At 30.8% G+C, this 72,089-nt stretch overlaps 4 protein-coding genes and 1 long non-coding RNA gene across 6 annotated transcripts in view; 1 reads left to right on the top strand and 4 right to left on the bottom strand.

Annotated features, from left to right (window-relative positions):
• LOC109788739 (uncharacterized) overlaps nt 1–1,721 on the bottom strand; it is a 6,019-nt gene extending 4,298 nt beyond the window's left edge. The window contains exon 1 of the long non-coding RNA XR_014430316.1: nt 667–1,721. This is a non-coding gene — a long non-coding RNA (uncharacterized LOC109788739). The remainder of the gene's footprint in view (nt 1–666) is intronic.
• A 10,053-nt stretch (nt 1,722–11,774) lies between these two features.
• ABCG9 (ABC-2 type transporter family protein) lies at nt 11,775–15,605 on the bottom strand. 2 transcript variants are annotated; one of them, XM_083065811.1, is made up of 5 exons: nt 15,458–15,605; nt 15,118–15,216; nt 13,894–14,683; nt 12,919–13,244; nt 11,775–12,711 (listed from the first exon to the last, which is right to left on the bottom strand). In XM_083065811.1, exons 2-5 carry the CDS (start codon nt 15,208–15,210, stop codon nt 12,046–12,048), a joined length of 1,875 nt encoding a protein of 624 aa, XP_082921937.1. In that variant the 5' UTR covers nt 15,211–15,216; nt 15,458–15,605; the 3' UTR covers nt 11,775–12,045. The 2 variants fall into 2 exon arrangements, with proteins under 2 accessions (XP_082921937.1, XP_020203279.1); XM_020347690.3 differs by having other exon boundaries at nt 15,118–15,605.
• A 13,376-nt stretch (nt 15,606–28,981) lies between these two features.
• On the bottom strand, nt 28,982–31,741 carry LOC145952482 (uncharacterized). The gene has a single exon (XM_083064848.1). It carries the CDS (start codon nt 31,739–31,741, stop codon nt 28,982–28,984), a length of 2,760 nt encoding a protein of 919 aa, XP_082920974.1.
• An 18,878-nt stretch (nt 31,742–50,619) lies between these two features.
• LOC109788850 (putative 2' cyclic ADP-D-ribose synthase BdTIR) lies at nt 50,620–51,546 on the bottom strand. Its single transcript, XM_020347687.1, has 2 exons — nt 51,080–51,546; nt 50,620–50,728 (listed from the first exon to the last, which is right to left on the bottom strand). Exons 1-2 carry the CDS (start codon nt 51,544–51,546, stop codon nt 50,620–50,622), a joined length of 576 nt encoding a protein of 191 aa, XP_020203276.1.
• Nucleotides 51,547–58,371: 6,825 nt separating this feature from the next.
• On the top strand, nt 58,372–66,349 carry CIP7 (COP1-interacting protein 7). Its single transcript, XM_020347686.3, has 9 exons — nt 58,372–58,865; nt 58,981–59,157; nt 59,344–59,471; nt 60,185–60,219; nt 60,547–60,599; nt 60,707–60,859; nt 61,551–61,780; nt 62,193–63,922; nt 64,922–66,349. The coding sequence occupies exons 1-9, from the start codon at nt 58,807–58,809 to the stop codon at nt 65,849–65,851; spliced, it is 3,495 nt and encodes a 1,164-aa protein (XP_020203275.1). The 5' UTR covers nt 58,372–58,806; the 3' UTR covers nt 65,852–66,349.
• The last annotated feature ends 5,740 nt before the right edge of the window (nt 66,350–72,089 follow it).

Raw genomic sequence — 72,089 nt, 5'->3', positions numbered from 1 at the left:
CAATATCTCATATTTGCACATATATCATGCATTGGTTTTCTTAACTAGACTCACAAATGCATGCATGTGGCGCCATACGGAAGATTCTCATATCATCGTGGGTGACCCTAAGGTACACCTGGTTATCATATCGTGGGTGACCCAAAGGTACACCTAGTTATCATATCGTGGGTGACCCAAAGGTACACCTGGTTATCATATCGTGGGTGACCCAAAGGTACACCTAGTTAGTCGTGGGTATGCGGCCTCAGCGGCACACCTGGAGTATTGTATGCATATGATGCATGTCAAACAAGACTCTATGCATTCTCATATTACTTTATCACTTTCCATGGTCATTTCATATCTCATTAACATATTATCACATTTCATATCTCATGTCTCAACCATAGTTCATATTATCTCCTGGTCATTTCACATCATCATATTTCATCATCACATCATATCATATTATCATCATATCATATCATCACATTCACATTATCACATCATATTCACAACTTAACAATCATAGTCTCAACATAGTTTCTATTCATACACGTATATTAACCAAGCAATTAGAACATACAAACAATATGACATATAACAAACACAGGATTGGGGGCCAATCCCACTACCCAGCATACAATCCCACACCCAGAGCGAGGTTTCTCACTCCCCCCTTACCTGGATGACAAGCGCTGAAACTAAAGAAGAGCTTCCTCCTCTAGGCTCCTTCTACTAGGATAGAACCACCTCCTATGGATTCCTCTAGGTCTTCAAAGAGAAGAAGAGGAGAAGAAGAGAGTATAAGAGAAGAGAGAATGAGAATTGAGGGATGGTTTGCAATGGAGAAGTGAAGGGCTATTTATAGCCTTCAAGACACATTAAAAAAATGGAAAATAATGAAAAAATCTTAGACAAAACTAAGTGGAATGAATTAGTGAGATGAATTATTAAAGTTGGTGGGATGAATTAATGGAGTTGGTGCCATGTTCTTTTCCTCACCGACTTTAGCTACTGATTTGGACCTTATAGACAGCCGAATCTGAAAATATTTCCTTCATTAAAGTTGTAGGATTTTCTCTTATCTTTCCATAGCCACCAAGTTTGTATCATTTGAACAACCACCGACCAAGTTATACCCCACAAACCGAGGCTTGCCAATCAGTCCAGCGAGAAACAATTGTATCAATAAAATTCCAATTTTGACCTCCTAAACGACCGATTTTGCAAATGGCTATTTCTGTAAAAGTTGTGCGTTTTTCTCTTAGATTTCCATTGACACCAATTTTGCATCATTTGGACCATCACAGCCCAAGTTATGCCCTAAACACCGAGGTTTGCCAGTCAGCCCAGCGAAAACGATTTTATTGAAAAGAAAGTTTACAACCAACAATATACATATATTTCTAAAGCCTATAATTAAGCATAAATGGAGTAGGAATTAGCTACATTTGGAATAAAAGATAACTACCAAATATCATAATAATAATAGTAACCATTTTGGAAAACTGGGGTGTTACAAAAACCTTCCAGAAAATGACACTTGTGTATTAATGTGGGAAAATCAGAAATTTCTAATATTCCTTCTGCCTTTCTTATTTCTGGTCTAAGTCCATCCTCAAATTTAATACACTTCATTCTCTCATCAGGGTGATAAAAGAAAGTAGAATACTTCCCCAATTCCTCAAACTTAGAGGCATATTCTCCCACTGTCATGTTTCCTTGTTTTAATTGCATAAATTCTATTTCTTTAGCCCTCCTAACATCATTAGGAAAATATTTTTCAAAAAATTTAGCTCTAAATACTTCCCATGTAATAATTATTCCCCCTCCTTCTAATAGTCTCCTAGTACTATCCCACCAATATTCTGCTTCTCCTACTAACATAAACACTGCATAATTTACTTTTTGATTATCAGGACAATTCATGGCTCGGAATATCTTTTCTATTTCTTTAATCCACAACTCAGCTTTTTTAGGATTATATCCTCCGTCAAAATGGGAAGGTTTATTTCTCCTAAATTCCACTAATCCTTGTGACTCTCCCATTCCTTCCTGTCGTTGATTCCTTAACAAGGCGGCAGCCATGTCCCTAATAGCTTGCACAGCCTCAGTCAGTTCTATATTTCTCCTTCCTGCCATCTGAAATTTTTATAGATTAGTTTATTATACTAGAAACATGGTTAGCACATTTCCCCAAGTTACACATGGAACGTTGCTCTGATACCATTAATATGAAACATCTAATCGTATTAATATTAACTCCAATATTATACGTAAATAATAGTAATATACTTTATATAATTAATATCATTATACATAAACCAAAATTTTATTTTTCATACCATCGCTTACATATAGCCCTTTATATTTGCATCATATCTTAAACAAAAAAAATTATTTATAATAATGTACATTCTTATAATTTACTTATTTCCTACACTAATTATATGATGTCTACATATCAGGTTGTTATAAGTTCACTATTGGGTTGACATGATTGGTTGGAGGGAGATAAAAAGTGACTACTATTTGACCATCTATGATAACGAGATTTTGCTGGGTTGGTGAAAACGCAAAGGTTGATAATCCTATTCCCTGAAATGTAACAACATTTGCAGATGCGTCCATGGCCCAACTGGTACCCGGAAAAATTGCGGTAATAACGGAAGTGAAAGGAAGAGTTACCTGCAAAATTTTTCTACCATTTAGTAAACATTACTTGCGAATTTATTTTTACAAAAAAATTTGCAAGAAACAAAATAAAATTCTTACAATATTTTCTGCAAATTTTTACTATGGAATTTTTTTTATGATTATTAAAATTGTAGCAAAATTTGTAAGAAATATCTGTAAATTATTTTTTTCAAATAAATTCGCAAAAAATTTCTGCGAATATTTTTTTGCAGGAAAATTTGCAAAAAATTTATGCGAATATTTTATTGCAAGAAAATTCGCAAAAAATTTTTGCGAATATATTTTTGTAAGAAAATTCGCAAGAAAATGACACTTTTCTAGTAGTGTATTAAGATGACGAATAAATAAAATTAATTAATTAAATAAACATATAATAAATTTTATTATATTAATTTAATATATTATGAATATATATATATATATATATATTAAATAAATAAATATTTACATACGTGTGAAAATCTTGTTATATGAATTTTTTAGATATATTTAGCTGATAATAGATAAATAAACTAAAAATATTTTTACGTGATAAATAAAAAATATACTAATTTATTATATAAGTATTACTACGAATTTACCATTTTTAGTGAGCCGATCATTATGAAGAGAATTGTCGATAAAAATATTAAATAACTATATATTGGAAATTTTTAATTTTTTTAGTTTTATAATGAAATCGTAAATATATTATTTTGTTAATTATATAAATCTAAAATAATTTGAATATAAAATTTGTAAATATATAACTTTGATATTAAACTTTCAATATATATATATATATATACACGATTGAATATTTTCATATTATAAAAATATTATCATAAATAAAATATTTTAGTATGAAATTATAATTAAGGAAGAAATATTTATTATAACAACTTAAAAAAATATTTACAAACATATCAATATCATAGGGATTGTTATATTTGATAACTATAAAAATAGTATACATATGTTAAATCTTCATTCAATTTTCTTAATAATAACATTAGTTATAAAATTTGTTCTTGATGTCCTTATATAATAATTTTTAATTAATAATTTATCTTACTGTAAAACTTTCATAATTTTATATAATTTGAAAATCAATTTCATTAAAAATGTCAAAAAATAAATTTTTGATAACCTTTTTTTTTTATTGAAATAAATGAAAAAAATATACATAAACATAATAATATAAATAATATGGAAATACAAAAAAAAAATTAATAGGAATTTTGTAATAAAGATAAAAAATAGAGATAAATATATACAAGAAAGAAGCATATCATAATGGGGAGCTTATCTTTTCAAATTCATATGTCTAGAAAACCTCAAGCAACATGTCATGATTGTAAAACTAAAATGACTTACCATTTACATAATAGAAAATAATATGTAGAAGAAGATCCAAATAATATTGGAGTTACCAAATTATTAACAAAGAGGAGTTACCAAAAGTTAAAACACTTTATATTTAGTATAAATTAATTTTATCTGCTTAATTAGTATATAATATAATCTGGAACCAATATATGCACTAAAACTATAAATATATTAATTATTATAATAATATTTTATGTTAATTGTTTTACAACAATTTTTTTATGTTAATATGAAAATCATAATTAAATTTCTTATTAATTATTATAATTATAATATTATTGATCTTATAAATATGTTTAATTTTAATTATTTATAATATACATTAGTTCAAATGTTCAATCAATAAATAAAAACGTTTTATATAATAAAAAATAATATGTAGAAGAAGAACTAAATAATATTGGGTGCTACATATGTTAATGTGCATCAATTCAATATAACAAAAAATTAAAAACTCAAATAATAAAAGGGAGTTACCAAAATTAAAAACACTTTATATTTTTATAAAAAAAATATGCTATATAGTCATATAATATATATCACTAAAAGCTATTTTTATTCATATAATAAATATAATATATGTTGGTATATTATTAAAGAATATGAGTATAAATTATAGTGACATACAAAACCTGTTGTTAAACCTCATTCAAAATTAACACTAAAATTGTGTGTAGTTATATATTAAATAAATATATATACTTATATATATTGTACTTATAATAACATTTTTTTGTATATCATTATATATAATATTTTTTATAGTAGTTTAAATTAATGTTATTTGTTTAATTAGTATGTAATATAATCTGGAACTGGTAAATTCAATAAAACTATAAAATATATTATCTATTAAAATAATATTTTATGTTACTTATTTTACAATAATTTTTTATGTTAATATTAAAATCATAATTAATTTTTTTAATAATTATTATAATATTATTATTTATCTGATAAATATTTTTAATTTTAATTATTTATAATATACATTAGTTGAATCGATAAATAAAACCTTTTATATTCTTTTAACTTTAATTTAAACCGTTTTAATTTTATTAATATTAATCAAATGACAATGATAGAACTTGGGTATCATAATAAAACGGAAATATGTATGATATGTATCATTTTCATGTACTAATAATCTCTATTTATTGGTATCATATATAATAATGAAAATATGAATTGATAAAACTTATTAATTATTTTTAGAGAGTCGATCATTATTAGGGGAATCATCGGTCATATATACTAGCTATACAATATTTTTTCTCATATTATTTTTTTTCTTCATATTTTCATATGCTTACTTATTTTTAATAATTTCTATTATCAATTTATTTTATAATAACAATTATATGTAAAAAAATTTAAATGAAAATGTTAAAAAAATTATAATTTTGTTGATCAAATGATAGTAATATCAACCAGAATTAATGTGATTCGTGCAATTTACTCAAAATTAATGGCAATATATGTGAGACCCACGAATCCTCTCCTCCTCATTTTCCTTCTTTTCTATTCTTTCTTCCTCATTCACTCTTTCTTTTTAAACTCTCCTCCATTGTTTTTCTTGAAGGTTGCTGAAGATAGAAGAGTAAGGGAAGCTCAAAGTCGCAGCCTTGTCTCCATTCTTCCTCTTCTTCTTCTTTCCCGTAAACTCAAAGCTCGGATTCTCTTTTCGATTTGAGGTAAGAAAAGTTAGAATTTTGAGTTGTTGTTTGAATTGAAACATAATATTGACTGAATTCTTGGAAAATTTGAGTTTTGGGGTGGATTTAAGGTTGGTTGCATGTTGAAAGCTAACACCTTGTGGTTGTTCTTGAATGAGCTGGATAAAAAATTGGGTGATCATGAATCTTGATGCATGCATGTTTTGATTCTTGATATTTTTGGGTTGCATGTGGTTGGTAGTGTTGCATTTGAGTTGTAGCATGGATTATATTGGGTCTCCTTGGATTGCAGGTTCATGGAGGATTTGAGTGAAAACGAAGGTGAAATCCATGGAGTTTTAGAAATTCAGAAACCCACAGCTATAGCCGTGGATTCACAGTTATAGTCATGGAGGGAAAATGAATTTGTAGAAACCCACAACTATAGTCGTGGATTCACAGCCATAGCCGTGGGAGGAAAAAACGTAGTGGTAGAAACTTGCAACCATGGTTGTAGGGAAAAATTGGAGTGGCAAAAACTTGCAGCCATGGTCGTGGATTCATAGCCATGGCCGTGGAAATGAAACTGAGCTAGCAGAAATCCAACGCTAAAGCGCTGATTTGAGCGCTGCAATGGTGAGGGTAGATGACCGAATTTGGTCTTGAGGTATTCATGAAAGTTGTATCATTGGATGTTAGCTTTCCAATGGCAATAAAATCACCCAAAAAGGAGGTCTATAACTCTAGTTACAAACTTTTTAGTGAGCAAAGGTCAAACTGTCAACATTTAAGAAAATGGTTGCGGTTTTTACAATTTTTGACAAGGTAGATGATGGAATTAGGACTTTGTGTCTTCATGAGAGTTGTAGGAGATCTTCTTATATTTCATATGAGATAAGGATGAGACTCATTGGAGTAGTAGAACTCCTGATACTCTATTTTATGTGAAGGTTGTCATTTCACAATAAGTGATTTGGTTAAGTTAAAAGTTGTTTTGGGTGCTTAGGTTGATGTATGTTGTTTATATGTGTAAGTTGGCTTGATAAATGAGTTGTAAATATGTAGTATGAGTTGTATTATGTGATGAAAATGTTGTGTGCTGATATATATATATATATATATATATATATATATATATATATATATATATATATATATATATATATATATATATAATGTATAAATGATTAATATTGTTGAAAGCTACTTTTAAGTTGTTTAGTTGTTTAAAGTTGTTGAAGTTGAGATTTTGATGACTATAGTTGCTTAAATTGTTACTCAAGATGTTATTATGTTGCTTTTTATTGTAAAAATGACTATTGTTGTAAAATTGTTAAGATGCCTATTGTTGTGACATTGTCAAGTTGGGATATATGGCTAAGATATATGTTTTATGTTGAGATACATAGTACTAAGGTGATAAGTTGAAAGTTATTTTTAAAATTGGATCCTTTAGTACTGTGTGGATGACATGGAAGTAGTCAATCTATGTCATGGTTTAATGACTAATTTGAGTAAGGTATCTGGTTAAAGATGTATTTGACTAGGTACTGGAGGGTGTGTGGTACTTGGAGGACAGTGGGTGGGCTAACTCCATATGTGGATTGGTGATGCAAGCCAACGCCGTGATAGGCCCATACCCAAACCCTTTTGCCCTGACAGTAGTACTGGACCTCCGAGTCTTAGTGACACACCTGAGCAATCGCCTATTGTTGTTTATACCTGGCTCTCTTCGGAGTTCCTAACGATGCCCTATACCTGACCTGGTTAAGATAGGTCAAACATTGGATTCAGTAGGGTTTATACCACCTAGACTGCTCAACCACAGTTGTTGGAGATCTCCTAGTTGTATATGCGTGACGACGCATTAGTTGATATTGTGTACCTATTGTTGTTTGTGTTGTTATTTTAAAGTTGAAAAATGTAAAGTTGAATGTTGAATCCTATTGATGTTTATTTTATGTCGATGTTAATTTATGATGATTTTTGTTGTGAGCTTACCCTTGCATGTTTTTCCTTGTGGTTTGGGACTGCCATGAACATACATTGTATGCGAGCAGATCAAGAGTAGGTGGTGCTGTGACAGGTCAACAAACTCTGATGGGACTAGTAGGAGAGTTGAGGCTTTTGTTGTGAAACTTTTGTTGTAGGGCGTCAGTCATTTTGTATAGAATATTACATTAAATTATCAGTCATATATATGTATATGGGACATTAGTTGTTATTTCCTAGTACATATATAATATAACTGCTTAATGATGATGTGTTATTTTATGCATTGTGTATGGTAAGGGAAATACCTGTTAGTATTTTCCCCTAACGCTATAGATTGTGTGAGACCTGGCGGGTCGTTACAAAATATATATATATATATATATATATATATATATATATATATATATATATTTAAATGATAAAAAATAATATTAAAAATTAAATAATCTTACAAACATAAGACTTAAACTCAAGATCTTAAAATTTGAGACAAAACCCAATATCATTTAATCTAACAAATATTATTAACATTTAATCATTTTTATTAAATAAAATATAGATATATAAAGTGTCTCGATTTCATTAGTAATTACCAATGTATATAAACCAAAATTATTGTTTTAAATTCATAATAAATATAATAATAAAAATATTAGTCAATGTAATAAATTTAGAACATTAATTTATTCAAAGTTTTTTTCCCTTTAATTTTGATAGAAAATAGTTAATATTTATTTATTTTAATAAAGATATTCATATTACCTATTGTAATATTTGTACAATTATTAAAATTATAATTGGTAGCAATTTTGTTTCTTTAATTTTGATATAAAACCATTAATTAATTTTGGTCAGTTGACCACTTCTCAAATTAAAATGGGAGATATTGAAATATTATTACGTATAATTATTGTGTTATTTGATTGATATTAATTATTATGATATTTACAAAATTATTAAGTGATTATTACGATTTCGGTAGTATTTTTTTTCTTTTTAATTTTAATATAAAATCGTTAAATGGTTATTGTTAACTAGTCATGCTAAAATTTAAATGAGAGATATTGAATTATTATGTTATTTCATTGATAATAATATTACTGAAATATTATTTTTTGATATATTTGTTTATTTTATATATATATATATTAATGATTAATAATTATTAAATATTTTAATCTAAATTCTTTCATTAAATTTAATATAATATATAAATATTGGAAGGAATTATTGGAGGCAAATTGTAACGACCTATCATGATCGTTACACTTAACCGAATTATTACTAGTAACAGAATTATACAATAAAATATATAGGATTAAGGGGAAAAATATGACATATATATATGTACACAGTAATTGTGTGTCCTATTACCAGTTGAGTATATCTATATAAGCTACACATAGTAGCATTGCCACAAAAAAATCCGTCGAAAAATTTATATTTCCGACGGATATATCCGTCGGTAATATAAATTAAAAGTTATTAAATTTCATCGATTCAATTATTAAATCAAAAGTTATTAAATTTTACTAATAATTAATATAGAAAAAATTGATTAGCTTTGCAATAAATTATTTGCAAACAATATATAGTTGAAAAACTAATTATTTTAAATTATTTAAGTAGAATCTTATTGAAATTTACTATATGATCTTGATATTTTTGTATAACTAATATTTAGTTTTATATTTGATAAGAAAATATTATGATATAATTAGATAAGATTTTAAATTAGTATTTTATTAATGGTTTATAATTAGAAAATAAAATAAGGATAAATACATTTTTTAAATTTTATATCTTAGATTTAAGATGAATAAATAAATTAAGTTAATTAATGATTTATTTAAAATGTTAAAATTTAATTTATAAAAATAATATTTTAAAAGAGAGGGTTATAATAACACCGGTGTAACTTTTACTAAGTATTATACCGCTCAATAACTTTATATTAAATGTGAATTTTATAAATTCAACCGTTAGATTGAAAGTTTTTTACTCTTAGATCATATAGACAAAATTTTATATTAATTCAAGATGATTTGATACTTCATTCTTGTAAAACAAAATTGACGTAATATATACATTTCAAAATATACTAAAATATGAACACTTTGATTACCTTCAACTTGTTGTTCAATTTTAACAAAATTTGATATAAATATATAAAGTGATATGAACTTTCAATCTAATGGTTAGATTTACAAAATTTACATTTAATATAAAGTTATTGAGCAGTGTAATACTTAGTGAAAGTTACACCGGTGTTATTATAACCCTTCTCATTTTAAAATATATAAATTATTATTTAAACTTTTAAATTTATAATAAATAATTTAAATTGTATCATAATATTAATTTTTAAATAGAAATAAGTAGATTTTTAATTATAAAAGTAAGTATATATATAAATAAAAAATAATTAAATATAACATAATTATTATTATTGGTAATATAATTATTATATATATTATTATATTTTTATAATAGCCAAGATACACTCAAATGATAGGGATTCAAAGATAGTATAAGTATGAGATTGTATAGTTGAGGATGACTTAAATGAATTAATTTGTACTACCTATACTGACAACATGCATCAGCCTTTCTGTAGCTTATCTAATCAAAACTCCGCAGTTAAGCGTACTTGACTTGAAGTAATATAGGGATAGGTGACTTTCTGGAAAGTTTCCCAGAAACTGTGCAGTAAGGGCGGGCAAAACACTCCACAGTTAAGCGTGCTTGACTTGGAGTAATATAGGGATGAGTAACTTTCTCTGGGAAGTTTTCCAGAAACTGTGCAGTAAGGGAAAAACACGCTAAAAAGTGAAGTATCGTGAAATAGAATTCTTGAGAGGCCAAATATGAGGGTTGTTACATTAATAAATTTATTAAAATTAAATAAAAAAAATTTAACGCATTTATCCGTCATAATCATATAAATATTTTCAAACAATTTCTGACGGATGTATCCATCGATAATTTCTGACAGAAATTTTTGATGGATGTATCTGTCAAAAATTTTCGACGAATTAAATTTTTTTCGACGAATTTTTTTTTTCTGACGCCCATTTTTCCGACGGATTTGCATCCATCAGAAATTGATAAATTCCGAGATTTTCCTTCTTTCTAACTGATTATATCCGTCAAAAAAATTTCATTTTTCTTATAGTAAATATAACATGGAATAAATTTATATTTTAATTATAATATAGCATGGAATAGAATAAAAAGAGTGTAAAATAAATTAAAATATATCGACTCTTCGCAGCCAGAAGAGTTGCCACCATTATAACAAAAAAAAAAAAAAAAGATCAACATTGCCACCATTGTGACCAAAAAGAAGAAGAAGAAAAAAAGATCAACATTACCACCATAAAAATCGTTACGTTTATTTCCTTTTCTAAAATCAAAGCAAAGATGTTAGTTTAGTGATAGTGATTTTCGGTTCTTGGTATGCTCTGTTTACATAGATTTTTATTAAAAATATTTATAGGAAAAAAATCCAATAAATTTATTAAGTTATGTATAAGTTAAAATTAAGTTTTTGGAGTAATTAATATAAAAAAATAAAAAAAATTTATACATAAGTTAATTTTAATTATATTTTTAACTTTTTACACTCTTTTCCTATCAACATTTTAGAAAGGTTTATTTAAAAGAGAAAGAGCAAATAGTTGTAACTTTTACTGATTATCATATTCTTCAATAACTTTCAATTAAAAGGTTATTTTATAAAATTTATATTTAAATTGAAAGTTTTTTTCTTCTAAATTATACATATAAAATTTTACATTAATCTAAAATTATTTGATACTTTATTTATATAAGTTAAATTTTGTGTAATATATATATATATATATATATATATATATATATTTCAAAATATAAATAATTTGATTATATTTTAATTGTTATTCAATTTTGATGAAATTTGACATAAATATATTAAAATATAATTCAAGATCAGTAAAATTCATTTTTAACAAAAAAGTTATTAAATGATGTCATAACATATAAAAATTACGTTGATATCATTTGATTTTTACTCTTACTTAAATGGATTATAAATATTCGAAAGGAAAATTATGCTATTTGGTCTACTAGAGTCGAAGAAATTTGCTTCTCATAGAGGATAATAGTCTAACAGAAAATATCTCGATCAACATGATGTTCTATATGGACTTTGTCTATATCAAATACATATGTCACTCTGGCCACCAGATGTTTCACAAGAACTATCTAGTTACTTTGGGACACTACAGGACTAGAATAAGAGTTTGAACCGAAGAAAATCAAAATCTAATTCAAGTACTAAACCTGATCAGAGAACGACACTAGTCTAGTTCTTTATCACCCCAATCCTCATGAGAGCAAGATAAGCTATAAGTCTATAACCTATTAGCATTATCATTAAAGCTGATGCAGCCATGATTTGCTCATGCAAACTAAAATGAATTCCCATTCCCTTTATAGAAGGAAAATCTGCAATTTGGCACTGACCCACAGAACAAGGGTATGTCTCACCGTGGTGATACTGCGAGCCAATAAAGAGCTGGTAGGTGTAGAAGCTGATGGAAATGTACTTGACCCATGCAATAAATTTTGGAACATGCTGAACATAGAATCCCCCAGCCAGCAAGAAGCATAGCATGATGACTGAGGCAAGTGTGGTTGCAGCTTTTTGATCCATGACAGAAGCACCAAGGGCAAGGCCTAGGCCTTGTGAGACCAACACATTGAACAAGAGGGTGAGCAATGTGTACAAGAAGCTGAGTGCATTAGCTCTCAACCCTGCCATCCAATAGCATATGAAAAGAAATATGGTGGGAAGAACAAGTTCCATGGGAAGGTCAGCTACCATCCTTGACATGAAGTATGAGGAAAGCCTGTACGTTCCAGAAGATCTTTCTTTCTCTAGCATCAGTAGCTCTTGGGGAAATGTGAAAATTGCTTGGAAGAGAGGGAAGAAACCCCAGAAGCCAGACATGAAGAATAGAAGCCCAATCTGCATGTACAATATAGTTTCACTCATAATTATCATTTTAGAAGGATATTGTTTTAGAGCGTTTTAGGATTCAACTTTAGAAGAGGTTTTCAAACTTCAACTTTTTAATTTTTAGGAAAGAAGCTCTCAAAAGCGTTTCTAACTTTATGCAAACAGACTTTTTAGTCAAACTCATGAAAACCAGATTAATATTTTGAAACTTTTTACCTGATCTTGCAAGTGTGAAATATCAGACTTATACCACAGTAGTCCTGAAATAAGTGAAACCACAAGGACCTGACCAATCCGCAAAACAGATAATGATTCATGCCTTCTCTCTTTGATGTCCCTTCTTAGCAGCACTGAGAATTGCTGACACCAGCTGGTTGGCCATTTTCCAGAGCCTCTTTCCAGAAATCTTTTCTGGTTTTTACCAGAGTCACTGATTCCTTGAAGTGCTGGCTTCAATTGTGCAGCCAAGTTTTTCTTGCATGCCGAAATCAATTTATGTTTATCTATGGCATGATCCTCATTCAATTCATCAGTGTATATACCTGCAATGAATTCACACTTAGCAAAGTAACTAAAAAATGTGTTTACTTTTACAAAAACAAAAATCAGAAGCTCGAATCGAAACTCACTTTTACCATCCAGTAGCATTAGAATCTAATTCACATTAACAGAGTATATATTTAACTCTGAATTGTATAAAAGTCGAAAGATAGAAGAGGTAAATTCTAAGCAAATCATTTCAAAAATAAAAATCAAATGGAAGTCAAAACATCTTTCCCCGTCAACATATATGACTATAGTATAATGTTCATACATTTGGTAGAAAATGTACTTGTCAAGGCTCCAATTTCAGGAGCGAATAGTATTTTACAAATGTAATAGATTCTAAATCATATAGAGCATATCTGGATACATATATATTATAAAAGGGATACTGTTATACTGGGACATGTAACTGATTTTGGTTTCTATTTTTTAGTGGACCACTATACTCCTAAAATATTAAAAAAAATATTTCTCTAAATAACTACACGCAACCTTCTAATATGTCGTGTTTTGAAAATGTTTTGAAAGCTTCTCAATTGAAAGTAAAGAGTTTTCCTGCAAAAAAATATCTCAAAACTCTTCTAAACTTGTATAAAATACAGGTGATATTTGTGAAATACACAGGGAAATAAAATAAAAACATACCGTTTGCAAGATCCAAAAGGAAGTCTGCGGGGTTCATGGCCAATGTTGGGGCATATCCAATATTAGAAAAATATTCAATGGCCTCAGATCCCTTTCCAAAATACAACGTGTTTCCTTCTGATAGCAACAACACCTTATGAAACATGTAGTATAGTCTACTTGAAGGTTGGTGTATTGTCATCACAACAGTTCTACCCCCTCTTGCTAGCTCCCACAAGGTTGAGACAATTCTCTGTGCTGTGGTTGAGTCTAGCCCAGAGGTAGGTTCGTCAAGAAACAACAAACTTGGGTTTATGAGTAGTTCTTGTCCAATGCTAACCCTCTTCCTCTCTCCCCCAGAAACCCCCCTCAAGTAAGCACTGCCAACAATGCTATCCTTGCACTTGCTTAAACCAAGTTGATTTATCACTGCTCTTGCATGCTCAACTTTCTCTTCTTTGGTGACACTGTTGGGCAATCTGAGAAGCGCAGTGAAGACTAGGGTCTCAATCACAGTCAAATGCGGGTAGAGAACATCATCTTGAGTAACAAAGCCAGTGTTCCTCTTTATTACATTTGAGAAGGCTTGGCCATTGTATGTTATGTTTCCATCAAGCTTCCCTCCAAGCCTTCCTCCCAATGCTGTGAGCAGAGTTGTTTTGCCACTCCCAGATGGACCCAGCATGGCTAGCATCTCACCAGGCTCAACAACACCAGTCACTCCCTTCAGAATCTCTTTTTCTTCTGCCACTCCGTTCTTCACAAATGGTCCACCTTTCTTGGGCTTGATTTTAAAGACAACATCATCAAACTGCAGTGATTCAAATGTAAAAACAAAAATCAGCGGTGGTTCTTATTATCATGCTGACAATAACTTCTAAAGGGAAAAAATTGGAAGCATCACACCCTATCTGTCGCAACCAAAATCGCGACATGACATCAAAATCATTTTTTTACATTTTTTTAAACTGATTTTTCCATAGAAATAAAAGAGGAATGTTGAAGAAGAAAGTGTGCATGGATTTGGTTTAACTTATGGGGAAAAAGTTATATAATGTTTTGAAAAAAAAAGTACTATCAAGAATAAGTTGCAAAAAGAATAATTATCTACAGGATTGAAAATGCATCTGGGGACTACTAAACAAGATGATTCATTGCGATAGAAACATACTATATAACTATTTGAAAGGCTATAGAATTTGATTATAGGGGAAAATAGAGGGACATTATGTAATGCATGCATACCTTAAGAACCACAGGACGTTTTCCTTTGTGAAATATGTCAGGGGTTTCCTGAGTTTGAGATTCTATGTCTATGGGTGCCATCTCCTGATCCATATCTACCTGCAAATTTTAGAGACACAGCTTTAAAACCCTATTGATCTATGATTCCTCTGTGTCCCTATTAATCTCAGGAGACACCAATGAGCTAATGATCTCATAAATGCGCAATATATTATGTGATAACAACTGTAGAACCCCTGACACTATTCTTTTCTATAAATCATAAAACCGTGAAGCGGTGCATCACTGTACGTTGTATCCATTTATAACGTATATTGGTAAATTAACGTGTATGTCTTACACTAAACGTTTGCTAATGCAGACAAAAAAAAAGAACGATGAAGCGTCATGTTCTTATGTATTGTACTAGGGATAAGAAGAAGCGTCAAGAGGAATAGACGTTTCGGTTTGATTTGAAGAAAAAATGAATTAAACACACTTTATATTTGTCTCTTTTTCTAGAATGACTTAAGTTCTGTTTGTTGAGTTCCGCGTTCAGTGTACCACAGATTCGCTTCTGTTACACATATATATACAGGTGGCTGAATAAGCACATTTTGTGGCATCTTTAACAACATCATGGACTGCTTTAATCCTTTATATAGGTATCGTACGTAGTTTTACAATGTACTATGACGTGCCCAATTGTGGTCTTTGTGCAGACATAAATTAAAACATGTTATTAGGAAATGTTTCTCGAAGAAATGAACTATGTGCATGACACGTTAGGCTCATCAATATTCATATTCACATTTGCTTTTGTTGTTTTTGTAGCTGTATTCACATTTGTTATAGTGACGGTTAACGATAAATATCGTCAAATTTAATTTATGCATGGCACGTTATTGGTAATAATCTTCTTCGTCAGATAATCGCATTTGTTTGTGGCCCTTAACGATAAATATCGTCAGAATTAGTTTGATTTTCCTTTTTCGTTGGAAAAGAACAGAATTTATTACACTCTCTTCATTGTAGAGACTGAAGACCATTTTGAGAGTTTTCTTTCTTATGATAAAGGAGAGTGAGAAGATAGATATATTCTAATAAAAGAAAAGCATTGCAAAAAGATTTATAACGTGTCAAATAAATTTATGTACAAGTCTTTTTTTTAATCAACATGATTCATGTTGTATCTCAAAAATGATGATAAAAAGTTAATTTAAGTTTATAAGTGATTTATATTAATTAAACATTATTAATCTTGTTAAATTATATTTTTTGTTTTTATGATATTCGATATGCAATTTTAATTTTCTAATTTTTAATTTTGTAATTTTAATTTATAATTTTATAAAATCTGTAATTTGGGTTACCTTGTTAAATATTCATTCTTTGACTATAAAAATTATATTGTTGATCATAATTTGACATTAAATAAATGTTATGATAATCAATATTTAATGATATTTAAGTTAAATTATGATTTTATTTTTTATTTTTATCTCATAAAAGTGATATAAAAAAAAATAAAGATAACAATGAAAAATAAAAGTTTAAATTTAACCAAAAAAATTATTAATTAATTCTCATAACATTTACTTAATGTCAAATTGTGATTAAGACTACAATTTTAACAATTAACAAATAGATATTTAATAATGAGAATAAGATTTCAAATTTCTTAAATTGAGGATTGAATTTTAAAATTAAAGAGTGTAAGGAAAAATTACATATTAAAAAATTACAAATAGATATTTAATAATCTAAGCGATGTAGCACAAGTTATTTTCATATACTCTTTCAAACATTTAAGTAAATTTTTATGTCATAAAAACTTAGATAAATTGTTCGAATTTAAAAATGTTTCATATTCAAACAAATTAAAAGGGATCGGATTGGATTATTCGGGATATGCATGCTTGACATCACAACTATGATAATCAAGTACGATGAATTCATCAGGTTCAATATTAAATTAATGAGAAAAAAAATATTAATATTTTAACTTATTTCACCTATCCATATCGACGGAGCCAGGATTTCAATACTGGGGGGCCGATAGTCACTACCCAATCCTATTCCTATTGCCAGTATTACTTGAGAATTGAGAATTGAGAATTGGAATGATCAAATGAGGCGCTACATTTTTTAAAAAAAAAAAAAATTCCAAAGTGATACCACATAGCAGGCCGTACCAGAAGTCCAAAAGTTGAATAAAAAAATAAATTTGGGTTATTCATTTAATTATACATATGAGTTTATATTAAAAATAGGGGGTGCCATATAGTAATATATATGTATATAAAAAAAATTAAAATTGTTGGGGGGGCCGTGGCACCCGTAGGTCCCCCTTGGCTCCGTCCTTGCATATCGAATACCGAAACTTTGGATAATTTACCAATAGTATATATGTAAATTATAAGAAGTAATTTATGTTATGATAAAATGATTCATAACTTTTTATTTTTAATAACGTATAAGAAGTATGTTCACTTTGTCATGAAAAAAAGGTGTTCTCCCATCTATAGAAAAAGAAGAAGTATGTTCTCAAATTAAATTTGCAAGATTACCATTTGTATTTATCATGTTTTATGAATTTTGATCATAATTATAATTAAATATTTATTATATTTTATGAATATTAATACATATGTAGACATATATATTGTATCTTATATAGGGAGAAATAAAATTATTAAAAATTAGAAAATAAATTGATTTCCTTGACTAGGATTTATTATTTTTTTCTACACCTGACTAGGATCATGAACTCTAATAGGAATAAAAAATATTACTTAAGTAGATACATTACAAAGAAAAGTTGACATACATATTATATTTAATACCATAATTTATATAACAAGATTGTCAACATTATATAATTATTATTCAACGGTCAAATCAATATTGATTAAATAGAAAATATTAAATTCGTTTAGCAACCTACTCCTAATCCAAAAAAAAAAAAAAACAAACCTTACTCCTATGTAGGCATGGCAATCTAACTCGCTCCCGTGGGTACCTGCCCGAACCCGCCCCGATTTGGATGGGGAAAACCCGTGTTTATCGGGTTCCGGGTTCGGGTTCGAGTTTTTCCCGATTGATAAAATCGGGGGTAGGGGCGGGGGCGGGGATGTTAATACCCACCCCGCCCCCGGCCCCATACCTGCCCCCGTCCCCGCCTCGCTTAATAATATAATTAAAAAATTATTTTTATATATATATAAACCAAAATTATAAATATTTATAAGTAAAAATTTATATTATTTTACTTTTCTTTTATTTTTTTTAAAAATTATTCATATTTATTTAAAAGAAAAAAAGAAGAAAAAAAATAGGAGCGGGGGCGGGGGCGGGGCGGGGAAACCCGAACCCCGCCGGGGACGAGAATGGGGACCTAGATTTTATCTACGGCGAGTATCGGGGGCGAGGGCGAGGACAGTTTAAATTTGCGGAGGCGGGGACGGGGAACGTAAAACCCGCCCCGCCCCGTTGCCATGCCTACTCCTATGTGATTCAGTTTCTAGTTTGAGAATTTGAGTATGGATATAAAATACAAACGTAGTAAACAAACGTTTCTTTATATATACTTTTTAAAAGCACTTTTGCAAGAAAAAAAAAGTATAAAAATAAAAATAAAACAAACATTTTCATAAGCTAAAACTAGTTTATAAATAATCTAATTTATAATTTTTTTAAAGAAATTATATGAATAAACTTTTACAAATTAATTTATGTATAAATTAATTTTAATTTATAAAAAATTATTAAAAACATAACATAGTATTTAACCTTTTAATACAAGTAAAACATTTAAGTATATATTTTTGGACAGTGATGAACCTATATAGTGAGGATGGAAGATGTATCTTTTTACTTTAATTAAATTATTAATATATATTTAAAATATTATATTTATATTTTCTACTTTTATATATTGAAATTATTAATGATTATTTTTGACATTTATGTTTTGTTTTTATAATTCTTTTTTTTAAAATTTCCTCCACTGATTTAGAATCTTGGCTAGTGTTTTTGGATTAAGTTGGAATTGTTCTATTTCAACAATTCCAAAATCGTAAAACTTGAGATCCAACTTAACGCTATAAATTCATAACAAAAATTAATCTAATTAGACTCCTCAATTTTTTATTTTGCCGTTGATTCAGGTTGCTTTAATAGAATTAATAAGCTTGACCTAATTCATTATCGTCTCTGCGTTCTTGTTTTATTTTTTTTACCAGTAATCTTTTTAATCATGGTGTTGGTATATTTATCGTCGAAAATTAGTGATTAAATTTTCTTGAGAACCATAAACTTATATAAAATAAGTATTTCTTTAATTTGCAACATAATTTATTTTGTACCAATGCCTAATATGCATATATATATATATATATATATATATATATATATATATATATATATATATATATATATATATTAAAATAAGATGAATAATGTACCTTCATTCTTTTCTTTGTTGCTTCTCTCTTTTCCTTCTTGTTTGTTATATGATCTTCTAAGATTCAGGGTGGAATACTGCTCCGACGTTTAAAATAGAGAAATTTGTAGTTTACCACTATTTATATAGTTTCATGTGTTGTCTTGTTTTGATGCGGAGATTTAGATAAAATTAAGTGATAGCATAAATTTCATGATAGATATTGGAAAAATATATATACTATGATGTTATCTTTTTTAATATCCGTTATTTATATCTTTCAAGAGGCAAATGAACTGTTTAAATTTTAATTGTTGTAAATTATTGATTTTAATCTAAATATATTAAAGAAAAAATACTATAAATTATTTATAATAAATTTTCTTATCAATTAAAATCACAAATTATGAATATTGAGACAAATCAGTTAGTATAATGAATAAAAATAAGAAATTATTCCGAAATGAATTTTAATCCATAAGTTTTGACACATTTATCAATTATAATTACTCTCTTACGTTAATTACAATTATGTCTTTAAATCAACTTTTTATATATCAGACAAACATTTTTTTTTTGTGCGACGAGGTTTTTAAGAAGTTTTTTTTTTTTTTTTTACAAGTTTTAAATTTTTTTAACCTTTTATTTAATAAGTACTTTAGGATGTACAATGCACAAGTTAAATATTTGTTATATATATATATATATTAAAATTTATAATAAAATATATATAAAAATAAATATTATATTTAAATATATAAATTATATTTAAAATTTATATAAATAGATATTTTTAAACATATAAATTATATTTTAAATTTATAATAAGTAATTTATATTGTAACACAATATTATTTTATTTATCATCAATAATTTATTTCAAAAATATTAAAATTTAAAATTATAAATAATTATGATAAATAAAAATTAAATTAAATAATAAATTAAAAAAATTCCTAAAAATTATCTCATTGAAGAAAAATCTCTAAAAATATTCTCACTCAACAAAAATGTTTGTGTTTAATATCAATGTTTTTCAACAATGGGTGTTCTACTACATGCAATACATTTTTGAAACACCCTTACTGAAAAAAATACAACAATAAAAATGTATTTAAGATAGGATGTCAAGATGGATTAGTCCAGTTTGTTTAGACTTGTTTTGCCCTAAATCTGAAAAAAATGAGTTAGCTAGGTTAAGTTGACCTACTAATTGAAAATAGACTGGATATCCTAGCTTGACAAAAAAAAATTTAAAATAATTTTTTTTGCATATTTATATTAGGTGTCACTTATTAGATTTGATTTGTTATACAACAAATATCAAATTAGTCATAATAAAGTAAGTATTTAATTATAATGATAATCAATCTTCCAACAAATTTGCTGCACAAAAAATATGAAATTACATATAATAAAATAAATCAAATGCATAACATATTTATTATACCAAAAAATAAAAAATTACTCAAATAATAAATCTCATATAATTTATTTAAATTAAAAATTAAAAATAAAATAATAAAAATAAGTCAAATTGACAAAACAAACCTACCATTTAACTTGACAAGCTAGTGAATTAGATGAGACAGCACAGAAATTCCAATCCAACTTAACCATTTTTGACGTACCAACCCTTTTTTTTTTCCATTCCTAAATTAAGATGCAACTTCTTTTTTTCTTTATTAGGAACATTCTATTTGAATGTATTACATGTGGTAGTATTTTAAATTTATTATTAGGGACAATATTATCTTATTTTTAAATTTTGAATGACATTTGTTTGACTTTTTCTATCAAAATATTTAATTAATTCTTATATATTAAATTATTTGGCATTTATTGATTCATTTAAATTTTAAAATATTATAGTGATCATATATTTTGACATTCTATAAAGTCAACTGGTAAAATTTAGTGAATTGATATGTTATTATTATATCACTTAGTATTTTAGTATGTATATTACATAAATTAAATATTTATTATACACGATAAAAATTTATAAATTATATATAAATAAATATTATATTTTTGAATATATAAATTATATGCTTAATTATATTTTTAGTTCTGATAAAATCAACATGTTTTGATTTTGGTTTCTTTAATTTTTTATTTCTAAAATTTAAAATTATTATTTTAGTCCTTACTATATAATCCTTTTAAATATTTATAGGTTCATTAAAATATTACATGACTATCTCATGCCACAAATATTTATGATACTTTATATGCATGTGACATTTATAATTTTTTTTATTTATAAATTTTTAAAATAAATGTTATATATGATCATTAAGAATTAAAAATAGTGATTTAAATTTTAGAAGATGATAATAAAAAAATTATTTTGTAGGTACCAAAACCAAAATCAGCATATTTTATAATAAAGATTAAAAATAATGTTTATAAATTTTAGAAATATATAATAAAAAAAATTACAGACTAAAATTAAAATTCACTCATTTTATATATACAAAAGAAATAATTTGCTAAACGAAGGAGAGTGACCTTGGTTAAATAAGTGTGGAGTGCCTCTACCCACATACACTGTGATAAAACTGATAAATGCATTAGACAGTTACTCATGTAATAAGCTTCAGGTCGATGGGGTTTATATATTCTGTGGTCTTCAGTTGATTAAAGAGAGAGGGTTTCAAGAGAACATCATTATAGAATCTATACTTTTCCTATGAAATTTCTGAATCAAGGTTTCCCCGCATCCCACAACTGCTTTACCTTGGTTAATTTTATAGTACAATCTACTAATATGTGTGAATGAAATCCTGTCTGAAATAATTTTTATTTTAAGTTGTGTGTTAATTTTGATTTAGTTCATTTTTATTTCATGTGCCAAATTTTATTTAATTTTTTATAAATAAAATATCAAAAATTATTTATTTATTTATAAAAATAAATTATTATTTTTAACATTTATTAAATATTCTTTTAATATTTGGCAGCATTTGTATATTGTTATTTCTACATAATCGAATAAAAGTTTTTAAAAAGAGTAATGGTTACCATGCTAAAAAAAGTTTAATAATTTTTATTTAAAATTTAGTTTTATTTATTAATTAATATCACTACTAGAATTTATCTTATTACATGCGACTTTTTTTTGCAAATTTTGTATTAAAATCCGTAGCAAACATTATTCCTACGAATTTTTTTGCGAAATTTTATCTCCAAGTAATACTTTCGTAAATAATATGTTTTTGCGAATTTTAAAATTCGCAAGAAATTTTTCTGCAAAATTTCTTGCGAATTTTAAAATTCGCAGGAAAGTTTCCTACAAAAAAAATCGCAGAAAAGTTTCCTGCAAATTTTTTTGCAAAAAATTCTGCAGAAATATTTTTTACTAAAAAAATCAAAGAAATTACTATAAATTCTATCAATAATTCTTCAACTTTCAAATGCTCACAATGAATTCATCCGAGTAAGTGTTGCCCCAACTTATATACTCTTCAATTATTTTATTTTCAATCGACGTGGGAGTTAAAGTTTTTTTAAAATATTAAAATTATAAATTTAAATATTTTTTTAATTTTTTCTACGGATTAAAATTGACAGGAAAATCCGCAAGAAAAGTTGCCAGCGAAATTTTTCTACTTTTTAGTAAATATTACTTGCGAATTTATTTTTGTAAAAAATAAAATAAAATTATTACAATATTTTCTGTAAATTTTTACCATGAAAAAAAATTCTATGATCATTAAAATTGTAGCAAAATTTGCAAAAATTTCTTATAAATTATTTTTCATAAAAAAATTTGTAAGAAATATTTGTAAATTATTTTTCACAAATAAATTCGTAAAGTTTTTTTGTGAAATTATTATTGTAAAAAAATTCACAAAAAAATTTTGCGAATATTTTTTTTAAGAAAAATTTGCAGGAAAATGACATTTTTTTAGTAATGTATATTTCAAATACCCTTAACTATAGTTTTAATATAGACATGTTTTCTTCCTCTCTTTTTTTAATACACTTAATTAATATACGTCATTTACCTTTACATTAATCGTTCACTTCAACAAATCCAAAACATTTTATGTCTATAGTTTAATAAATATTCATATTTAAATAAAAAATAAATTGTGTTAATTAAAATGCCTCACACCTGGTTTACTAAACTTGTTGATAAACGTAGCTGATAATAACTGCAACTACGAGGTGAGGGTGGTGAGGCACATAAAATAAAAGTATGGAGAATTGAAACTCAAATTAAATGTCTGCAATTGGAATTTGCAAGCAACTCGTGGATGCACTGAAAATCAAATCATCGTATTTCAACATGGCTCATTAGCTTAAGACTAAACATTTATGGCTTTCACTCCTTTTGGTTTTACAAATGTCTCTTAATAACAAAACAAGGGAACTCCCACCAAGGAGTTCTGTACACGATTACAAGATTTATTGCTTATATAAAATGGCATTCAACATATTATTTTATATATTCAAAAAACTTTGATAATAATCATATTATTTTAGTAGTATTTGACATAAGGTTTTGATAATGGTTCTTATAGTTTTACTTTTTTATGTTACTATTTATAATTTCATTGCATTTAGATTTGATGTCTATTCTATAGCAGTATTAATTTATTTTTTTTGGGTGTTGATTACCAGACATTGGTTTTTTCTTTAATAATAAAAAGCATGTTAAAATAATATATTACTAATATTTCTTTTTCTCTTATAATATTTGAAGGAAGGATTGCCATATGATAATTCATTGTGGTTGGGAGGTATGGCATTAATAAGCGGAACTCAAGTGCTCAACAGTTCGAAATCAGCCCAGAGAAATTATTAAAAAAAAAAATTAAAATATATCATTCCCGATTAAGCTCTTTCGGAATAAAATTTAGGACCTAAATTTTGGTCATTAAATTTAGGGCCTAAGTTTTTTAAATCAAATTGACTGTTAAATTATTTAAGGCATTGATACAGATTTAATAGTTTTTTTTTTCGTTTTTAGTGATTCTACAATTACCAAGAAGGTTTAATAGTTTAGTAATATCTGAATTAATTAAATCCATATTAATAAAATAATAATAACAATATATGAGATGGGCCCTATGCGTAACTTCTCACCCTCTTATGTGTGAGGATTTGTGATGAAATTACACAGTTGAAAATTGGATGACTAAAATAAACGCCCCACAAAACATTGTGTATAATCTTAATGTATTATATGGTATGTTATTTGTGTATAAGAATTCTCCACAATCGATTATGTTGACAAATAATTCATTATATGAAATGTTTGAAGTGTATCAAAAGGTCCATAATTCATTATAAATTTGACATAACTAATTATGCGGTTATCGAAAGGTGTTTGAAGTAAACATAATGTAATTGGTTATGTGTTAGTTCTTATAATCGATTATCTTACTAAATTATATTTTAAAAAAATTTAAAAATCAAATAGTATATAATAAAAGTCTAAAAGAAAAATGGATAAAATAGTATTTGGTTAAAACACTTTTTTAATAAAATTTTAATCATATAAAATACAATTTTAAAATACCAATTTTCTTCTTCTATTTTCTGCCTAATTATACTTTATCAAATAACTACAATTTCCATTCTAATTCTTACATATTTTCTATCAAACTATTTCTTATTTATTTCATCTCATCCCCTTCAATTCTTCTCACTTCCCAAACAAAGCATTAAAGTATATACAAAGGTTGAAATTAATCAATATATTATACTTTCTATATTCTATATTATAAGTAAAAGAAAACTAATTTTATCCATATTACAAAAATTAGTTATTTGTATTAAATTTTACTACTCCCATAAAATTCTTCATAAATTGTCCTTGTTACATGTCTCAAAAAAGTAGTACAATTGAAAGATCATGTATTAAATGAGAAATATTTTTTTAAAAAATATCATTAAATGATTGTTTACGGTGGAATTAAGTTTTATGGGCTCTTTTTATTTAGACTAGCACGAAAAACGTTTCAATTTAGATATGTGATGTTTCTGAGTTTTAGTCTTATAAAACGAGAAGAGGAGTAGTAGGAAGATTTAGTGATTACTTGTTTCTAAAGATTCTTCAATAATTAACAAGCAATAATTTCCAGACATATAAATGTAAAGATGAACAAAATGAATAATTGAGATATTTGCAATACAAATCATGGTTCAACTTACATAACATCCCAGAATTACAATGCTGAAGTAATATAACTACGTGGGTTTAAACGAGATAAACTAAGAAAACTACGCTAATTCTACTCCTAAAAAGCAAAGAAAAGTGGTCAAGAAATTGATACCCAGCAGATGCGTGCACGAAAGCCATATGCGCAGGCAGAGAGTGCTTACAGAAATGTGAGTATGAAATTTTCGACCTCTTGAAAGTACATATTTCTTCGTGTTTATAGAGTCAAATGAAGGTGGTTAATTTTAGTGCATGTGCGTCATGGAAAAGTAACCGCCATCCACTATGCCCAATAGGTGGTTTTAGAATGTAACCTCTCGTAACCGCTCGTTCCACTCTTTCTCTTTTCACTTCGATCCATTTTCCGTTAACCGTTCTGAGATAACTACTCACTACTTGGAAACCTTCAGTAATTTCCATCTTTCGAGCACTTCTCGGTTTGATTCGACTCATTTTTTCGACTATATTTTGAATACGGACAGCTTGAGCTTTTGATACTTCCTGAAACTCCTGAATGTGCTTTTCGAGTTACCTGGTCTTCGAGTGATCCTAACAAATGCCCCCCTAGGAATTCAATCTTGATGCACATACTACCCAGAGAGATTTGAATTCCTATCGAGAGTTATTTTTGAATCCTCATCGAATGGCTTCAAATAGTGACTTTATATTTCTTCGATGAAAACCTATCTCGATCCTTAAATTTCAGAGTATTAGAACCTTGAAAAAACAAAAAGTGGACTCGGGCAGCACCAAAACTGTAAGTAAACTTGCCTCAGTATTCTGTTATTTGTTATTTCGAGTATCAGCATGGAAACCAACTTGACTATAAAGATGTGTCTTCCCATCTTAGGTTTCGACCACAAAAAGCCAGATAAAGGGAAGGGAAAACTAGTGATCCCTTCTTCCAAGAAAACTCAAAAGCCTTCCAGTGAGAAACTTCTTAAGGATGCGATGAAGTCGGTTCCCAAGGTATTTTTATTTTGATTTCGATCACCTTTCCTTCTTTCTTGATTTTAAGATATTTGCTCATCATAGGACGTCGAAATCATCCACATTGACTCTTCTCGAGAAATGTCGAGAGATATACCTCTTGTTCCTGGGCATCTCAACATGTTCATCTTTTCACCAACCTTCATTTTTGTTAACTTTAATCTTTTCTTCTAATCCCCTCCATTTTTGTAGTTGGGACTTGGATCAAGCCCTCCTAGAACCAGCCTTCAAACTCGAAGTCGAGCAGATGGTCGAAGACTTGCTTGCCTTCTCTGACCTTCCTCTTGCAATCCATATCGAGCTACAAGAGTTTACTCAGTCTTATACTCTTGCCTCAGATCTTCGATCGAAGTGGGCTACCACTTTCTAGGAAGTGGCTCAGATTGAAGTTGAAAGCGAGGGAGATCGTGCTAAACTCGAAGAGCTCCGCGAAGATCTAATCTCCGTTCGGAAAGCTACTGAGGAGATGATCCTTGTTTTAAAGAAGTTACAACAGGAAGAAGTAGATTGCACAGCGTCCATTGAAGTCTTGCAGCATGAGTTGAATACTCTTCGCTCGAAACAGGCCGCTTTGAAGACTCAAAGTCAAGACGTTGTGCAACGTCAGAAGAACTTAAAAGAAGAAGGCAAGGTTATCTCTTCGAGACTGGCCAAAACTTTGGAGCACAAGAAACATCTGTAGAGTCAATGTGTTGCTCGAAGGCAAAGCTTGGATGAGGCTTATAAGGCTTTTAAAGATTTCAAGTCCAAGTTTTGTAATAATTAGATTTTTCAATCTTGATTTTTTGAATTTCTCTTTGGCTTGTAATGAACAACTATTTAACATTCTGCTCTCTCATGAAAGTGTTTCAAATATTTTCCATTTATAACTTTGTTCACATTTGAATCGATTTCTTTAATCACGTATGCATTTTTCGAATATGCTTGCTCGATTATAAAGGGACCTTCCCAATTAGGAGACCACTTCCCAAAGTGTCGAGATTTTTGATCTATGGGAAGAATCACTTTTAACACCAAGTCACCAACTCGAAAACTACGTGCTTTGACTCTTATTGTATGATTTCTCGACTCTTTCCTTTTGTTGAACAAGGTTTTGCAATGCAATCAATCTTTCTTCCTCTAAAGAAACCAATTCATCATACATTAAATTCCAATAATCCTCCATAGGTAACTCATTTTGTTTCTGTATAAGAATTGATTGCAAATTAATATCTATAGGAAGAATAGCCTCGTGCCCATACACCAGTTTTATAAGGAGTAGTCTTCGTGGCATCTCTAGGTGAATTCCTATAAGCCCATAATATTTGGACATCGAAAAGCAGTTTTCGATACATCATTAGCTGCAATATCAATTTGGTTATATCCAGAATAACCATCAAGCAAAGTCATAATTTCATTACCTACAGCAGCGTCTATCATAGTTTCAGCAATGGGCATAGGATACTCATCCTTGGGAGTTTCCATGTTGAGATCTCGAAAGTCAATACAAACTCTGAGTTTCCCGTTTTTCTTTATAACCGGCATTATATTCGAGATCCAGTCAGGGTATCTCGAAGTTCTGATGAACTTTGCCTTCAGCGATCTCTCAATTTCCCCCTTGATTTTCTCGATTACTTCGGGAGCAAATCTTCGAGGACTTTGCTTCACGGGTTTCTTTCCTGGGATCATAGGTAGCCTATGCTCCACCAATTCTCGATCTAGTCCTGGCATTTCATCATAATCCCATGCAAAGCAATCTTTGTATTCATGCAACATTCGAATTACCTCCTCTTTCAGCTCCCCTTGCAAGAACTTGCTAATATAAGTGACTCGCTTATTCTCGACGGTTCCCAGATTAACCTCTTCGAGAGGATCTTGGGATTCTAACTTATGTTCTTCATTAGCGGCCCTTTCGAACCCCAAGGGTGAATCATCGAAAATACAGTCCAGTTTGAGTTCTAGTTCTTGCTCTTTACCTTTTTTTTTTCTTCTCGACCTCTAGGTCTGTTTTTTCTTTTTGCTTTTCATTTTTATCTGAGACTCCTTGGTCCCTTTGATTTTCTGTTTTTTGTTTTTCTTCATTCTTCTTTTCGATTTCGAAGTCTTTTCCCTTTCTCTTTTGTTTTTCTTTCTTTATTGACTCGAAATCTGTCTCCTCTTTCTTTTTTGTTTTTCTTCGGCCAAAATGGTCGTGCTAACCTCATTGTCAAACTGATCTTTCTCGGCCAAGTTGGCCGTTTGATCGGCCACGTAGGCCGCTATTCGAGCTAAGAAGCTCGAGTAAGAATTTTCTTCCTTCATTCATCCAGTGGAGCCGAATCCTTTTCGGCTCGAATCATAAATCCCTTTTTCACATCCCAGCAAAAGGTTTTCTTGATTCCTTCCTCTTCGTCCATCACACCAGAATTGTAAGCCTCGAAAGGCTTGGTCTTCGCAAATGTTGTTAATTGCTGATCAGCAAAATACATGCCAACTTCATAAGTTTTTTGATCAGCTTCGAGGACCTCTAACCCTTCATCATCGTTCCAGAAGAAAACCTTCTGGTGTACGGTCGAAGGAACAGCACCTACCCCATGGATCCACTCTCGACCTAGCAACACATTGAAGTTTGCCTTGGAAGGCGTCACTATAAACATGGTAGTCCTCTTCACACTTCCGATCTGTACATCGAGCAGAATCATACCCTCAGGATGTGAAGACTTGCCTGCATAGTCGGAGATCATGATGTTGTGGGGTTTCAAATCAGCCAAGGATTTCCCAAACCTTTTTAGCATTGTCTTAGGCAAGATATTCACAGCTGCGCCTCCGTCGATCAGCACCTTGTTCACCTCTTGTCCTTCGATCATCAAGGTCAGTAAGAGAGATTTAAGGTGCCCCTTCATTTCTTCTGTGGGAGAGTCGAACACCGCCGAGTTGAACTTGGGGAGAACCCTCGAGATTTGATTCACCCATATAACTTTCGACTCATAGTTAGGATCCTCAAAATAATCTTCTCGATGAATGTCCTCTTGTTCATTGACGGACTCCATAGCCCCGGCATACTCGGAAGGCAAAATGGAAACTACCCCACAAATGTCTTCCAGAGAATCCTCGAACCCGCTCTCAAAGCAATCTGTGATCATATCTTCATCATCCTCTAAGAACTTCTGAGAGGATTCCCCTTTTTGGGGTACAGGAATCGAAAAACGATTTCCCTTAATACCTTCAAAAGTAGCTTTCCTCATCCTTTGTTGTCTCCTCCACTGAGTCTTAGTCAGGTTGTTGAAAGGTTGTCGAAAACCGCACCCATACCCTCCGATATTAACTCGACTAGGCCCTGTTATGGAGTTTGGCATCCTCCCGGGCACTCCTTGCATCGGGTGAGCAGTATGACTCATGACCTGTTTTCCTCGACCCATACCTCCCATCATCATTGGCCTAGGTGGTGCGTTCCATTTCCCCACAGGCACATTTGCGTTCGGCACGTAAGTATTGCCAAACTTCGAGGAATTATACATCTCCATTTTTCCCACTGGAGCATTGTATTGAGGCATATGAACTTGCCTCATGGTCAATCCTGCCTTCGACCCTTCATATATTTTAGTCCTTTCACGCAGCTTCTCAGCTTTGTAGCTTTTCAGCATCTCCGACTCCTCGAAGGCCTTGGCAGCAGCCTTGTCAAAGACGGCACTGCATCGAGGACACAACATGACTTCCTTGTCTGCTTCTTTCTTCTTAGATAAGAAGTCGACCAAACTATCTCCTTCCTTTGGGTAAATGGGTTCTTGCTCCTTGGCAAAATCCTCCATTAACTCTTCGAGTTTCTCATCAGAGATAGGCTCGATGTTTTCATCCTCTTCCACAGTAACATCCACCATGTTGACCCCCATAGAGACTGGTTCGGCATATCCAGTATGAGCAGCGAATGGGTCTGTGTCAACTTTCATGTCTTTTCCTTCGAATGCAAGACGACCATCAGTAATCGCCTTTTCGATCAAATCCCTGAAACGTACACAATTATTAGTCCAGTGGCCATACATGTTATGGTATTTACAGAACTTCTTTCCTTTTCTTTGCTCGAATGGTGGAATCTTGTGATTTTCTGGAAGAATAATTTGCTTATCTTTTAATAAGATGTCAAATATTTTTTCTGCTTTGGTTATATCGAAACTGTATTTCTTATTCGAATTCCCTTCCATATTACCCCCTGGTTTTAGCATTTGACACTGGTACGTAGGTCCGGGACGTAGTTCTGCTAAATTAATCTCAAAATCTTCACTCGAAGCTTCACAGTTAGAATCTTCACTAAAATCAGAATTTTCTAAATACGCTAGTTTCTCTTTTCGAACAAATTTGTCAAATTTTCTCAACCTTTCTTTTTCCCATTTAATTTGTTCGATCCTTCTCACCTTCTCAGCAAGTTGGGCCATGTCCCTCAATTGTTCATTTACTAATTTCTTGCGTATCGAAAAATCTAATCCTGTTGCTGCAATTCTAACTAATTCATGTTCAGGTATATTAGTATAGCATCGAGATTTCAATTGCCTGAACCTATTTAAATAGTCATCTAACGTTTCATTATTTTGTCTTTTAATGTTCATTAGATCGACTATACTAACCTTCGTTTCTTCTCTAAAGAAATGCTCATGGAAACTACCCTCTAACTGTACCCAAGTATGTATCGAATTAGGAGGCAAAGTGGTAAACCATGTAAAAGCATGCTTGGTTAATGAACTAGGGAAATATTTCATTTTCAAATATTCATTATTTGCTAAATCCCCACATTCAACCCCGTACCTAGCTATATGTTCCACTGTTGACTCAGTTAATTCTCTCGCGAATTTCGAGAATTTTGGGACTTTTACTCCACGGGGTAGTTCTACCTGTGTGATATAATCAGGGAAGGCTGACACAAAATATGGACGTTCATTTCGACCTATATCGAATTCATTTCTATTGAGTATCCTCTCTACCATTTGGTCTAAGTCATCCTGTGGGTTTCTATTAGGTCGAACTACGTTCTGGTGAAAATTCTCATGCCCCCCAGGATTTTCCATCTCATTCAGATTTCCACTCATTGCTCTCGAAGGTGACCCCTCACCTAATTTATCTCCAATTTTATTTATCAATTCATACAGAGGAGTCATAATATTATGCATTTGTGTTGACAACAAATTGACCATGTCATGATTACTGTGGTCCATTTGTTGTCGAAGAGCCATCATAGCTTGGTTACTAATACCCGTAGGTATATAACTCCCTGGTCGAATCAGCGAACCCTCCTAACTTGTCCCTACATGTTGATATGGGTCTTGCATGACAAAACCCAAACCATTTGGCCCAGGGTTGTATCCCTGTGGGGATACGTGTACTTGTGGGTTTGTCCCTAAAAAAGGTATAGGCATTTCTACGTGTACAGGTTGGGTATTACGCCAATTTTGTGGCATGCCCCAGGGGTATTCGCTAGTAACATTCACCAATTCTTGAGTGACACTATTTTGCCTAACATTGTTTTCGAGCAACACAGGAGGAGACGTTGCCCCCCTGGTCACATTGGTGGCACTATCAGAATTAGGGTTAGGTTGTTCTACATCTGCATTATTATGGTTTGCATTTTGGTTATTAGACGTAGACATAGTTCTCCCACTCCTTAATCTCATGCAATTCACACACCTAAAATTAGTCCAATTATGTTCTGAATTAAACGTGTCCCACCGGGCGTGCCAATTTGTTTACGGTGGAATTAAGTTTTATGGGCTCTTTTTATTTAGACTAGCACGAAAAACGTTTCAATTTAGATATGTGATGTTTCTGAGTTTTAGTCTTATAAAACGAGAAGAGAAGTAGTAGGAAGATTTAGTGATTACTTGTTTCTAAAGATTCTTCAATAATTAACAAGCAATAATTTCCAGACATATAAATGTAAAGATGAACAAAATGAATAATTGAGATATTTGCAATACAAATCATGGTTCAACTTACATAACATTCCAGAATTACAATGCTGAAGTAATATAACTACGTGGGTTTAAACGAGATAAACTAAGAAAACTACGCTAATTCTACTCCTAAAAAGCAAAGAAAAGTGGTCAAGAAATTGATACCCAGCAGATGCGTGCACGAAAGCCATATGCGCAGGCAGAGAGTGCTTACAGAAATGTGAGTATGAAATTTCTGACCTCTTGAAAGTACATATTTCTTCGTGTTTATAGAGTCAAATGAAGGTGGTTAATTTTAGTGCATGTGCGTCATGGAAAAGTAACCGCCATCCACTATGCCCAATAGGTGGTTTTAGAATGTAACCTCTTGTAACCGCTCGTTCCACTCTTTCTCTTTTCACTTCGATCCATTTTCCGTTAACCGTTCTGAGATAACTACTCACTACTTGGAAACCTTCAGTAATTTCCATCTTTCGAGCACTTCTCGGTTTGATTCGACTCATTTTTTCGACTATATTTTGAATACGGACAGCTTGAGCTTTTGATACTTCCTGAAACTCCTGAATGTGCTTTTCGAGTTACCTGGTCTTCGAGTGATCCTAACAATGATATAAAAATAATTAAATTTAGTTATATTTAAGAAAAATATATGTATGTTTTCTTTTATTATAATAAAGTACAAAAGAATCAATAGTTAAGTCTAAGTTTCAATAACATACATCAACATTTATTAATCATAACAAGTTTTATACTTAGAATAACAAAATGGCAAATAGTTGAGAATAATTTTATTTTTTAAGAAAAATCAAAATGGCTTGATATTAAGAATATTTCATTCATCCGCGGTGAACAAATATTTAGCCAATTTGTATTGTATTTTCTGTTACAAGTTTTATTAGTTTTTTCATTCGATTCAAGTTGATTATGTGATTTATTTGAACCAATCACTTTTCACCATTTTTTGGGTCCAATGGTAGAATTTTCAAAATAGTGCTTATATATGGCCCAAAAGTAGATGGAGCGAATTGTAGTTAAAAAAAATAATCAAATGACATTCAATTAACACATTAAAGCCTATATCCAAACTTAATATTAGAGTTAAGATTGTAAGCAGACTAATAGGGGTCACGACGAGTTATAATAAATTAGACTAAAATTTTTAGATGAAATTCGATTTTTCTAAATAGATATTTAAGTATGATTTTATGTAAATTATTGGTTTTTTCGGGTTGACTCATTTTTTCTAACAAGAATATTTTGTAGTGGGATTTTCGGTACTTGACCATCAACAACATTATTAATATCGATATTTTTCAAAATTAAAAATGACTACTTTTTATTATGTGATATGTATATCACTTCTTCACATATTATAACAATGAAATATGCAACATAATTAATTATTCATCATCAAACACTATAGAAAAATTAAAAACAAACCTGAAAATCATAATGTGAATACATAATTACAAATTACACATTCTAATGTATATAATATTTTATGATATTTTTTTTGTTATAATAAATATTATTATAATAACTATTCACCTCTTTAGTCAAGAGCTATAGACTCATAAAGGTTAAATTTATAAATATTGTTTCATCTTTCACATATCAAATATGCAAAATTAATATCATAAAATTTAAAATGTAAATCATTTGATAGTTTAGAGTTAGATCACATTGTCATATAGAGGGGAATAATTGAGAATCGCAAGCTCATAGGCGACAACATATCTTGACCAGCCACAATACCATTCCAAAATGATAGCACTGTGAAAGAAAATATAAAAAAATATTTATATGATTGTATAAATAGGCTAAATGAGTATTTGACCTATGTGATTTATTTTAATCCTTTAGACTTTTTACTCTTAGTCTCTTGGTCTACTTTCTAGCAATAAGTAACATATAAACTAGTAAAAATTAAAAAATAAGCAAACAACCCTTGACCTAATTGGATTCATATATCCAAGCCAAACCTTATTTATGACACAAACCTTATTGGATTGAACTAAAAAAATCTCACATTTAATTTGAATATAAAATTTAGAGCCTAAACCATAATATAATTTACAAAGTGAGTTCAAATTAGTCTAACAAGATTAACCCATTTTACTTGCTCTTCTTAATATATATATATATATATATATATATATATATATATATATATATATATATATATATATATATATATATATATATATATAAGTGAAATTGATTTAAATTGGTATTAGACTAAAACCAAATCCAATTGAATTAGACTTTATTATATAAGTTTGATTTGTTTTTAAACTAAAATTTCAAGACTAATCTATTTATCTGACACAATCTTTTTTATTAATCTACGCTAGCTTTTTTAAAATTTAGTTTGACAATCTTGCTCTATTAAGGATTTTTAAATAAGTTAAATTAGAAATTGGATTGGTTTAATGAGAAAAATATTGGATCTGACCCCACTATTTTTTTTTATTGAATCATTCAATTGATTTGTCTATAAGTAACAATTTGTATTGGATTTTTTTTTGTTATAATAAAAAATATTTTACTCTTATACACATTCTTATTTAAAAAAATGAATATAAAATTAAAAAAATGATTTTGATATTCTTTTTAAAAAAGCATTTTGTGTTGCATCATTCGATCTTGATCCTTTACTCCATTTTCGTACAAGAAATAGGTGCCACACAATACTTGGCCTCACTCTGAATCTTACTTTCTGATCTTATGAAGATTCCTTATACACACCAATATGATTTTGTTTTTCTTTTCAATACTGATATTATCCATTTTAATAGTAAATTTATGCCAAACTAAACTCATCACATTACTACCGACTAAAATAGTATAAAGTGACATGTACAAAATTTTAAGTTTAAATATTTTACTGTCTTTGTAATTATTTTTTACTGATAAAAAAAAATTAAACTCTTCACATTACTACTAAGAATACAGTTGGATACATACTTGAAAGGGCTTTTAAGTACTTTTCTAAAACAATATTTTCTATTGAGAAGTCTTTAAAAACCTTTTCAAGCAACAAGCACTTTTTAGATCAACCTGTCAATAAAAGTTAGCTCAGATACTAAGAAAATTTGAGAACTTCTTTAATAGATAATACGTATGTATCTTTGCAAATTCTTATTAAATTGTGAATCATATTTTTACTCTAACGAACCACCTCTACCAACTCATCTAAACTTTTTTACTATAAAAAAAACTGATAATCCTTGGATTTTTCTGTGCTGATTTGAAAACGTGATGATTTTGTTCTATGTCCATATTTTGTTGTGGTCCAGTTAAAAGTGAAGTTGGACTAGAAAAGGCCCCATTAGTGGGCCATTCACAGGTAAGCAAAGGACCCATTTTTCATTTCTCTGAGCAATTGGGCCTAGTTGTGCCTGAGGTGGAGGGTTCCACTCCACGCTGAGTCATTTTCCATGCAACATAATTTTGTCAATGCCGAATACCAACATTCGATATATGTGACCCAAAATTTGAGACTTGAGATTTTGACAAGAGGACAAAGACTCAACCTCCCCTCCTAGATTAAGACTGTTAGTTGTGTAGGCAGAGATGAAAGCTACAAGCTCCTAAACTCACAACAATTTACCAAGACTCCTTAATTACCTAAACCAACTTGCATGTGCATAATAGGTAGTACCAGTAGAACAACCAATGATCATAGATTTGTCAAACAAGGCAAAATCGGCAAAAACCACACATTGTGATAGTTATGTGCTTGGTGGCAGAAATGATGATGGTGGTGATAGGTCTGTGGGGAGTGTTTGTGAGACCAATGATGTTCCAATATGTTGCAGAGATGGGAGTAGTGATGGGGTGTGCCATCTACAGGCTCATGAGATCAGAAAGGCCTTCTTGGATTCTCTCAAACTATGTCTCATCATAGTCATGCAAGAACAAGAGTGGAAAAACCCCTTCAACTATGATGATGATGATGAATTCGGTGTATGTGTCCACTTGCCTTTGTGTAGTTTCTTCTTTTAGAATGTCTAATTCTGATATATATTTACATTCAGATTGCAGTTAATTGAATGTTTCGAATGTTCAGATGCTAGTTGTAACTTGAATTTCTAGCAAGTGAAAACCTCGTTGACTCCAAATTTGATTAGAACAACTAGGAGTAGTTTTGCCAAGACGAGAACTGATTTCTGTATTTTTTTTTCCCCCACCATATGTTGTTTATGTTATTCTAATACGAATCAGACTAATTTAATGATAAATAAATTAAGATTATTAAAGGGAGCCGATTTAATTAACTTTGAGTTGATATTATAGTTGATTTAGACTATTAATTAGTTATATTATTTGTGTTGTCTCATTTTAACGAGACAAAATATGACTAATCCAACTTATTCCATTGCAAGTATTGGATTTAATAGGTTGACTCAACATATTTTTTTAAAAATAAAATAAAAAAGATAATGAAGGTTTTAAAAGCTGATAAAATGAGTTGATTTTTGACTCATTCAGAATTGACAATAAACTTAATTTAGGATAATTAATCACAAGTTGACACTAAATTGATTTATTTGTGTTCCTTACTTTAAAATGAGTTGACTTATTTAAAAAAATATTAATAAAATACATAATAAATCATGTCCAACATAAATTTTTATTTTTTAATTTTAATGATTTATAGGAGTTCAAATAGTTTTGTATATTAGATGTATATAGATCCACCACAATCAAGATTGATTGCTTTCATTGTTAAGGGTTGGCTTGAGATTTTGGATAACTTATGTGATTTGAGAAAGTGATAGCTTTCTAATTATTTGAATATTGTCTTCATTTGAATTTTTTTTTCTTAAAAATCATAAATAATCTATTCATAATTAATTTTTTTTATAAAAATCAAAACAACACTATTTAATTTATCTTACAACATTGTAAATCACAAATAAAATTTTAATAATTTCAATTTAAAAAAACTTCTTTCAACAAATTTAAAGGTAACCACAAAAAATTATTGGTTAAAATGATTTGACACTTGACCTCATTAATCAACGCAAGGTTTAAGGATTGATTCTCACATTGGATATCTAGTCATGACTAGAGATACCACTTTATTTCTATAGGGCTTGATTTGAAATGCAAAGTTAACCAACATAATAGTTAATACTCCTTCAGTCCTTATTATAAAACACAATTTAAAAGAAAATGATTGTCTTTTTTATAAGGCACTTTTACAATTTCTATAAATTATTAAATTTATTTATCATCTTTTACCCCTTTTAATGATTGTAATAATATGTGTTTCTTATTGAATAATGAGAACAAAAAAAATGATAAATGTTATCTCTCTCACCTCTTTAACTCTCCAAGACAATTTGATACGAAATAATATCTTTACTTCTCTCATGAAAATTTAATAATAAGTAAGAAATGTAAAATTGGTATATTATGATTTTATTTTATAAATTCAATAAAATTAATTAATATAATTAATTATATTAGCAAGTATAATTCAATTAAAAATATTTTATAATAAGGACTAGAGTAAGAGTAATCAATAGTCCATTTTATGCATAATTGGATTCAAAAAGTCTAACCCATTACAAATCAAGCCATAACTTCAGATTGGATCGAGTTCGGTTTGAAGCATATTCGATTTGAAGTAGATGAATTATTTTAGACTCGTCATCCTAACGCATCTCTTCTCTGATTGAAAATTGAAACTTTTTTCTTTTGTTGTTGCATGCATGACAATGGTGGTTCTTTCTTCGTCATTGCGTGAAATGAAATGTCAAAAGTCAAAACCATATACAACTCTACACAAACATCACAAATCCGAATGCTCCTCTTGAGAAAACATGTAGATCTAGTGCAATAAATAATGATTGTTGGATGATAAATAAGAATTATGCATGGTGATATGATGCATGTGGTAAAGCACCAAAAACACGCATTGTCATGCCAAAGACAAGATAAGTGATGGGGAGTAACAAATTAAGGGGACAAAGGATACACAGAGAAAAAAACTAGGAAGGCAACAAACATGCAAGCATAAATGGATGAAGAGCAAAAAAAACTAAGAATGAAAAAAACTATGAAGACAAGCCCAATGAGATGAAGGAGAGATATAATCAATAAGAAGGAGAATCAAAAAGTAGTATATTGACGACTGTTACTCGATTAACATGAATAAGGGAATGATTATGAACATAGGGTGGAGGCATCACGTTGAGTCTGTGAATTCAAAAGTTTATTTTTAAAGATTTTTAATTAAATTTAGTTGGAAATGTTTCTCGATGAAAACAACTTCTAAAACTTAACATATCTTAATAATCTGTTGGTCAGACCGATTAACAATCCCAAACTTGATTGATGAGAGCCTTTTTCTTCTTTCTGTTAATGTGGGTTGGGTCGGGTCTTGGTTTTTTGCCCACCCCTAGTCTAGAGGAATAATATTTTTCTAGGATTAAATATGTTCTAAGTTCTTGAAATTTCGTTAATTTTTATTTTAGATTTTTAAATAAATTTTATTTGATTTTGCACAAATATTTTTTATGAACAAAAAATTTAACACTGGTGACCAAATATTAATGGGAAAAAAATTTAAAGACCAAAAATAAAAATTGAAAATAATTCAAGGACTAAAAATAATATAAAAAAATTATTCAAGACTAAAAACAAAAATTAACAAAAGTTCAAGAATCAATTAATCATATTTTTTTAACATGTGCATGCATTAGAAAAATAGTTTAATGTCTATAAGAACTCAATATTATAAAGTTTGATTTTGATTTCACTAGTAAAAACTTTTAATTAATCAAGCAAAATTTTACTACCATGATAATAAAAAAAGTTAATAAACTTTTTTAATCATGATATTGATACAAAGTATTTATTGCTAAAAATAATAATTAATTTTTGTCAAAAATTGTGAGTTTACAAGATAAATATTTTTCTTTTAATAATTATCAAATAATATATTAAGTGGGTACACATTAACAAATGCTTATATGAGTTATTAATGTGCATTCATTTTCAGTTCAAGTACGTAAATAACTTATAGATAAAATTATCTCAAAATATATTAACAGTGTAATTCATTAATTTACTAACATACGTAAGTAACTTATAAATAAAATTATCTTAAAATTTATTAATAGTGTAATTTACTAATTTGCTCAACTAAAAAAAGGATAAAATAGTACACACACAAAAACTATTATAAAAAACAATTTTGGGCTTGCTCTCCAAGCATTTCAGGCCAAATCAAAAAACAAGTATTTAAAAGATAGCAAAAAGAGGCTAATGATATCTACACCTTCCGGTATTAATAATATACCTCTATCATACTTTTTTTTCTTCTTCAAAATACCCTTAATGTGTTTTTTATTTTTTTAATTTCTCAACTTTATAAACTCTCTTGTTTTCCAAGTTCAATTTTTTCTTCTTCTGAATACTCACCCCTTTTACATATACTCCTTCTTATCTCCTTGCCTCTAACATGTAATTTCTTTTTCAAATATTCACTCCTTTCACATGCACCCCATTCTTGTCTCATTGTCTTCAACATTCAATTTCTTTTTCAAGTACTCACCATTTTCACATGCACTCATTCATCCATTTTTCAAGGTTTTAAAATGGATTAAAATTTTAGAATCATGATTTTTCTTCTAAAATGTAAAATTTTTAGATTCTCGCACACCCTTTCTTCACACATCTAGTTTCTATAATATAATTTTTTAGAGGTGTTTTTTTTTATCTATTTTTGAAAACATATTTTCTGGAACACTAAAGAAGAAGGAAAAAGAAAAAGGAAGTTGTGTATAATCATGAGTCAATTATTTACTTGTTAAATCAATTTTTTTAATTGAATTTTCAATTTTTTTCAAGCACTCACCCCTTTCTCATGCAATCGCCTTCTTCTATTTTCCAAGATTTCAAAATGAAATAAAATTTTAAAATTATAATTTTCCTTCCAAAACATAGAATTTTAAAAACCTTATGCACCCTTCCTTTCACATGCATCTAGTTTCTGTAACATTAGTTTTAGTGTTTTGAAAAAAAAATTCAAAAGAATATTTTCATTATTACTGAAAATAATTTTTTGAGATTCTTTTTACATACTTTAGAAAAAACTATTTTTTTAGAACATTAAAGAAAAAGAAGAAAAAGAAATAGATGAAAAAGATTGAAGGAAGGATATATATATATAATTATATATCATGAGTTAATTATTTACTTGCAAAATTAATTTTTAAAAATTAACGTTTGAACAAGCATATTTATTTGAAAATTATTTACTTGCAATATATTTTAGAAAAAAGTATAATGAAAGTATATTATTAATATATGTATATTAATAACCACAATTTCAGTTTAGAGATGAATAAGCATAATTTCAGTTTAGGGCCGGGCCGGGCCTGATAGAATACTGGAGTCATGTTTGATGCAGTCCGTTTAAATGCATCACTATACAAGCTATCTCTAGCAGGCTAGTCCAATGATATTTCATTCTACATCTTTTTCTTTTAATATTTTGCAAAGAAAATATTATATATAAAATAAATACATTTAATGTCTGAAAAAATAAAATTAATTTTTATTAATTGTCTTCATTTAATAAATAAAAATTAGTGAAAATTATGAACCACAACAATTTTTTTTATTATCAATATATATACCAATATAACATTAAGATCGTTTAATTGTTACTACTTACTAATTCCAGAATAAAACAAAAATATTTTTATACATATCGAATTTAGATATAAATAAATTTTAATTAATTTCACCCCATTTAATAATATTATTTTTAAAATATTATTTATTTAATTTAATTTCAATATTTTGTATTAACTTCCATATAGAAGGGTGATTTTAAAAATAAGTTTTCTTCTAAATACCATTGATATAATTAAATAATATTAAATTTTTAATTAGCATTTTTTTTCTTTCTTTATTCTATACACATGATTTACATTATTTAAAAGTTGAAAATCAATATATGTACAGGTGGGATGTAACTTTATATATATATATATATATATATATATATATATATATATATATATGCAAAAAAAAACTTTTTTTTTTCCTTTTTATCTTATTACTTTTCCTTTTTTAAAAGACAATTTTCTAACTGTCTATTGTATTAATTAATTTTCTATAATATCTTTAATTTGCTAACAATGTTTAGGCAAAGAAAAAATTCCATAAACTCATGAATTAAATTCTCTCTCATCATTGGAGAAAATAATTAATTTTAAAAATATTTAAAAGAATTTAAAATTATTGACTAATTTAATATCTGTTCTTACCGGAAATCTGCTATAGAGCTGATCCGCCAAGTAAGATCGGTGAGCCTCCTTCACAGGTACGCTGGTGCTCCAAGATGGGGGTGGTACCTGCAAAAGAGACTCTGATGCTAAAGTTAGTGTTTGTGGGAGTATGAGTCTTGTATAAATAATGCACGTACCTTTGTGTGAATTAGGGTTGGGCCTTGGACCTGAGATCTGTTATGATCTGATTAGATAGTAGATCTCGTCTGGAGCGAGATCCCCGAGATCAGTTATGATCTGATTAGAATGCGGATCTCATCTTGAGCGAGATTTCCGAGATCAGTTATGATCTGATTAGATTGCGGATCTCATCTGGAGCGAGATCTCCGAGATCAGTTATGATCTGATTAGATTGCGGATCTCGCTTAGGCCGAGATCTCCCAGTGCGTGCCCGAGGTTATTCCACGCTGTGATACCGAGCTCGAGCTCGGCATGGCAGTATGGATATTAATGTTTATATACTTTTGTTTCTTACTTTTCTTTTTATAGAATGAGTATGAAAGACGGTTATCTGAAAGAGAGTCACAACAGTTATCGGGAGATCATGCTGCCTCTAGTGTGCAATCTGAAAATAGTATTTTCTATGATGTTGTTGGTGGTGTGAACGATAAAGGAAGAATATTTGGTTCAGGTTCAGAGGCTGGGAAGTATAAACCTTCTTCTTCTACATTCTTAGAGGGTATCTCAACTCCTGAGTATCAACAAATGAAAAATCTTGTTTCAAATTTGTCTGAAGAAAACAAATCATTAAAAGAACAATTGCAAAGCCATGCAGATTTGATTCGTGCTTCACAGGAAGAGTCTCGGTTGGTTCGTGAGCAGCTGAAGCAATTTATGGAGATGTTTTCTCAATCTTCTCGTCCTCTCCAACCTCCTCCTACACATGATGCTGACACAGTACAATCTGATGATAATGAGTTAGATGATGATCATGATATAGATGTTTAGGGATGCATTATCTTTTACTATTATGTTTACTATGCTTTAAACTTATAATTTGTTATGTTTAAGTTTTACTATAGTACTTATCATACATTAGGGATACTTTGTTATATTTGGTGTTATTTGTATCTATGGTATGCTTGACTTTCTTATATTATTTGTATTTAGTTGCATGTTTTTATAGAATTGAGAAATTTTTCTTAATTATTTATTTTGTTAATTTTTTAAACAATTACACAATAAATTCAACTTCTTTGATTAATTAATAAATTATTTGTTAATCACAATTATAGGAGAAAAATATATTCTTTACAAATTTACGAAAAAATAATTTGCAATTTGTGACGGATTTTATTTATCACCGATGGATTTCATTCAGTACAACGGTTTGTGACAGATTTCACAATTATTCATCACAAATTTAGTCATCAAAGATGCCCAGTTTGTGAGGGATTCACAACCCAGTTAGTGACGGATTTTATCCGTCGCAAATTGTGACGGATTTTGTGACGGAGTCACATACCTCTCAATCCCTCTCAAACAGCGAGGGATTTAATCCCTCTCAAATAGTGAGGGATTCATTCATCTCCCAATCCCTCTCAAATAGCGAGGGATTCTTTCATCTCTCAATCCCTCTCAAATAGCGAGGGATTTAATCCCTCTCAAATAGCGAGGAATTCTTTGTGAGGGATTTTGTGTCATCACAATTTGTGACGGACTCACATACCTCTCAATCCCTCTCAAATAGCGAGGGATTTAATCCCTCTCAAATAGAGAGGGATTCAGCATAATTTGTGAGGGATTCATACATCTCAATCCCTCACAAATTGCGAGGGATTTAATCCCTCACAAATTGCGAATGATTTTTAATCCCTCACAAATTGCGACGGATTTTTATTAATTTCTAAACATATATTGTTACAAATTAGTGACGGAAATTATATTGTTTGTGATGCCTTAATTCCGTCACTAATTGTGACGGAGAAAATAATCCGTCACTAAATATTTTGTGACGCCAAATTTTGTGACGGAATCATTTCCGTCACAAATTCCATCACTAACTTATTTGTGACGGATTTTATGAAGATTAGTGACGGATTTTTTCCCTCTCTAATTTTAATTTTTCTAGTAGTGCGTAGTGGTTCGTCGTCGCCCTGTCTGAGGCTGGCCAGAGTAGTCGACGTTACGAGGTGAGGTCGACTCGTTGCATACTGCGCCGTGAATCGTCTGACTAGAGTGCCGAAGCTGTCAATTGACTCGGCAGGTAGCTGGGTATACCAGTTGAGTGTGGCCCCTTTGAGCGAGGTCGGGAAAACCCTACACAAGATAACATCATTGTTAGTGTAGAAGTTTACCTGGGTCGTATACAGGTCAATATGTTCATCGGGGTCCGTCGTGCCATCATAGCGATCAAGGTGGAGAGGCTTCCATCTGCGGGGGAGTGGAGTCTCCATGATGCCATCCACAAAAGGATGACGGCGAAAAGTTTCTTGACCCTCTGTGACATGAGTGAGGGCCCTGCTGACATCCTGAGTCGACTTGTGCGTCGGTGCATGAGACCGATGCGTGGCAGGTCGTGGAGTCGGTGCTCTGGTCGTAGTTCGGGGTTTAGAAACCGAATGCCCTTCGTCCTCATTCAGGTTACTCTGCAGAGGGGGTTGATCTGAGGGACGCCGAGGGAGTTGGGCACGAATGCGCTCGTTCTCGGCGTAGTGCCGCTACGTCGGCTTCATTAGCGGTGCGCATTGCCGCTAGATCAGTTTCGTGCTTGGCACGCATGCTTTGTAGGTCGGCGGCGTGTTGTTGCCGCATCTGTTCGACCTGGTCGATCAGCCTCCTCAACGTTGCTGCGTCACTATCCATGGTAGTTGAGTGATCCAGGTCGTCTGTTGCACGTCTGCTGTGGCTTCTGGTGAAAACCATACAGGTGGCCGATAAGAGCTGTCTTGATCGGTCCCACGGTGGGCGCCAAATGTTCTTATCGGAAATCTGCTGTAGAGCTGATCCGCCAGGTAAGATCGGTGAGCCTCCTTCACGGGTACGTTGGTGCTCCAAGATGGGGGTGGTACCTGCAAAAGAGACTCCGATGCTAAAGTTAGTGTTTGTGGGAGTATGAGTCTCGTATAAATAATGCACGTACCTTTGTGTGAATTAGGGTTGTGTTGGGCCTTGGGCTTGAGATCTGTTATGATCTGATTAGATAGTAGATCTCGTCTGGAGCGAGATCCCGAGATCAATTATGATCTAATTAGATTGCGGATCTCATCTGGAGCGAGATCTGCGAGATCAGTTATGATCTGATTAGATTGCGGATCTCGCTTAGGCCGAGATCTCCTAGTGCGTGCCCGAGGTTATTCCACGCTGTGATACCGAACTCGAGCTCGGCATGGCAGTACGGATAGTACAATATCATTAGCTTTTTTAAATAATGTAGAATAGTTGAAATAGTCTTATATATAAAATTCAAAGTACTTCTAGAGTCCGTAAAAAAAATCTTATGAATCATGGATCAAAATATAAACAAATTTTATTTAATTTTATTTCATTAATGTTAACATATATAAAATACCATTAATTTAGTTAAGATTCTATTTTCAATTATTTATTTATTATTTCAAGTTTAACAGGAACTATAATATGAAAGAAAATATTTTTAATTGGGATTAATAAGATTAATTAATTTTCTTAAAGTTAATTAACTATCCTAATTAAGGAGAAAATAGTACTAGTGTTAATGAATGAGGGAATGAATATTTGAATGCTAGCTACATAAAACCGTGGTCATGGTGTTTCTTTATTGTGTGTATAGTGAATAATAGCTTCTTATCCTAAGATGACCTAAACAACATTAATGCGTAGCAGCCGAATAGCCTTAATCATGATAACATAAGATTGACCCGTAATAGGAGTAATTATAATTCTGAGGAGGAAACATAAACATGTCGTGTCCCCCACTATAAATAATTCTCCGTCTCCAGGGGGAATTAACCTATGTTCTGGTCTAAACCTTTTTCTGCTTCTGCTGGTATTGCGTTTGCTGTCATACAATCTTTTATAAGACAACCTTCATCTCTTTCTGTCACTCTATATTTTACAAGGAAAATGTTTTTTTAACATAAATTTGGAACAATAAAAAGTTGTCTTTTGATTTTGGAGTATATTTTTTAAATATGACACTAAAAAAATTATTTATTTTATAAGAATTTGTTAGCATCAAAAAAGAGAACTTGGAAATACTCGAAATGTAGGGGTTCTCGAAATCTTAGGTGATCGGAAAATAACAAAGAAGTTTCTGAAGTGGAGACATACGAAGCACAAGGAGAATCAGGAGATACTCGAAGACATATTTCATGAAATACTCGAAATCCTTGGACCTTGAAGCTGCTACTCATTAAAAGGCTTCATAGCTTCGCAACCTCTCAAAGTACAAGAAGAATCAGGAAACACTCAAGTATACTTTTCGTGGATCACTCGAAATCCTAGGAATTCGCAAATGCATGAGTATACTTCGCAACCTTTCAGAATGAAGAACTTAGGGAAGACATGGTTAAGAGAGGTCGAAGTAAATCGAGGGGATAAGCAGTTCCAGAAGTTGTGCCCGAAAATGAGCCACAATGTGGAGGTTTAAAGCAGTTACGCATTTGGGGCACGTCAGATACACCCCAAATCTTTATAAATAGACGAGCCAGGCTCGTAGAAAGGGAAATCTCATGCTCACAATACCTCACACGCACTCTTTGCCTGCGCATATGGCTCACGTGCACGAGAAGGCTAGGTACGATTTCTCGACCACCATTTCTTTTTCCTTTTTAACGTAGCGTAGTCTTTTGAATCTTTTTCATTATCCTTACGAATTGTAATTTTGTTATCATCGAATGAAGGATATGATTTCTACAGTCAATATACATGTCATTTATTCGATTCTCATCAACATTCACGTGCATGAAATTGATTGTATGACTAACATAAATATTCTATTATGCTAAAAAAAATACTCTAATCAATTAACTCTATTTGTTGCTTGTCTGATTTACCACTGAAAACTCGTCGAACCTGTCATGTCACACACCTAAATTGAAATCATGCTAGTTCGAATAAAAAGAACCTACAAACGAAAATTCCCACAAACAAAATTAAAATAAATTTAAGCTTTAAATACATAAAATAAAATTTGAATTTATAATCAATAGTTTAAGTTTTAATATAAGATTATTTTAAATTAGAATTTAGTGATTATACATTATCAATGTAAAAGTTTTACATTGTAAATCAACAAAAAAAAATTATCACCAGATGTGATATTTAAAGTAATAATTGTAAAAGTCAACAAATATATCATATATGATATTTTGTGTTTACATGATATTGTAAAAATATTTTAAATTGACAATACATAATTTTTTTCTCTTTTCATTATTGTTAATTTCTTAAATATATAATAAAATTCAATTAATATATATATATATATATATATATATATATATATATATATATAAACAGGTAAGTTAGACAATTAAATAGTTTATTTATTTTCATAAAGATAAAAATAATGTAATTTGATATAACCGAGAGAGAATTTTTTAATTACAAAAATAATGTATAAAATTCATATTAAAAAATAATATTATAATATATTAATTAAGGTAATAAAAATAATCAAATTCAAGGAAGTGTTTATAATATAAATTGTTATTTTTACCAATTTCAAATTATTTATACATAATTACTAATATACTGTATTTATAAATGACAAAAAAAAAATAGTGGGGAAAACTGGCCCACTCTCTAATAATAAATATGCATATCCTTATATGGAACAGTATAAATAATTATGTTAATTAATTTTATTAGATTCATATAACAAAATTATAATTTATCAACTTTATCCTTTATATTTATTATATTAAATTTTTATGAGAGGTCAACTTATTATTCTATATAAAAGTTTATGTACCAATTTCAATAAAAATATTACTACATAAATGAAAATTGGGGAGTTTAAGAGCTAAGAATATTACAAGAAATATTATATACAATGAATTACAAAAAAATATCGTCACTATAGACACAATATTTATAAGTATAAATTTATTTAACTTATAATTATATATAATTTTAGTATTAATTTTGAACGAGATTCAACAACATATATTATATGTTATTATAGTCTATACCTACACTTTTTAATAATATATCAACATATATTCTATCTATATTATAGATAAAAGTGATTTATATTGATAAATATTATGTTACTATATCGTGTATATCACTATATGACATTTTATATATATATATATAGTAGATAAAATATATGTATTCTCACAATCTTTAATAGGAACAAAAAATAAAAAATAAAAAATTTTAATATTTTATAGAAATTGTAACTTTTCTTATAAAAAAGACTATCAATTTTTTCTAATTAAATAGTGTGCCTTATAATAAAATTCATAAAAAAGTATATAAGATTTACCCATATTAATAGAGTAAATATTCAATTTTTCCCCGAAATATGGACGGTTGATAGATCTCTAAATAATTTTTTGTGACATCTAGACTCCTATATTTTAATTTTGATATACAAGTTAGTTTTCTTTATTATGCTCGGTTACTAACTATATATGTTAGTTTCTTGGATAGTAAGTAATTAAGTGCAAAGTTGTCACCTATTCTCCATCCCAATTGGTTGTTCTCTCTCCTAATTACTTAATATGTGCCATAATGCAAGGTTTTAGTACTTTTTAATAAACAATGAACACTTTGTCATGTTTAATATTCTGACTATGAGTGTTTTGGTTAAAATGATAGGTTATTATTATATATTGTAGAGATTCTTGTAATTGGATTTTTCCGTCTCAACCATTTTTAATTTCTTTATCTATTGTGTCTAGAGGTTTAGGATTGTAAACCTAAATTATTGAATTTGAGGTTTAGTAAGATGAGTGATCATTCTGAAAGATCTAAATTAAGGATACATTAATTGAGTATGGATGCTTTTGTTATATTTAATGAATCACAAAACTTCTCTCATAAAAGTGGGGAAAAATTTAATGGTAATAGGAATGAGTGGGAAATAAATCATTTAAATGTTACTTCAACTATTTTAAAATTAAATTAAAAATTAAACCTTATTTTGTCTAAATATTTTTAATTTGTAACTATTATTTGTCAACTTGAGAAGAGAATATATGTGAACAATTAAGTGTAGATTGATATTAAGAGTAACAAAGTTAGTAATCAAATATAACAAAATAACTAATTTATATAACGAAATCAAAATTTAAAGAACCATATATATATATATATATATATATATATATATATATATATATATATATATATACTTTCTTTTTGTATATCATATACATACACTCATAGGCTGGTATTTGAATTTATAACTATTGATTAAGTTATATTAGTTTACACATGCTCAAGTTAATAAGTTTCCTTAGATCAAAATGACTTTTGCTAAAATTAATTAATGAAAGGCAATTGGTTGTAGCTACTAGCTAGTCACTTAATACGGCTCGAAGTCAAAAAAGTTTAGTAAGATTATCTTAATACGTGCAAAGTGCTTATTATCTTCTTTGAATAGAAGAGCCAAAATTTTGTGAAATACTCGTTAAAAACATTTTAAGAAAGACACATAAATAATTGTAATCTTCTAGAGAGAGAATAGCGACAAGCACATTAATTACCACAAATGATATAGTTTGAAAGATGAGTTTGTATAAATATATTGTTATCATTCTGTATAGTGGAGATTATTTTGCACTCTTTTTCTTACCTTCTTTTCACTTCTTTTTTTTCTTCTCTTAATTAACTTACTCTTTTTTGCCCCACTAAATATTAGCTTAAATATTTTAAATTATTTTTGTAAAAATCAAAATAATTTAAAAAAAAACCACAAAATTTTATTTGCTGAAGTAGAGAAAGATTTTGTAGATTTTTTATTCAATTTATTTTTCAAAATTTACATATAAATATAAAAAAAATTAATTTATCATGATTCATAATATATAAAAATATCCTTAATAAATTCAAATGTTTCATTATATATATATATATTAAGAATTTTAAGAATATATATATATATATATATATATATATATATAAATAAAAAATCAATATAATCAAATTATTCTACAACACCAAATATTCACATTTTTTTTAAAACAAAAACAAACAGTTTCAAAATCCTTTAAAATTTTAGGGATAGCATAGAATTTTCTTCTCTTTTACATCACTTAAGGAGTTTTCACGTTAATTTTTTTTTTTTTTGTATTATCCTTTTTATTTTATTTTATTTTATTTTTATCTTTATTTATTACTGATTTGAAGATGCACTGATCTACTTTGGTTGTATTAACCTCATATATTACGTATAAAATAAATCCTCACACAATGATTCTCTTGGGTTTTCCAGCAAGCGAGATATATAGTACACCTTTTTCTTTACGTTTAATTAAAAAGAACACAACAGCGGCAATATAATTGTAACAATTGCAAAATCAGAAGCACTTTACATTACTTTTGCTATATCATACATGTTAGAAAAGAATCTGATGTTAACATTTATTATGGCGTAATTGAAATAAGAAATAAATCAATGAAACTAGAATAATTATCAGGTATAATTTTTGACCTTATTAATAAAGCAATCAAAGGATCGATCTAAAGCACATTAAACTGACAAGGAAGGATTATTTCCAGATCAGCGGTATATGGCTAGATCTCTTCAACATTTTTAAGTCATCAATTCTAAAGAGGAATTGGTAACTTCTTTTGCACCATCCTCTCTTCATTCTCAAGCTCTATCATGCTGCCAACGATGATGTCGGAAGAACTGTTCACAATTTCGGACAAGTTCCTGCATTTCACCACAAAGAAATTCAACATTAGAAATTTCTACTTCAATTAAAGAAAATATTTCCTTTGTACCTAAAATTCACTCATGCATGATCAAGACAGTCATATGAATACTTTTTGCTCATTGGAAAAACGAACAAGTGTCGATGAATATAAGAATGACACTCTTTGTAATTGGTTAATGACATATTTTTGTGAGCACGGTGTATGATTTAATGAGTTTTTTTTTTTCTCCTGATTTAGTTTTAGGACTCATTAAAAGTTATGATTTCCAACCAATAATAAAGAATGTGTTAGAAAATATGTTAGTGACATTTTTCAAAAGATATTATAAAGATGTAGAATTATATACCCTTTAGAGGAATTGAAGGTGAGTCCAACGGTGTACTTAACCTCCTCAAGAGCCCATCTGAAGCGACGAAACTCGTCTTCTGACCACTTAGGGTTGTTGACAACACGCAACTGAGAGGGCTTGACGTCGCAGAAGATGGGAATGACCTTCTTGTTGCACCCGAGAAGAAGTGCGAGCTCGTGGAGGCAAAAGTAGGATTCAGTGTAGCGTGGAGACAGAACCGCCACGCCAATCTTGCACTCCATAACAGCCCTGTTGATTTTCTCAAACAGTTTGTCCCCTGGCTTCATGTTCTTGTTGTCCAAGAAAGGGTTGAAACCGTGTCTCTTCAGATGGTCATAGAGCAACGTCGCCACCGTTTTCTTCGTGTCCATGCACCTGTGGTTCAGGAACACGTCACAAGGCTCCACCACTCGCCTTGCCAACATTTGTGTTCGCCTTTGCTGGCTGAAGAATCTCATTGCCATGTTACGTTGCATGCTGCTAGCTACCTGCTTAAGAATAAGAATTTGTTTATGATAAGATAAGATAGGGGCTAGCTAGCTAGAATAATATTGCTAGATGTGTATATTCTTGATATATGAGTAAGCTATGCTGGTTGTTTTGTTGTTTCTTTTGTGAGGTTTTGTATGGCTTGTGATGAAAATGAAATGGGTATCTATGTTGAATTGATGGGATGCCCTTTTATAGGGGTGTATCGTCATTTTTTTATATTTATAATAATAATTTACATGTTGTAGCTAGATTTCTCTTTCCTCTTTTTGGTCTTTGTTTGTTTAAATTCTTTGGGTGGGAAATTCAATTTAGCTTTAGCTTAGTATTTGACTGATAGAAAATTATTAAGTAGAATTGTCCTAATTAATTATTATATTATATGTATTTTTATTTTTTTTTTAATTTTAAACAAAGATTAATAACATTTGATTAGTTAATTAGTTAGAGATTATATGATTTAAGATCATCTAATAATTTTTTTCTGGGTCACATTTGATTTTTGAAAGAATGGAAAAATAGTTAAGTTATTGAGGTTCAAAAGTTTCTAATCGGCTGGTTATAATGGAGATTTTGACAACTGAGAGAAGCAGTAAATTAGACTCCTCTAGGTTCTATACTGAAGAGGAGTATACCCCTTCAAAGACGTTGGTCGTGGTCTTCCTGTTAATTTGTGTGTTTCACTCTCGTTCTCATCATGTGAACATGGAACATGATCCATATGAGACACGAATTAATCTTTTGAACGATAGAACAAGTACTTTCTCCGTATTATGGGTTGGACTATTGGAAAACAACAACAAACAAAATAGCATTTAAACAATGTACTGTGCCTTGTCCCCCATTAATTTTCTGTACACGTTCAAAGTAATTTCGTCTTGGCTGCGCCAAGAATGTTTTTTATTAATTTCATTTTCTTTCTTGCTTTTGACCAGCTTGTCTAGCTATTTGTGCATACAACATATTGAATGGCTTCTTGATTAGTCAACCATGTATTTGTGTCAATCGAGATGAAAGCAAACTCCAGGGTGCTTCTTCCTTTGACTGTTTGAATAGACAATTTCAAGTCTTAATAACTGATCGCAACTTTTCTTATACCTAGTTGATTAAAAAATTCTATATCAAAACCTACGAACAAACCAATATAATATACATTTTGAATTAACAAGAATTTTGGCATAATCGCTATTTTGAAAAGGTGTGTGTTCTATATATGATTTGGTAGGCAATTTCATATGAATTATAGAGCATGTCGCACACAGCATCAAACCAGCATCTTTTACTTGGATACTATGATTCCTTGGAAAAATCTGATTTCGTTAATTAAAGTACATTCATTAATTAGCATTTGTCTGGTTTCTACATAATTATGTTATTTAGACTTTGAGATTGTGAAACTTGCTAGCTAGACTGCATGCAGAATAGTTTTTTTTTTCCCCTGTAATGTTACCTTCGTACTTTCGTTGGTTTCCTAGAGCAATTTGGTACGCAAATCAATCTCAAATTCTCACTATAATTAAGTTAAATATTAGTTTTTTACCTGCATAATCTGGAATTATAGAATTTATTTTGTAATCAAAGTAAATATAGTTAGTCATGTGTCAGACCATCATCTAATTAAGTGTCACAGTAGAGAAATTAAGGTACATTTTGATTTCTATAACTAATATTTGGCCAAGTTGGGATAATAAAAGTTCGAATTAATTACTTGTATCGCATAACTAACTAATTGCTATTTAATTGTCTAGATATATTAAAGTTTGTTACTAATTCAGGTTTTCTGGATGCATCCTTAATTATTCAATATTCAGTATTATATAGACACACACATTCACGGAAAATGTAAGATGGAATTATAAAAAGATCACGAGAAAGAAAGGTGAGGTTCAACTTTTTTTCGGTGAATTAGTGAGCTTCAACTTGATCATCTGAAAGGGATTTCTTTATATTGCGTAGCCCAGAGGGTTTCTATGTAAGTATTGTTCCACCGCTAGCAAAAGAAAAAAAAAAAAAACTTCAAATTTGGCAGAATTTAATTCGATTCAAGAGTCAATGTTAAATAAAATAAACTAATATAGTAATATTAAAATATGTAAAGAAATAATTCTAGTGTACTTATATTACAAATATAACCTACACCACCTTATTATTCCTGTTCTCATGTCCCTCCCCTTAAACAACTAGACCACCTTATTATGAATATTGGGTCTAACTCAGTGATTGAGCAAGATGTTTGTGGTACTGAATTTGATTCCATGAATAAAAAATATATATATATATATATTTTTCTTTCTTATTAATTATATACTTTTAGTTCAACAAGCACGCATGCCAACAACACAAGGGTTATTATATTTTAGTACACTTTTCTTTCTTATAACCAAATTTGAATTGCCACTCGCTCGATATTTAATTTAGTTGTAAAATATTAAAATTTCTATTCTTTGCATTTATGCTATTTATTAAAGGATGATATCACTTTTTGTATTTGATGTCCACTTTTACTTGAACATATTTGTTCTTATTTTTATTTTGTAATTTTTTTAACTATTCATAAGTAATTGTTTAATTCAATAACTCTCCAATATTGCTCAAACCCTTCGATTATTATTTTTTAATAAAATACACAAAGACAAAAAAAAATGTTAATACTGATAAAATAAATATAAAAATAATATTACACATATAATAAAAATTATATAATATCACTTTTGTGTCTATAATAAATGAAGTGATAGAAAGATAAATACAAAACTAATATTATGTAAGTTATTATATAATTATTGTCATACTTGTAATATTACTCAACCTCAATCTTCATATATCAATTAAGATGATTTTTCTGGGAAAAAAAACTTTTTTTTTTGGCAGATGTGTGTTGTCAGCTATTAATTGGAATTTATTGGAGCTAGCGTGAGGCCAGTTAGTTCTTGTGCCCCGACTATTTCATAGCAAGTTTCCTCCTAATTTGGACTTAATGTGATTGCATTTATATTTTACAATGAATGAGACCTATGTTCATGTCCTTGCATTTTGGAATTCAAAATGGAATTCTGTGTTTATTGAACAATGTTTTATAGTCAACACAAATGCACTCTGGGTGATCCCTCGACCCTCATGGTGATTTTTTTTCTTTCTTATTAGTTCAATTTAATTCTCTTTCTTTGTCTCTTTGATAAAGTGGAAATAATCACGAATGCCGGGTACAATCATGGCTTTTTTTATTTATTTATTAACTTTACTCTCTAGTTGGTAAAGGTTTTGGTTATATGCATTCTGTAACGTTTTTAATTATATTATATAGAAAGGATTTAGGTATTAAGGTAAATTCTATTACCTTGATGTGTGCCAATGCTTTGGTTAGTTTTGGGAAACAAAATACATTTACATTTTCTAAAACAATAAAATAATAATACTCAATATTTTTTGTCTTTTTTACATCTCTAGATCCATATAATTAATTACATAAAAATCAAGGAAGACCCATGTTATTTTGAAAGATACGTGATATTATTATGTTGTTAAATAAATTGGGAGAGGTTTGTGTATAGGACAAAAAGAACAAAAAAAAGGTGGAATATCAAGTGAAATTCGGTTAAACCATGAGTGTAATTACTTTATCCTTGATTTTATAGTGAAATTGTTTGGCAAAAATTAGTTAATAAAATAGTTGTAAGCTAAAAACTATTAAATTAGTTTTATTGAATTAAAATTATTTATAAAACTAAGCCTTGAACTTATTAATAAATGTAAAATAACATAAAATGACATTTGTATATTTTTAAGTAAATTTTATTTTTTTTAGACAAAAATATTTTTTTTAGGTAATTACAGTTTTAAAATTTTAATTTTTAACTTTTTTTTTCATTTTTTAAACATCAAATATTTTATTAAAGTTAAAATGAATATAGTGTAAATATTGAGGTTAAAATATATGTAAAAAAGTTATAAATTACCAGTATAGTTTTTACTTTAAGTAATATTTTTTAAAATATAATAAAGCAATGGAATATAAATCTTTTTATTAAAATAGTTATAAGGTCAAACATAATAAGTATACATTATTTGAAATAAATGGTTAAGCAAGCCCAATTTATATCTATATAATAAAGTGGTTTTATTAATTATGCATAAATAACTAAATCTTGTTTATATCTTTTCAATTTCCACCTTTTCCCTCTCAAGTTGTTTAAGTAATTAAAAAGCTGGAATATGACTTATTGCTGAAGTGACACATGACCCATACTTTGGGTTTGGGTACTTTTATTTTATTTTATTTAAGAAACAGATTCATGAATCATGACATACAGAATCATATTCAGGGTCCTCCTAGACTGATAGTAACGGGAAATGTTATGTAATATATATATACACTTAAATACTATACATATATAGAAGCATACTGCAAAGATTATGGGGACATAGTAGCAGGTGTGGTGAGAGGGTTTGGCCACTTTGCTTGTATTGTGATGTTGGTTAAAACTTTCTGTCAGGTGCCAATGGGAAACAAATAAAAAATAGCTTGCATGGACCCAATCATATGCCAAGTCATACTGTGTGTTTGGCCATCTTCATCATGGACACCATGTCACAATGTACACAGCTAACATGTGGTAAATCATTATTATTAATAATATTTATTTGCAGACCAAGCAGCATATTCTGTTTTTTTTTTCTTCTTTTCTTTCTATTCATTAATTTTTACATACAGATCAGTATATATGAAAATTAAGATATCAAAGAAGTGTAGCTCATTTAGCTAAACAAGGTATTGTAAATCATGTTTCAATGATAAAAAATAAAAATGCAAACTCAAATATCGACCCTAGGCAAATGGGCTTCATTGACACGTTGATTTTGGGTGTTATTTAAAATTTCATTTAGTGGGTCTAACTAACAATTGAAGTGAATAAGTTGAGAATTTAAAATGCATAATTAATTGGCCCCATATGCAGGTGATTTTCTACACTTTATCTTAAATAGTTGCTTTAGATTTAATGACAAGGAAACAAACATACTCTGAAACAGGGCCTGTCAACGGCTGCCATGCTCACAAGAGGAAAAAACAACGATTCACCCAATTTCATTGATGAAGAAGAGGTTGAACTAGAGATCTTCATTTTTTTGAAGCAGAAAACTAAACAAAGCTAAAGGATAATGATCTTTAAAGTTGTGCCCATATAAAGAATAAGAAATGTTCAATGCCTATGGAAGTTTACAAGATTCCAAAATATTTTACATTTTGTGTGTGTGCAGACTACTAAAGTTTGAAGCTTTCATCAACTAATTCATTAAGAAATTGAGAATTCATCTTAAAAGACTATGTGATTGATTGATTGTACCATCTACTAGTAGCAATGGTGGTAGCAAAATTGGATGATTCCTTTTAACCCCTTACAATAAAATACATGAAGTTGGAAAAATGTTCATTCAAGAATTGATAGAGCTAATAGCAATAACAAAACAAGGGAAAGTCCAAAAACAAGACATTATCAATCAAATAACAATTATTATGGCCTACTTACATGTTAACACATGGTGAAGCAATCCGATAAGCGTTTAATTTGTGTGATGGAAAACTACATATGAACCGACATTAGGCTGAAAAGTCATGGATAATTAGCAAGGCTATGATTGCAAATTTGTTTACCTTTTCTCTTATAATCAACTATCCAACCACCATTACATAGCCCCACGAGTGCCAACGTCCTTGTCCTTAACTACAAAATTGGTACATTTCCATACATTCCCTAAAATCATTTCAAAAATTTAGTCCTAGAGTGACTTTGCAATTTGATGCTTTGAAAGATAGAAACGTAAAAAATTGTTCCTATCTATAACAGTGGTTTTTTGTTTTTTGATCCATCATAACAGTGGTTCTTTTCTGTTGAAAGAAAAATATAAATCTGTTAAAGAAAAAGTTTAGTGGTGAATTTTTCTTTCTCAAACAGTTTGTTGATTGTCTTTTTGAAACCTTTTCCTCTACTCTCACTCCTCTCTAATGGCAAGCATGGATAACAATAAAAAAAAAAAAGCATTTTTTATTTAACTAAAAACAGATTACTAAAAATAAAAATCACATTGTTTTCTTTCCATTTTTCTTCAATTCAAATCTAATTTTTTTTGTCTCTTCGTATTTTTCTTCCTTGAAATCAAACAAAGCCCAGAGGATCAATGAAACAAAAGAAAGGAAATGGAGTATATTTTTTTGGAATCAGACAATTCTTTATTTTTCATTAGTAAAAAAAAAAAAACTACTATCCTCATTTGGAAAGTCCTTTTCGAAAAGTGCAAGAACACAACATTCTTTCCCATAACTTGTTTTATCATCACAAGTGGTGAGCTTTGTTTATCTTTACTCCTATCTGTCGGTTTCCTTTGTTTTGGAGATGTACATTTGTTTGTACCAAAAACACAATCATAGACAGCTAGATCGTTCCAATTTATTGATTCCAATCATAATGCCAAACAACAGATAGCTACCCTTTATCTCTCAACTTATATTTCTTCAATTTTTAATGTAATTTTGGATCAGTTTATTCGGTATAGCTAGCTTATACATATTCAAACATATAGGCAATAGTAAAGTAGTTTGGTTTGAAGATGATCCTACCACTTAAAAAGTGTGTAGACTCGAATTTTATTAGTACATAACTAATTATAATAAGATATACTAATAAACACTAGACAGATGAGTTTCACGGGTGTTTGATGCCAAGAGGGTACCTTTTTATTTATTAGTATTATTTTTGTGGTTGGCACTTGGCAGTGACCAGATTGAAGAAATAACAACAATTGTAATTATTCTTTGCTGTTCACTCACTCACTCAATGAATGACACCGACAAGCTAAAGCAACACAACAAGGTCACAGAGAGAGAGAGAGAGAGAGACCTCAACAAGCTCTCTTGGATGCCAAGTTAACAGAGAAAACAAAATGGACCTCTTAACCACCCTCGACTCTATCATATCTTCTTTCAAGTTTCATCATCACCATTGCAAGTTCTAAGACTTGGAACAAACACTCTCCACATTCTCTTTCTAAGAAACAACGTGCGAGTGTGTGTTTATACACGACAGCATCAGCATGTTATGTTGGTCCCACGTTCCAAACTCATTCTTCTCACTCACCCCATGTGCCAATGCCAACCTCTTTCTTTTGCATTAGGATCTGAAGCTTTGAACGTTGAAATTTGAACCTCACTCTCTTTTGGACCATCTTGCATTGCTCCGGCTATGGACCCTAACACTTGTCTTGATCATGCCCTCTTTCAGCTCACTCCAACCAGAACCAGGTTCTAATGCTTCACTATTCACAACATGAAAATTCTAGCACAAAATTAAAAGAAGAAAATTTTGACTTTGTTTGTTTCTTGGTTTTTTTTTTTTTTTTTTTTTTTTATGTTGAAGGTGTGACCTTGTTGTTGTTGGTGGAGGTGTGAGTGAAAGACTGGCTTCTGGGCTGTTAGAACCATTTCTTTCTCACCTTAAGAGTGCCAAGGATCAGATTTCCAAAGGTGGCTATTCCATTACTCTGCGTGCACTTGGTGGACATGCCCCCTGGTTCACCAAAGCCACCCTCCAAAGGTTTTTCTTTTTTTTTTTTTATTTGCAACAATTTTGGTGGTTTGATGAATTGGATTAGAATGTTCTGAATGAAGAAAAGTGTGGATTTTGGATCAGACCAAGGAATAAGGATTAGCCTCCTTTTATTACTTGTGTGTAGATTAGTAAGACCGAAGTTGTTTGTCTGTTTTTGTTCATTTTCTATAGGTTTGTTAGATTTATTAGCACTCCAGAAGTTCTAGAGAGGTTTGTCACAATAGAAAAGGAGATTGTGCAGATTGAAGGGTCGATTCAGTCAAGTGAGAGGAGCAATTTGGTGGCAGAAGCAGCAGAAGGTATGGATGCGAAATCTTAATCACGTTATTGACTCATTGTTGTGTTGATTTGATATCCCACAACATCCTACTTCTCGATTATTTTCTTTTCATTCTTCTACCCAAATACAACTATTCAATTATAAATGTTAATAGATATATGATTTTAGAGTTATGAATAGTGTGTGACAGTAAACTGAGATGTTATATATGGCCTTATCTATGGCTAATTTGATTGAAAGGAAACCAAATTACTTGAATCAGTTGAATGTTGGTATAATTTTAAATATTTTGTAAAATTCTATTTTATGGTCTTTTATTTTTTTTTTTGTGCGTGGATAAGTGGCCTAACTAAAATGGTGGCATGTCACTATGTCAGATGCTAACTAGTAACTATGCTATGGTTATCCCAAAATGTTCCTTGGGAGGGTAAATTAGTCCACAATCTTCTGTTACAAGACTGCATATGAACCCATCGGCATTATCCTTACCCATTTTTCTGAAGCCAACAATTAGTTGTCATATCTTTTTTCGCCTTTCTACTAGTTTATCTCCCGTTACCATTTTAAATAAGATCTGGGAAAAGAGAAAAGGTGAAAGCAGGTTACGTTGGCTGGAAATTTGCAGTGTTTCTTATATTGTAATAATGAAAGTAAATAAAATTAAAAAAAAAATACTTGAAACTTCAACTTCATATTTTGAGCTGGGATTAACAGGAAACATGTCATTTGCAGATGGGCGTGTTAGAAGGTCAACAACTTCCTCTAAGGTATGTAAATGTGACTCTTGCTAATGTTTTCCTTTGTTTTAAAACTTGTTTGGATAAACTTCACCAAAAGCACTTATAGTAGAGAAAAGTAGGATAGAAAATGTAAATGAGTTTCTCTATAAATTAAAACTAACTTATATATAAGTTAAAAATAAGATTTTTGATAAGGTAATGGGAGAGAGCTTCTACAGAATAGCATATACAAAGCTAATTTTATCTTATGAAAAAATCCATTTCATTTTTATTTCTTAGAAGTGTTTATGGAAAAATTTACCAAAACAGAACTTTAGTAAGATATTGAAACTCTTATCACCTGATGTGTTTTAGCTTAAAGATGAACCAGCCGGAAGCAATCAAGATGGATATGAAGAAAACTCCAGGTATTGAATTTTCGGTGTCTTCCTTAGGTTGTCTTGTATAACATCTTATTCTTTAGGAAGTACCTATATAACTTGCAATGATTTATCATCAATTTTTGAATGAACAGGGTTCGCCTTCAACGTGTTCTAGATAATCGTAAAGCTATGCTTTGCAAAGAACAAGCAATGGCCTATGCCCGTGCTTTAGTTGCAGGATTTTACCCAGAATCTGTGGATGATCTTATATGTTTTGCTGATGCATTTGGAGCTTCACGTTTAAGGTCAGAAAGCATACCACAAAATGACATTGATCAATCAGAACAGTTCACTTTAAATGGAAAAATAATATTAATGATAAATAAAACCTTTACCTCACTTGAATGGTAGTTCATTTATGCTTATATTTATGTTTGGGTATAGTGATTCACATCTTATTAACTCTTCATTACTTGCTTTTCATTTTAATCTCATGTTTTGTCACCGACATATTTTTAATATTTAGACAGTGTTCCTTTTGAGATATGACATGAATATTGAATATTGACATGAATGACGCCTACCTCAAGCAAATACATATTGCTTCCATGTTTGGCTGAAAGTCTTTTTAAATGATTAATGGTAAAAAAAATTAAATAAAAATCCATAGTGACTTGCTTCTCTAATACACCAAAAGTTATGAGAAGGGAAATTCTGTTAGTTTCCATTAACTGGTTGGACTTTAGAAGTCCTTAATAAGGACTAGTTAAACTATAGATGCACCATGCACTCATCAGCCGGACAAACAGTATTCTTTTGATATTTGAATTTGGCTCAATATCTCGGTCTCTCTCAACTTTATTTGATTCATGTTAATTTTGTCCTTCAACATAATTGCTGAGTGGACTCATTGAATACAATAGGATTATGGTATGAAAGATTAGCTCCATTAAACATTTTATGTTTTGCTATTTAATATAATTTTGTCTCATGTAGGGAAGCATGCATAAATTTCTTAGAGCTGTGCAAACAAAAGAATGAAGACAAGCTCTGGATAGATGAGATAGCAGCCATGCAGGTGGCTGCACAGCCCGAATTGCCATATTTGAGGACATCTGGAATCATACTTGCTGGTGAAGATGATACAAGCAGTAAACTAAATGGCATAGTTGATGCCTCAATTTCTGAGTCAACTCCAAGTCATGCAAGTTTGGACATAGGCCAAGGTATCCTCCTTTACTGCTAAATGGATTCAGTATCTCAGTCTTTGCCCCTTCCCAAGTACAAAGGTTACAAAAAATGAACTTAACATATATGTTCTTTTTTAAACCATTTGCCTTTAGCAATAGTGATCTTTGATGGAAATATAATATTGTGCTAGTGTCACCACTGTTAGTCTATTTTCTTCATTAAACAAAAATATTTAGTCCTTTTGAGAAAATTCAGAATTAATACATGAATTCCCTGTCAGTTGGGAGATTGTGGTTGCCTTATGCTTGATTATACTTGTATAAATTCCTACTTGGAATTTCCAGCGTATGTGGGATAATTTTTTTGAAACAAAGTCTATTGAACAACTTAAATCTTGTACAGGTAGATCTAGATGTTTTTTTATTTATTGATTTTGAAAATTTGCAGATTATGGCTTGCCAACATCAGGTCAAACACCATCAACAGATGGAAGAGCTCAAATACCAATGTCCTGGCCAAACCATCTCCCTCAGTACATTCACAACTTTCAGGGTCATGCATTTCAACAAATGCCCCCATACCAAGGGTACCTCTATCCTGGGATGCAGGTTCCCTCTTCATATTATCCGGGGAATATGCAATGGCCTCCAAATGTGGAAGACTCTCATATTGTTCATGACCAAGAGAAGGATTATCATAAATCATCATACAAGAAGAAGAAGAAGAAGAAACATTCTCAAGTCCTGGAGCAGTCCGAAGAAGATAGCTCAACAGCATCCTCCAACTCTAGTTATGAGAGTGATTCAGATGACCATTCAAGGCAAGGTAAAAAGCACTCTTCCACAGAACATATGCACAAAAAGAAGCATGGAAAGAAGTCCTCAAGGAAAGTAGTTATACGCAATATTAACTATATAACCTCTAATGGAGATGGTGAAAAGGGTAGTGTCACAGAGGGGAGTTTGTCTAATGAGGAAGAATTTATCAAGGGAGATTCCCTGAAACAACAGGTAGAGGAAGCAGTAGGATCACTGGAGAGAAGACACAAGTCAAGTTCCCATCACCATAAGAAACACAATAGTGCAAAGCACCCTAGCATGCTAAATGGATCAAATGATGCTGATTCCAATGTTGTAAAAGGCAATAACAACTGGGATGCTTTTCAGAATCTTCTTTTGAGAGATGATGATTCTACTCTTGATACAGAAAAGGAGCCTGTGAAGTTTCAGGAGGATTATATTGTAAATCAGAATTTTGAGGATGGAAGGTCAAATGCATTTAACCACAAAGCAGACGTTAGTAAAACTCGAGTAGTTTCAAATGATTCCTTTGTTGTGGCAGAGAGGGGATTCAGCAGTGAGGGTCAAAATCGCATTGATAACTTTAAGGAAGGAATGGATGCACCTTCATTTGTGAATAAAAGTAATGGTACAAATGAGGAGATGTTGTTTTCTCGCAGAATTGATGAATCTGCTAGCTATTCTATGTCCACTCTATCTGTGAATGGCCCAAAATCTTCCCTCACTAAATGCCAGAAAGAAGAGGATTGGTTCACTATCAATCAATCTGATAAACCAGGAAATGAGGATCAAAACCGAGATTTCAGCATGTTTAATGGCATTTCTGTTTCATCATCAGCTACTGATTCTTTACATGTAGAGAAAAACAAGAAAGACATTATGACTGATGACTCTTTCATGATTCAAGCTCGACCATCTGAAGATCAATTTAATTCTCAGTCGGCAGTTGATCTAGGCTTGGTTTCAGACATTGTTGGGGCTACTGAATTCATGAACAGAACACAAGAAGGTTCACACAATAAGACTGAAACCATAAATTCTCATGAGCCAGATGATCTCTTCATGGTTCTTGACCGTGATTCAGCTGCACAGCAAAGTTCGGCACCGTGGAGCATTGAAATGGATTATGAGAATAACATTTCTACAAATGAAGCTAATAAAAAGCTTTCTGAAGTTGAAACAGACAAAAACCAACCATCTAAGCATGAGGGTCCTGATACAAAAACAACTAGAGTGCAAAATGGGAAAGTTTCAAGTAAAGAGGCAAAGTCTAAGGCTCTAAATGCATCTCTTGGGAAAAGCAAACCCGATGTCACTTCAAGAAGCAAAGCATCCCCTGGAAGCAGAACTAGAGTTGTAAAGAGCAAATCTGAGAAGGTAAACTAACAATTGTCTTGGCTCTACCAAGTTCCTTGAAAGGTTAAGTAAAAGAAAGAGGAAAGTATTAAATATTAGTATATCACTTCTCTTTCGGGATGCTTAATTGCTTTTATTGGATCCAGAACCAACCAAAAGGTTGTTCAGTTTGGCATATTAAAGGGTATCAAAATTCTTGCTTAGAAACAGTTTACAAAGTGGACTTAAAAGTTAAAACTTTACTCTAAGCAGTTTGAGCAGATCCTGTTTAAAGTGTTAATATTTTTTCAATTGTTAAGTCGATTTACTAAATGAGCTGAAAAAACTATACTATACTCAATTAAGGGGGTCATGAACTGAAAATTAGAAGCAAGGTCGTTTAATTATATAATGAACATTACCTATTTCTATGAACCCTTGATTTTCATAGTTTGGTTTGATCACTTTAATGTTATGATAGGATGTGGAAAGTCTAGATTGTTTTGGAATTTTCACCTTAAGTAACTTCCTTTGTGCTCCCCCTACCCCCTCTCTCCCGTATTCATAAATCAAACTGCAAGTGATCTTAATAATTCTGAATGTGTTGGATGTTTTCAATTGTTTTAAAATTTCATTGAATTTGAATTTGTGCCCCCACTTCTTGTATGTCACATGCATTGTTAAATCCAACTACAAGTAATTTTAACAATTCTAACCATGCTGTGAGTTAACAATTGTTTTGAAATTTAATTGAATTAAACTGCTGTCTATTTATTTTCACAAAGTAGAAATTTCTTGTTCATTTCTTTGCTTATATGGTTCATAGAAAACAACACTTTCAGTCAGCTTCCCCAAATAGACATGGAAAGTTCTTTGATTATACAACTAAGACAAAAGTAGCACTTTCTATTGTTCCAATACATATGTGACTTTTACTTTTCCTAATATTTTCTACAGTTGTAACATCATAAGTCATTGGAGCACCAAAGTCTTTTACTGATCTTTTATTTTTTCACCTTTATTGCCCTCTTTTATTTATAGGAAGAGGAAACTAGAAAGAGAAAAGAAGACTTGATGATTCAGCGGCAGAAAAGAATTGCGGAAAGAAGTGCCTCTAAGAAAACTGGAATAGAAACTAGGACATCCTTGACTTCTACAAAGAAAGAAAATCCTAAGATACATCCATCCAATGAGGAGACTAAGAAATTGAACAAACCTGTCCTCAGGAATTCCACCATTAAACGCCTTGCAACTACCCGAGTGAGTCAGCAGAAAGTTTCACCAAATCAAGCAAAACCAGTTCCAACTAAGAAACCGTCCTTGAAGGCAAATGGTGTACCATTGCAGAAAAAGACTACTGGCACCGAAAAGAAGAAGCAGGGACCAAAAGAGGTCAAATCTTCAAGTCACAAAGAAGACGTGAAGAAAACAAATGGGAAAGTTCTTGATGGCACAAATGGCCTGGCTAAAAATGTAATGGAAGTCTCAGCAGCATTGCCAATGAACTCTGGTGTCATGCAATCTGTTGAACCAAAAAACAGTAATCTTGGTTTGACAAACAATGGAGAAAGAGAGCAAGTGCATGGTAATGTTGATCCACCTTTGCCAAATCATGATCACTTGTTGAGAGGAAATCAGTCAAAAGGTGAAGAAGCACCAAACAAGTTATCTTCACTTCCTGGTGATAACAAACCTCAACATATAACTGATGTGATCACAAGTCCTACAACTGCATTACCTAGCAAACCCCTAACAGTTTCTGCTGTGAATTCAAAGGTTAATCAAGAAATAGATGAAAGTGATGCTATCTTGCTTAAAGTCACTGAGAAACAAATCACTACTACCCCTCCACCCAGTAACCAAGTGATGCCAGAACCAGTCCACTCTAGGAAGAAATGGAACAGTGATGAAGACTCTTCAAAAGCGGCAAAAGGATTTCGTAAGCTTCTATTCTTTGGAAGAAAAGGCTGAAACACTTCAACATATAACTGATTTGGTTTTGTGCAAATTGGTTCATAATAATCTTCTGAAGTGTTCAAATTAGCAATCAGTTCTGTTTATCCATGCTTATGGTTTTTCAATATTTCAAGAAGAATTTACTTTGTTCATTCTTTAGCTCAACAGAAAGTGTTTGGCACATTGAATTATTTGTTGTTTTGAGCGCGCTATGGCAATCATGTGGAAGATTGTAGATAGTTTCCAGCTTGCCACACGTAATAAGAAGTCCATGGGATTGAGAATTGTTGTCATATGAGAGATCAATGATGTAAATTATCTGAATGTGGTGTATACTGAGGAAGGATTTGACGGGTAATAAACTTTCCATGTTAAAACTCTATGAGGCTTATCTTGTTTGATGTCAAAACATGTTTCCTTGTATTGCAAATCATGAAAGTTGTGATGTTTGGTTGTGTATTTCTTCCATATTATTACATGTTGATATTCTTTTGCAGTTATCTTGTTTGTGAATTTACTTGTGTTGATTTTGTCCCTTAATTGGAGGCATCCAATTAATGTTAAATTGCCTTAATATAGTTCTGAAGTGATGAGAAATAGCTGTGACATGCAAAGGGATGGAAAATCAATGTCCACAACAATACAAAGACATATATCCAATTGTACTCTTCTATCTATGTTCGTCTGGTAGTCATTTACTAACCAACTTCATTAAGACGAAGGCTCGACCTTATCAAAGATCCTAACATGTTATGCTTTTGGGGGAAGAAAAGGAATAAAACCAAAATTGAAGCTTTGATATATTATATTATATTATTTGTCTTATAGTCTAAATTAAAATTTTTAATTCTTTATTTTTTAAAATATTTATTTTGATCTTTTTAATTTAGATCGATTTAATCTTTCTAAAAAGTTATATTTTCTTTTAATATTGAGACACTTTCTGTTTTGACTAATACTTTTGAATACAAGTTATGTTTGAAATAGAAAGGGTCGTAAGGATAGTAAAAATGAGTTCAACGAATAATTAAAAATTTTAAAAATATAATTTTAAATTAATTTTTAGTTGTAAGATAGATTTTTTATATAATTTTTACTATATTTATAATCTTTTTAGTTTAAATATTAATTAGATTTCATAATTTTAATGTAAATGAATTTAGTGGGACAAATTTCATGTCTTAAATTAGTTAAAAATTATTTAAAATCATGTCACAAAGTTAGAACTAAGGGTAACAAAAAAATCACACTCACAGATATAACAACCTAATAAATTACTATACTTAATATAGTTTAGCAACAATAGTGAAGAAGTAGAAACATCAAATACCTACCTAGGTTATAACGTAACAAGTAGGTAAATTTCATGCACGCAATTATATATGAAGGAAATAAAATCATAATTGTTCATGTACATATATAATACATACAAAAGAAATAATCACTGTATACAAAATAAACTTAATCACTGGTCAAGTGTCTATACAAGACCTAACTACACCAAAGTAGGAAATAACAAAAAATTGAGCCGTCTCCAATGTGGTTCACCACCAATAGCACAACTCAACCCTCTAGTTTTGTTTTACTCTCATACTAAGTATAATCATCGCAATCCCAAGCATAAGGAAAAAAAAAGTAAGCTTGTGAACAGAAGCAACATATAATCACAACATTAATAAATACTTAACGACTTATAACTCAACGTGTCAATTTTCAACTTAAAGACAACATCATTCAACCGTGTCTTATATCTCATTACACAACATCAATAATCATAAAAAAAAACATCTTTAAACAACATATACAACATGGTCAACTTAACAACTTCTTCATATTCATCGTACAACATTACATATAACTTTATACATTACACAACTTATACATTTTAACCTTTTCAGCATGAACAACAGCTTAGAGCAACACAATCACTTGTACAATGTAATACCCATTTTATTATTAATTATCAATGGCATTTTCGTAAATTTTCAAAGGTATAGGGGTATTTTTGTAATTTTATTATTGGATGGCATTTTAGTAATTATCGGTGGCATTTTCGTAATTTTTATTAAAATATTTGGGGTATTTTCGGATTTTGGAACGGGCTGTTCCAAAAGCGGAACGGGCCGTTCCAAAAGAGAAAAACACGTGTACTGGGTTTGTGCAGTACAGGTCCGGAACGGGCCGTTCTCCAAAGGAGAACGGGCCGTTCTGCTTGGAGAACGGGGCGTTCCCCTTGCAGAACGGGCCGTTCTGCTTGGAGAACAGGGCGTTCTCCTTGCAGAACGGGCCGTTCCGAAAGGAGAACGGGCCGTTCTGCTGGGTTTCGAAACGGGCCGTTCCGGGGCCGTTCCAGTTGAAAAATTTACGTTGTTCTGAAGGATTCAGAACGGGCGTTCCGTTTCCGGAACGGGCCGTTCTGGTTAGGTGGCGAAAATTTGCTATAAATAGGGGCCTTGGGGTGTTGGAAATGTATGCCTTGAGAGAGAGAATTTCTAGAGAGAGAAAGAAGAGAGAGAAAGGGAGAAAGAGAGAGGAAAGAGGAGAGGAAGAAAGAAGAATCCAGTAGAGGAGATTCTGCCCGAGTTTCGGTTCCTGTTTAAGGAGAGAGGTGGAGGTTCTGCCCGAGTTTCAGTTCAGGTTCATATAAGTAAGGGTGGCATTTATAAAATTAATCTAGTATGCTAAGTAAGGGTGGCATTTATAAAATTAATCTAGTATGCTAAGTAAGGGTAGTGCTTATAAAATTAATCTAGTGCGTATGACCATGATAGGAATAGTATAATTTTAATATGCTATTTTGTTTGTATGAAGGTTGTTATTTATTCAAGTTGATGGTTGTTTTGGATAATTATATTATTATTATATTGATAATTTGGTATGGTTATGGTTATGTTTAATTATGGAATATGCTGTGTATGTGGTTTGGAAAAGTAAATAGGACTTAAAGGAGTAAGGTTATGGTATGGATTAGATCTCTTGGTGAGATCAGGATATAATCTTTGGAAAAGTATGAAATTGGGAATCCCATGGTGAGGATTCCAATGTGGAACTTTTCCAAAGGTTATATGATAAACCACTTCAGATGTTAGGTGGATTCTGAAGTACTCCTTTAAGTATTCTATTTGCTACCGGTATGGGGGCCAGGCCGAGTCATACCGATGGATGAAGTGGCTATGATCACCAGGGTTACGTGACGACGTAATCCAGCTGTATATTATCCATGAGAGGTCAGGTGTGATTCCTGGGTTGCTGATATGTTTCAGCGTGCGTGTCAACACTTGGTGGATGGTGTTGAGGCCAACATTGTGAGTATATGTTGGTGTGAGATCATGGAATAATTATACAGTGGTGTGACTTTGTTTCCGGATGTGGAATATGTATACAAATGGTGTGGATTGTATGCATTGGATTCTAGATTTGATTTATATTTGGCATGGAAATAACTATTTATAAGGTTTATTTCCTTGGTGCGGATATATATTATGGATAAATATCTGTTTAATGATATTTCATTTTATTGTACTATGGTTGGTTTTATATGTGCTAACCCTTGCATGTTTTCCTTGTGGTTTGGACTGTGATGATCTCACTTTGTGGGGGAGCAGATCAGGTGTGAGGCTTGGGATAGCAAGAAGTCTTTTGATAGCTACTTTGAGTAGTAGCAAGGTTTAGAGCTTGACCAGCACCTAGGGTGTCTTTATTATATTATCTTTTGGATTACTGTATAACTTTAATAAGAATTATGACTCTGCCGTAGCAGATTATATTATATATTTTGGAAACAATTTATATGTTATTGTATAATTACACTCTAGCGTAGCTGGCTTTTGCTCTATTTTCTTTATTTTATATATTTTTATATTGATTGGTTATTGATGTGACGGCCTAGGGCGGGTCGTTACAATTTTGGTATCAGAGCTGGTCGAGTCTCTTTAGGGTTGTGGGAAATGGTCTTGTTGCATTTCCGTTGTGTGGAAATGAAAGGAACTTCATGAGTAACTCATGAGTTTCTTAATCTTGATTAGGAATTTCTTATGAGTTTCGTGTAAACTCATAAAGTTCTTTGACCTTTTTAAGATGGCTGGTAGGGGAAATCATTCTAATTCTTCTTCAAGCATGGATGGGCGGCAAATTGCTCAAGCTATGGAGTTAATTGCTGCTGCTATTGGACAACAGAATACCTTGTTGGCTCAGATGGAGACTAACCGGGCTGCAGCTGAAGCAGCTAGGACTGAAGTACCTGATGAATATAAGGGCTTGTCAGAATTTAGAAAAGGGAATCCTCCTCAATTTACAGGTGTTAATGGACCTGAAGTTGCTGACCAGTGGATTGAAGAAATGGAGAAAATCTTCATGGTGATGCAATGCCCCGAGGAGAGGAAGCTAAATTATGCTGTTTATATGTTGGTGGGTGAGGCTAGCTTCTGGTGGAAGGGTGCTCAAGCTATGATGGAGGCTAGAGGTGAAGCGGTAAATTGGGATAACTTTAAAAAGGTGTTTCTGGAGAAATATTTTCCAGATAGTGCCAGATATGCTAAGGAAGCTAAATTTTTGAGATTGCATCAAGGAAATATGTCAGTACAAGAGTATGTGGTCAAGTTTGAACACTTGGCTAGGTATTATTCTCAAGCTATCACTGAAGCCTGGAGATGCAGGAAGTTTAGTGAGGGTTTAAGATTTGAGCTGAAAAAGACTATTGTTCCTATGGAAATTATGGAGTTCCCAGTTCTAATTGAAAAGGCAAAAACAGTTGAGAGATTTGAAGGAGGAAATAGAGTGGCAAAGGGTCCAGAGGGATCATCTGGATTTGGTAGGGGGAAACATCCTCAAAAGAGACCATCTCAGTTTCAAATTGGAAATGCTAATAAGAAATCGATGGGGACTACTACCACAAGAGATGTTCAGAGTATTAGATGTTATAGATGTGGAGGCCCACATATGATAAGGGATTGTCCTACAAAGAACTATACGTGTTTTAAATGTGGCAAGGTGGGTCACATGGCTAAAGATTGCAATGTCAAAAATATTCCAGCTAGAGAGAACCAGAAAGTGGATCGGCCTACTGCAGCAGGTCGTGTCTTTGCTTTAACAGGTGCTGAAGCTGAGACGACATCTGAGCTGGTAAAAGGAAAGGGCAAAGCTGATGGTAATGATATTTCTATTTTATTTGATTCTGGTGCTTCACATTCTTTTATTTCTTATGAATGTGTGAGAAGGTTAAATTTGGTTGTGAGTTCCTTGTGTGTGGATCTAGTTGTTTCTACCCCAGCTTCAGGGTCTGTTTTGACTTCTGAGGTTTGTTTGAGATGTCCAGTGGAGGTGGAAGGGCGTTGTTATAAAGTGAATTTGTTTTGTTTACCTCTATCCGATTTGGATGTGATTTTAGGGATGGATTGGCTTTCTGCCAATAGGATTTTGATAGATTGTTCAGAGAAGAAATTAATCTTTCCTACTGATGAACAGGAGAGATTTATTTCTAATAGACAGGTGGATGGGTTGTTGAAAAATGGAGCTCTTGGGTTTATGATCTTATCTTTTATTAGTATAGAGAATGAAAAGTTGTTGAATAGTATTGATGTTGTTAGAGAATTTCCAGAGGTTTTTCCGGATGATGTTCCGGGATTACCACCAAAGCGAGAGTTAGAGTTTAGTATTGATCTTATACCAGGGGCGGGACCAGTGTCCATTTCTCCTTATAGAATGGCACCAGCGGAGTTGTTTGAATTGAAAAAGCAGGTTGAGGAGCTTTTGGAGAAGCAGATGATCAGACCTAGTGTATCTCCGTGGGGAGCACCAGTGTTATTGGTAAAGAAGAAGGATGGTGGTGTGAGGTTATGTGTGGATTACAGGCAGTTAAATAAATTGACAATCAAGAATAAGTATCCTTTGCCAAGGATAGATGATTTGATGGACCAATTGAGGGGAGCTTCTGTTTTCTCCAAGATTGATTTGAGATCTGGGTATCACCAGATTCGAGTAAAGGAAGAGGACATACCAAAGACTGCTTTCAGGACTCGATATGGTCATTATGAGTATGTTGTCATGCCTTTTGGAGTGACGAATGCTCCAGCTATTTTCATGGATTATATGAACAGGATTTTCAGACCCTTTCTGGATAAGTTTGTGGTGGTGTTCATTGATGATATTCTGGTTTATTCTAAATCTATGGAAGAACATAGAGAACATCTGAGAATAGTTTTGCAGGTATTGAAGGAGAAACAATTATTTGCAAAGTTGTCAAAATGTGAGTTTT

This window comes from Cajanus cajan, chromosome 10, assembly GCF_000230855.2.
Source record: "Cajanus cajan strain Asha chromosome 10, NIPB_CcT2T_4, whole genome shotgun sequence".
Lineage (NCBI taxonomy): Eukaryota > Viridiplantae > Streptophyta > Magnoliopsida > Fabales > Fabaceae > Cajanus > Cajanus cajan.
This window is presented reverse-complemented; position numbering and strand designations above follow the sequence as displayed.

Coding starts and splice junctions, on each gene's coding strand:
- LOC145952482 (XM_083064848.1), bottom strand. CDS start 31,741: ATGAGTGGAAATCTGAATGAGATGGAAAATCCTGGGGGGCATGAGAAT.
- LOC109788850 (XM_020347687.1), bottom strand. CDS start 51,546: ATGGCAATGAGATTCTTCAGCCAGCAAAGGCGAACACAAATGTTGGCA. Junction 50,729..51,079: donor ACCTTCAATTCCTCTAAAGG/GTATATAATTCT, acceptor GGTGAAATGCAG/GAACTTGTCCGAAATTGTGA.
- CIP7 (XM_020347686.3), top strand. CDS start 58,807: ATGGACCCTAACACTTGTCTTGATCATGCCCTCTTTCAGCTCACTCCA. Junction 61,781..62,192: donor AAGTTTGGACATAGGCCAAG/GTATCCTCCTTT, acceptor GAAAATTTGCAG/ATTATGGCTTGCCAACATCA. Junction 63,923..64,921: donor TAAAGAGCAAATCTGAGAAG/GTAAACTAACAA, acceptor TTTTATTTATAG/GAAGAGGAAACTAGAAAGAG.
- ABCG9 (XM_020347690.3), bottom strand. CDS start 15,210: ATGGATCAGGAGATGGCACCCATAGACATAGAATCTCAAACTCAGGAA. Junction 13,245..13,893: donor CCTTTTGGATCTTGCAAACG/GTATGTTTTTAT, acceptor AATTCATTGCAG/GTATATACACTGATGAATTG. Junction 12,712..12,918: donor TTTCACACTTGCAAGATCAG/GTAAAAAGTTTC, acceptor TTGTACATGCAG/ATTGGGCTTCTATTCTTCAT.